The sequence below is a fragment of the Lontra canadensis genome, unplaced genomic scaffold, assembly GCF_010015895.1.
Source record: "Lontra canadensis isolate GAN:19392208 unplaced genomic scaffold, GSC_riverotter_1.0 scaffold132, whole genome shotgun sequence".
NCBI lineage: Eukaryota > Metazoa > Chordata > Mammalia > Carnivora > Mustelidae > Lontra > Lontra canadensis.
The window spans coordinates 429,431-501,519 of record NW_022631126.1 but is presented as its reverse complement, the minus strand read 5'-3'; the positions used below and the strand labels follow the sequence as shown (position 1 = coordinate 501,519).

General features: G+C 40.1%; 1 protein-coding gene across 4 annotated transcripts; it reads left to right on the top strand.

The window, feature by feature from the left end:
* The first annotated feature begins 12,855 nt into the window (after nucleotides 1-12,855).
* On the top strand, nucleotides 12,856-62,042 carry LOC116858039 (integrin alpha-M-like). 4 transcript variants are annotated; one of them, XM_032842575.1, is made up of 31 exons: nucleotides 12,856-12,978; nucleotides 14,323-14,431; nucleotides 18,301-18,404; nucleotides 18,715-18,785; nucleotides 18,931-19,048; nucleotides 25,987-26,117; nucleotides 26,566-26,711; nucleotides 27,719-27,872; nucleotides 28,902-29,052; nucleotides 29,693-29,766; nucleotides 39,354-39,483; nucleotides 39,770-39,912; nucleotides 47,861-48,001; nucleotides 48,095-48,304; nucleotides 52,363-52,493; nucleotides 52,588-52,751; nucleotides 54,434-54,588; nucleotides 54,685-54,816; nucleotides 55,000-55,073; nucleotides 55,299-55,440; nucleotides 55,536-55,658; nucleotides 57,566-57,645; nucleotides 57,913-57,996; nucleotides 58,328-58,403; nucleotides 58,937-59,044; nucleotides 59,287-59,370; nucleotides 59,524-59,637; nucleotides 59,724-59,825; nucleotides 60,283-60,393; nucleotides 60,823-60,927; nucleotides 61,937-62,042. In XM_032842575.1, the coding sequence occupies exons 1-30, from the start codon at nucleotides 12,951-12,953 to the stop codon at nucleotides 60,892-60,894; spliced, it is 3,462 nt and encodes a 1,153-aa protein (XP_032698466.1). In that variant the 5' UTR covers nucleotides 12,856-12,950; the 3' UTR covers nucleotides 60,895-60,927; nucleotides 61,937-62,042. The 4 variants fall into 4 exon arrangements, with proteins under 4 accessions (XP_032698466.1, XP_032698467.1, XP_032698465.1 ...); XM_032842574.1 differs by lacking the exon at nucleotides 61,937-62,042 and adding an exon at nucleotides 61,222-61,909 and having other exon boundaries at nucleotides 12,857-12,978; nucleotides 60,823-60,931; XM_032842576.1 differs by lacking the exons at nucleotides 26,566-26,711; nucleotides 61,937-62,042 and having other exon boundaries at nucleotides 25,987-26,131; nucleotides 60,823-61,155.
* The last annotated feature ends 10,047 nt before the right edge of the window (nucleotides 62,043-72,089 follow it).

Sequence of the window (72,089 nt, the reverse complement as noted above, 5' to 3'; positions counted from 1 at the left end):
TTCTGATTTTCAGGACAAGAACCATGTAGAAATTTGTTTGCCATCCAGGTAAGTAATAAACTGTCTGAACCTAACAGTGGCTAATTGTGTCTTTACGGATCAATCAATCAGGCCTTGGCCTGACCTAGCTTTGTTGTCTGCTTGAAGCTGAGATGGGGCCAGCCGAGGGAAGGAAGATCAAGAGCCATCAGGCATTCTGTTTTAGACCTACTTGGTTTTTTTTTTTTAATTTCTTTTCAGCGTAACAGTATTCATTGTTTTTGCACCACACCCAATGCTCCATGCAATCCGTGCTCTCTCCAATACCCACCACTTAGTTCCCCCAATCTCCCACCCCCTGCCCCTTCAAAACCCTCAGATTGTTTTTCAGAGTCCATAGTCTCTCATGGTTCACCTCCCCTTCCAATTTCCCTCAGCTCCCTTCTCCTCTCTAATACCCCTTGTCCTCCATGCTATTTGTTATGCTCCACAAATAAGTGAAACCATATGATAATTAACTCTCTCTGCTTGACTTATTTCACTCAGCATAATTTCTTCCAGTCCTGTCCATATTGCTACAAAAGTTGGGTATTCATCCTTTCTGATGGAGGCATAGTACTCCATAGTGTATATGGACCACATCTTCCTTATCCATTCGTCCATTGAAGGGCATCTTGGTTCTTTCCACAGTTTGGCGACCGTGGCCATTGCTGCTATAAACACTGGGGTACAGATGGCTCTTCTTTTCACTACATCTGTATCTTTGGGGTAAATACCCAGTAGTGCAATTGCAGGGTCATAGGGAAGCTCTATTTTTAATTTCTTGAGGAATCTCTACACTGTTTTCCAAAGTGGCTGCACCAACTTGCATTCCCACCAACAGCGGAAGAGGGTTCCCCTTTCTCCACATCCTCTCCAACACACGTTGTTTACTGTCTTGCTAATTTTGGCCATTCTAACTGGTGTAAGGTGGTATCTCAATGTGGTTTTAATTTGAATCTCCCTGATGGCTAGTGATGGTGAACAATTTCTCATGTGTCTGATAGCCATTTGTATGTCTTCATTGGAGAAGTGTCTGCTCATATCTTCTGCCCATTTTTTTATATGATTGTTTTGTGTGTGTTGAGTTTGAGGAGTTCTTTATAAATCCTGGATATCAACCTTTTGTCTGTCCTGTCATTTGCAAATATCTTCTCCCATTCCATGGGTTGCCTCTTTGTTTTGTTGACTGTTTCCTTTGCTGTGCAGAGCTTTTGATCTTGATGAAGTCCCAAAAGTTCATTTTTGCTTTTGTTTCCTTTGCCTTTGGAGACCTATCTTGAAAGAAGTTGCTGTGGCTGATATCAAAGAGGTTACTGCCTATGTTCTCCTCTAGGATTCTGATGGATTCCTAGACATATTTGGTTTGAAGTACTTGTTAGACATCGAGCAGGCAGTTGGATATCAGTCTGGAGCTCAAGAGAGGTGTCTGGGATGGAGGTATAAACTTTGACATTGCCAGCATATGGATGATATTTACAGCCCTGAGGCCACCTAAGAACAGATTATAGATAAAAAAGAGGCCCAAAGACTGAGTTCTGGGATCTTCCTTAGGAGTTTGGGAGAGTAGAAGGGACTGACAAAAGGAAGAGGGAGGAGGGACTTGGATGAAGCCAATGTACAAATTAGTTCCAGGAAGGACTGGTCAAATGTCAAAAGGTGTGCTGAATCACTTAAGATGAAGATTGAGAAACAACTCCTGCAGTTAACCATGTATCCTTGGTGATGTTGATGAAAATGGTTTTGATGGGGTGGGGGCTGGTGTGGGGCAAATGCCTGATTGAGATGGGTTTAAAGGGGAGTGGGAGGAGCAGAATTGAGCACAGCAAACAGTTGTCTACTGTTTTAGAAACTGTTCTGCAAAAAGGAAGCAAAAAATGGAGCAATGAAAAGAAAATATTTGCTTTTTCATAAAGAAAAATAAATTATTTCTGATGAGAATACCAGATTTCTGTGTATATGTTCAGTATTGTTTTCATTGGCCTTATGCATTTATTCAGGAAGCAATAACATACTTTAACTTACAATGGGCTTGGGGTTTTACTTTGATATGGCATCTCTGGCTGTGGAATAGTATGATCTAATAAGGTATGCTTCATAGTTTTCTAAGCTATTTCTATGTGTTTTCTCTTCCAGGTGAGTTTTATTTTCTAAAAACTTATTTATTTATTTCATTTTAAAACAATGCACATTTATTGTATAAATTTCTGAAAATCAGAAAAGTAGAAGGAATTGTTTTTCATTGTACACTATAATACCATCAAGCAGAAGATACCACGATTATATTTTTCTTTCTTCTCACATTTTTTCCTGTCTCTCTCTCTCTAGATATATCTATATATCTGTGGGTGGTATTATATAATTATGATTTTTGATGGTATTTATTTTATTTTATTATATTATATAAAATATATTATTTATATATAATATATATAAAATATATAAAATATATTATATATTTATTTTATTTTATTATATTTATTTATATAATTATGATTATGATAGTATATAATTATGATTTTTAAAAAAGATTTTATTTATTTATTTGGCAGAGAGAGAGTGAACACACAAGTAGGTGGAACAGCAGAGGGAGAGGGAGAAGCAGACTCCCTGCTAAGCAAGGACTCCAATGCAGGGCTCCATCCCAGGACTCCAGGACCATGACCTGAGCTGAAGGCAGATGCTTAACTGATTGAACCACCCAGGCACCCCACTTCCAGATAAAATTTAGAATTCAATAATAATAATAATAATAATAATAGTAAATAAATAAATAAATAAAAATAAAGATATATAACATATAAAAATATATAATATAAATATGTATTTATAATATAAATATATAAATATAAATAAATAAAATAATAAATAAATAATAAAAATAAAAAATAAATAATAAAAATAATAAAAATAATAAAAAATTCAAATTCAATAATAATCTCTGGGTGAGATCATACTGAATTACTGATTTCTTTGATAGAGAACTGATGTATTTATAGTGTTAAGCCTTGTCATCTAAGAATATGGCTTGTCTCCCTATTCTTTGATGTCCTTGAGGAAAGCCCAATAGTTAAAAAAGTACAGTTTTTCCATATTTCATATTAGATTTATGCTTATGTATTTTGCAACTTTTCGATGTTATGGATGGCGTTTTCCTGTTATATTTTCTCATTAGAAGATTAGTCAGCCTTAGCTGAACAAGGAATAGATTAGATTGTATATGAACATGTAAATGTTCATCTTGCTGAATAAGATTAGTTCTAACAAGTTACTTAATGGTCTTGGAGTTTCATACTTGCTGCAAATGATGACTTTTTGACCACTGAACATGCCTTGTGCACGAAAGAGTTATGACTGGATGTTATTCCTGCCCATATTTTTTGCTCTTGGGGAGTCAACAAAATGGTCAGAACAATTCTTTGAAGTAGTTTCCTAGCTGTGCCAGATTTACTCAAACTGAAAGAGAAAATAATTGCATTGGTGGTGCTGTGTAATACTGGAATCTTGCTTTATATTGACTTGCATAGAGAACAGATGAATGGCTAAAAAAATACACAAAAAAACCCAAATAAATATAGAGAAGTAAAATTTCTTTCTAAAAGCTTGTTTTAGGGGCGCCTGGGTGGCTCAGTGGGTTAACCCTCTGCCTTCAGCTCAGGTCATGATCTCAGGGTCCTGGGATCCAGCCCCGCACGGGGCTCTCTGCTCAGCAGGGAGCCTGCTATCCCCCTCTCTCTCTGCCTGCCTCTCTGCCTACTTGTGATCTCTCTCTCTCTGTCAAAAAAAAAAAGCTTGTTTTAAAATCTTTTCAATAAATGGACCTGGGAAATTATTTGTTCATTTGGACAAAAATGAAATTGGACTCCCTATTTCACACCACATACACACAAAATAAAAAATAAAAAATAAAACATTGCAGCAAGTCAGAAATTAAATGATGTAAGTAAAACAAATACTGGATAATATATCAGTGGAAAATGTTTTTTCTAACTTTGGAGATTTCTTAAGTCACAGGAAAGGCTGGTAATAATAATCTATATTAAACATAAAAATATCTGCCCAAGAGAAATCCCAGTTATAATTGATAACAGCATCTAACTTGCAGTTTGAACATGAGTGTCAGAAGAGATTATGTCTGTGAAAGTGACTTGTAAAGTGCTAGGTAAATGGTGGTCGTGTTTGCTTTTGAATCTCCCAGCAATTTGCTTTATTTTCTATTTAGTTTTATTTGGTGTTAAGAACACTGGTTCTTAACTCGGGTGCCTGGGTGGCTCAGTGGGTTTCTGCCTTTGGCTCAGGTCATGATCCCAGCATCCTGGGATGGAGCTCCACATTGGGCTCTCTGCTCAGCAGGGAGCTTGCTTCCCCCTCTCTCTCTCTGCCTGTCTCTCTGCCTACTTGTGATTTCTGTCAAATAAACAAATAAAAAATCTTAAAAAAAAGAATACTGGTTCACTCAAATTATTTCAAGTTTTGAAGATTTCATAGTTAGGATTCTATGATAGCCATCACTACTGGTCACTATTTTTTTCTTCTATTTCCAGGTACAGGAGACAATTCCACTTCCCTGCCTGGATTTCTGAGATAACACATGAAAGATAACTTCTTGAGAGAATCTCTCTTTCCTGGAGTAAATTTTGGACAAATAAGAAATAAACTTCTGGGATGCCTGGGTGGCTCAGTTGGTTAAGCCGATGCCTTTGGCTCAGGTTATGATCCCAGGGTCCTGGGATAGAGTCCCACATCAGGCTCCTTGCTCAGCAGGGAGCCTGTTTCTCTCTCCATGTCTGCCTGCCACTCTGCCTGCTTGTGCATTTGCTCTCTCTCTCTCTCTCTCTGACAAATAAATAAATATAATCTTTAAAAAATGTTAAAAAAAGAAATAAACTTCTGTTATATTAGGCACTGAGATTTTGGTGTTGATTGTTACTGCAGCAAAACCTGATTTATCCTTACTGACACAGAAATCCATAGTCTGGATGGAAAATCCACCTGAATTTCTAGTTTCTTAAATTGTAAAGTTAGGATGCTGATTTGAGATCTTCCTTTTATTTTAGTGTGTTTATGACTATAAATTTTCCCTTAGCACTGCTTTTACTGCATCCCATTTTAAGTTTTGTATGTTGTGGTTTTACTTTATTCATCTCTAAATATTTAAAAAATTTCCCTTGTAATTTCTTCTTTAGCCCATTGATCTTTGAGAGTATGTTGCTTAGGGGTACCTGTGTGGCTCAGTTGGTTAAGTGTCTGACTTTGGCTCAGGTTATGATCCCGGAGTCCTGGGATTGAGCCATGCATCAGGCTCCCTGCACAGCAGGGAGCCTGCTTCTCCTTCTGCCTCTGCTGCTCCCCCTGCTTGGTCTCCCCCTCTTCCTCTCTGTCACATAAATAAATAAAATATTGAAAAAAAGAGTACATTGCTTAATTTTCACAAATCTGTGAATTTTCCAATTTTCCTTGTATTGTTGATTCTAACTTTATCCTACCATGGTTGGAAGAGGTACTTTGTATGATATCTATCTTTTAAAATGTATTGAGACTTGGGGCACCTGGCTGGATCACTTGGTGGAGCATGCAACTCTTGATGTTGGGGTTGTGAGTTCAAGTCTCATGTTAGGCATAGTGCTTACTTAATAAAAAAATCTATTGAGACTTAATTTTTTGCATAACATAAAGTCTGTCTTAGAGAACATCCAATATGAACTTGAGAAGAATGTTTATTCTGTTCCTGTGGGGTAAATTGTTCTGTATGTCTCAATCTATTTGGCATATTTTGTTGTTCAATTCCTCTATGTCCTTACTTATCTTCTGTCTGGTTATTCTACCCATTATGGAGAACAGAGTATTGAAGTCTCCCAAGTATTATTATAGGATGGTCTGTTTATCCCTTAAATTCTGTCAATTTTTTTCTTCATAGACCATATTCTGATGGTCCATTATTAGGTGTGTAAATGGTTATAATTGCTATATTTTTTGCTGTATTGAAACTTTTATTAACATATAATGTCTTTCTTTACCCTTTGTGTAAACTTTTTTAAAAAATTTTTTATTTCTTTTCAGCATAACAGTATTCATTGTTTTTGCACCACACCCAGTGCTCCATGCAATCCGTGCCCTCTCTAATACCCACCACCTGGTTCCCCCAACCTCCCACCCCCCACCCCTTCAAAACCCTTCAGATTGTTTTTCAGAGTCCATAGTCTCATGGTTCACCTCCCCTTCCAATTTCCCTCAGCTCACTTCTCCTCTCCATCTTCCCTTGTCCTCCATGCTATTTGTTATGCTCCACAAATAAGTGAAACCATATGATAATTGACTCTCTGCTTGACTTATTTCACTCAGCATAATGTGTAAACTTTTTGATTTAAAATTTAACTTGGGTGGCTCAGTTGGGTTAAGTGTCTAACTCTTGATTTCGATTCAGGTCATGAGCTCAGGGTTGTGAGATTGAGCCCCAAGTTGGGCTCTATGCTCACTGAGAAGTCTTCTTGATATTCTCTCCCTCTCTTTCTGCCCCATTCCCCCACCATCTGCTCATGCATGTGGATGGGCTCTCTCGCTAGCTCTCAAAAATTTTTTTTAAGATTTTGTCTGATGGGGGCACCTGGGTGGCTCAGTGGGTTAATCCTCTGCCTTAGGCTCAGGTCATGATCTCAGGATCCTGGGATCAAGCCCCACATCTGGCTCTCTGCTCAGCAGGGAGCCTGTTTCCCCACTCTCTCTGCCTGCATCTCTGTGTACTTGTGATCTTTCTCTCTCTGTCAAATAAATAAATAAAATCTAAAAAAAAAAAAGATTTTGTCTGATGATAATATAGTTACCCTTGCTCTTTCCTGGTTACTATTTGCAAGTATCTTTTTCCATCTGCTTACTTTCAATTTGTTTGTGTCTTTCTACCTAAAGTGAGTCTCTTATGGAGAGCATACAGCTTATAGTTGGATTATGGTTTTTAAATTCATTCTGCCAATCCTTGTCTTTTGTAGGGGGTAATCCATTTACATTCAGAGTAATTACTGATAAGGAGGGACTTACTTCTGTCATGTTGCAGTTTATTTTCTTTATGTCTTAAAACTTTCTTAATCAACTTTTTTTGTGTTTATAAAGTTGATTTTTTTTGCAGTGAAACATTTTAATTCCATTCTCATTTCCATTTGTGTATATTGTGTAGTTATTTTTTTGGTTACCAAAAGATTACATTTAACATCCTAAAGTTATAACATTCTTTTTTTTTAAACATTTTTTTAAGATTTTATTTATTTATTTGAGAGACGGAGATCACAAGTAGGCAGAGTAGCAGGCAGAGAGAGAGGAGGAAGCAGGCTCCCCGCTGAACAGAGAGCCCGATGTGGGGCTTGATCCCAGGACCCTGAGATCATGACCCGAGCCCAAGGCAGAGGCTTTAACCCACTGAGCCACCCAGGCACCCCAAGTTATAACATTCTAATTTGAATTTATTTATTATTATTTTTTAAAAGATTTTATTTGTTTATTTGACAGACAGAAATCACAAGTAGGCAGAGAGGCAGGCAGAGAGAGAGAAGGGGAAGCAAGCTCCCTGCTGAGCAGAAAGCCCAATGTGGGGCTCAATCCCAGGACCCTGGGATTATGACCTGAGCTGAAAGCAGAGGCTTTAACCCACTGAGCCACCCAGGCACCCCTCTAATTTGAATTTATAGCTTCACTTCATGAACATACTAACTCTGCTCCCTTACAGCTCCATCAGCATGCCATTTTGCTTACTTACATCACTAATTTATATCTTTATACATTGTGTGACCAAAAACATAGGCTAACAGTTGTTTAAAAATATGCATTAGTTTCTTCAAATATGTAGAAAACAAAATGTGGCATACAAACCAAAGCTATAGTAATACTAGTCTTTAGACTAATGGTTTACAAAGTGTAGTAATCTCCTAAATCCTATAGAAAACCAAAAAAGTCATAATGCAACCTTATTATTATTATTTTTAAAAGATTTTATTTATTTTTTTGAAAGAGAGAGATCACAAGTAGGCAGAGCAGTAGGCAGAGGGAGAGGGAGAAACAGACTATCCATTGATTGGGGAGCCCAATGAGGGGCTTGATCCCAGGACGCCGGGATCATGACCTGAGCTGAAGGTAGCCACTTAACTGACTGCGCCACCCAGGCGCCTATAATGCAACATTTTTATAATAATACTAGTTTTATAATTGCAGGTATTCCTCTTTACTGAGATCTTTATTTATTCATATGACTTCAAGCTGTTTTCTAGTGTCCTTTCATTTCAAATTGCAAGACTACCTTTAGTATTTCTTTCTGGGTAGGTCTAGTGGTAATGAGCTCCTTCAGCTTTTGTTAACCTGAGAATGTCTTGATTTCTCCTTCACTTTTGAAGGACAGTTTTGTGGAATATAAAATTCTTGGCTTACAGTTTTTTTCTTTCAGCCCATTGCCTTCTGGCCTCCAAAGTTTTTGATGAGAAATTGGCTGAAATCTTATTTAATATACCTTCTATGTAATGATTCACTTCTCTTCTGCTGCTTTCAGACTCTCTTGTCTTTAGTTTTTGACAGTTTGATTATAATATATTTTGTATGGGTCTCTTTGAATTCATTCTACTTGGATTTTATTGAACTTTCGTAATATATATATATATACTCAGGTCCTTCAAAAAAGCTGGGAATTTTTCAGTTATTATTACTTCAAATAATCTCTCTGATTCTCTTTCTCTTCTAGCACTCCCACAATGTTTATATTGGTCTGCTTAATGATGTTCCACAGGTCCTGTAGGCTCTTTTAACTTTTCTTTAATTTTTTTTTCTTTCTGTTTCTTAGACTCAATAACTTCAGGTTATTGTCCTACCTTTAAGTTTGCTGATTCATGTTTCTGTCTGCTCAAACCTGCTTTTGTATCCTTCTGGTGAATTTTATACTTTAGTTACTGTGGTTTTTGGCTTTAGAATTTTTTGGTTTCTTTTTAGGTTATTTTTTATTTTGGTTTTCTTTTTATTGATATTTTCATTTTCATATGTTTTTTCTTTATGTTTTCCTTTAGTTATTTGGGCAACTTTAAGACAGTTGTTTTAAAGTTTTATCTAGTAGGTCTACCATCTGGTCTTTCTCTGGAATAGTTTTTGTTTTTTCCCTTTGAATGGGCCATACTTTCTAACAATATAGTAACTCTGGAAGTCAGATTATTTCCTTTCCCCAGGGGTTTGTCCCCTCTCTCTCTCTCTCTCTCTCTCTCTCTCTCATTGTTATAGGTTATCTCTGTGCCAGGGATGAGCTTGAGTTATTAAGGTCTTCTTAGGGCAATTATAGAGACTTTCTAAACTCTTTTCTGTAGCAGTTGCTTTTTTAAAAAAGATTTTGTTATTTCTTAGTTTTTGAAATTAAAACTTTGTTTTAGGGATACTGGTCTGTGATTCTTCAGTCTTACACAATTCACAGCACTCACCATAGCACATACCCTCCCCAATGTCCATCACCCAGCCACCCTATCCTTCCCACCCCCCTCCCCTCCAGCAACCCTGTTTGTTTCCTGAGATTAAGAGTTGCTTATGGTTTGTCTCTCTCTCTGGTTTCACTTTGTATCATTTTTCCCTCCCATCCCCTATGAGCCTCTGTCTTGTTTCTCAAATTCCTCATATCAGTGAGCTCATATGATAATTGTCTTTCTCTGCTTGGCTTACTTCATGTAGCCTAATACTCTCTAGTTCCATCCACATCATTGCAAATGGCAAGATATTTTTTGATGGCTGCATAATATTATGTTGTATATATATCTCATATCTTTATCCACTCATCTGTTGATGGACATATTGGGTCTTCCCATAGTTTGGTTATTCTGGATATTGCTGCTATAAACATTGGGGTGCAGGTGCTCCTTCAGATTACTACACTTGTATCTTTGGGATTAATACCCAGTAGTGCAATTCCTGGGTTATAGGGTAGCTCTATTTTCAATTTTTTGAGGAATCTTCATACTATTTTCCAGAGTGGCTGCACCACTTGCATTCCCACCAACAGTGTAGGAGGGTTCCCCTTTCTCCGTATCCTTGCCAACACCTGTCATTTCCTGACTTGTTAATTTTAGCCATTCTGACTGGTGTGAGATGGTATCTCACTGTGGTTTTGATTTGTATTTCCCTGATGCCGAGTGATGTGGAGCACTTTTTCATGTATCTGTTGGTCATTTGGATGCCTTCTTTGCAGAAATGTCTGTTCGTGTCTTTTGTCCATTTCTTGATTGGATTATTTGTTCTTTGGGTGTTGAGTTTGATAAGTTCTTTATAGATTTTGGATACCAGCCCTTTATCTGATATGTCATTTCCCATTCTGTTGGTTGTCTTTTGGTTTTATTGACTGTTTCCTTTCCTGTACAGAAGTTTTTTTTTTTTTAAATAAACATATAATGTATTTGCTTCAGGGGTACTGGTCTGTGAATCATCAGTCTTACACAATTCACAATACTCACCATAGCACATACCCTCCCAAATGTCCATAACCCAGCCACCCTGTCCCTCCTCCCCAATCCCCAACAATGCCCAATTTGTTTCCTGAGATTAAGAGTCTCACGGTTTGTCTCCCTCCCTGGTCCCACCTTGTTTTTTTTTTTTTTCCCTCTCTATGTTCCATGACCCCTGCACCTTGCCTCTCAAATTCCTCATATCAGAGAGATCATATGATAATTGTCTTTCTCTGGTTCACTTATTTCAAAAGATTTTTGTGTTGATGAAGTCCCAATAGTTCATTTTTGCCCTTGCTTCCTTTGCCTTTGGCAATGTTCCTAGGAAGAAGTTGTTGTGGCTGAGATTGAAGAGTTTGCTGACTATGTTCTCCTCAAGGATTTTGATGGATTCCTGTCTCACATTGAGGTTTTTCATCCATTTGGAGTCTATTTTTGTGTGTGGTATAAGGAAATGGTCCAGTTTCATTCTTCTGCATGTAGCTGTCTAATTTTCCCAACACCATTTGTTGAAGAGACTATCTTTTCCATTGGATATTCTTCCTCCTTTTGTCAAATATTAATTGGCCATAGAGTTGAGGGTCCATTTCTGGGCTATCTGTTCTATTCCATTGATTTATGTGTCTTTTTTGGTGCCATACTGTCTTGATGATTACAGCTTTGTAATAGAGCTTGACGTCTGGAATTGTGATGCCCCCAGCTGTGGTTTTCTTTTTCAACATCCCTCTGGCTATTTTCTGGTTCCATATAAATTTTAGGATTATTTGTTTCATTTCTTTGAAACAAGTTGGTGGTACTTTGATAGGGATTAGCAGTTGCTTTTGAATGTCCTAGTTCTTTTTTTTTTAAGATTTTATTTATTTATTTGTCACAGAGAGAGACAGAGCACAAGTTGGGGGAGTGGCAGGCAAAGGGAGAAGGGGAAGCAGGCTCCCCACTGAGCAAGGAGCCTGATGTGGGACTCCAACCCAGGACCCTGGGATCATGACCTGAGTCGAAGGCAGACACTTAACTGTCTGAGCCACTCAGGCATCCCAAATATCCTAGTTCTTGAAAAGCATGTGTTACTCTGGTTCCCAAAAGTGGAAAAGGAGAAAAATGGAGGAGAAAAAGGCACCAGCCCATTAAATCTCCTGGAAGTTGAATCTGCCAGAGATGGAAGTGCTTGCATAAATGGGTGGGGCCCAACATGGTTGCCTGCCCGTGTCTGAACTTCTGAGATCAGAAGGGGCAATCAGCAATCAGAACACTCCTACAAGCTGCATGCAAGCTGCTCCTGGAACACAAGCACAGTGTCCTTCCACCTGTGGGAGATAGGGGATCCATAGCTGCCGTAGTACTGGGAACTGAAATAGACTGAAATTTGCCACGAGTCTCTAAATAGACTCCAGAATTCCTATATAGTCACATAAGACACGTTCTGCCAGTACAATTGCCGTCTAGGTAGGGAGAAGGATTCCTGATACTCCCTACTCTGCTATCTTTCTGAAATTTTCATTCTGATTCAATTAATTTTTATTATGAATCTTTTCTATGAGCCAGCCACTGTCCTGTGCACTGGAAATAGAGTGATGAGCAAGATACATAAGAATCTCTGCTCTCAGGGAGCTTATATAGTCTAGTTGGGGGTTAGACAATAAAAAAAACCCCAAATAAATATATAATTTCATGTAATGATAAGTGCTAAGAAAAAAACATTTGAGTATTTGTAGCAGACATTGTAGTTTCTCTCCTCACACGCCATTGGTATTTAACATTCTCATGCAAACTGGCCAGATTTCTAGCTGTCATTGCCTGCAAGTGGTTGCCTGAGGGCTCTTTCTGCCTCTGGAGCCTCTTCTTCCTGAGCATAATGGCAGGCAGGTTGGGAGTACCAGAGAATTAAGGCTACTCCAGAGAGCACCCCTCAACTAATAGCTGATCATTTATTACTGTCTAATAAAATCTTAGTTATGAGACCCTTCAGATTATATTGGTGAGTCATATGCTTGAGGAATGATTGCCAAAACGTATCTTGGGGGTTTTAGAGATAAAGAAAGTTTCCAAAGGAATTTTTATAGTTAAAGTAGACTTACAGGATCCTGGGGTGAGGGGGTCAGGCTAGCATTGCCTTTTGCCCTTAAGAAAGTATTAACATCGAGGCAGTTGAGTCCCTAGAGGAATGTTTCAAGGACTTGTCAATGGGCTGTACTTAATAAGGAAATTTAATAATTTTTTCTTCTGCCTTTGTTTCCCACATCACTTGGGACAATGATCTTGATAGTTTGGGCCAGGAATCTGGTTAGGAAGGGAGCGCAGGCTGTTTGCAGCCCCAGGAAAATGTTAAGCAGGGCTGGTGTGCTCCCTGAGCCTCCGCCCTCTTCCTTTGAATTGCTACCAGACTTCTGCCTCAAGCTTCTCCTTTTCTGTCCTTCCAGTGCTTGGTGGCTTTCTTGAAGTGGCTCAGTGGGATGTGCAGCCCCGCAGTTCCTGCTCCCTCCAGCTATGACTCACAGAGTCCTTCTGTTAACAGGTACACCAGGGACTTCAGGGGGAGGGGGACTCAGGGTAAGGAGGGGTTTTATGAGTCTGAGTGGAGAGAGGTGGCACAGAATATGTAGGAACTAGCCTGAGGGACTATAAAGAGGGTTTGGGGAAAGATAAGGGATTCAAAAAGAAGCCGAGAGTAGAACCAGACCAAGATACCCAGAGAAGCTTGGATGAATAATTAAATTCATGGACTATGCAGTGGGGTTTGGCTGTCCCCTTCACTTTACAGATCAGGAAACTGAGGCCCCAGAGAGGTGGAATGATATGCCCAAGGGTGCACAACGCATATTGGATTCTGAGTGTTTTTTTCTTGGATTCCATCTTATCACCTTCACTTTGTCCAGAGTTCTGTTTTCCAAGAATCCAGGAGTAAATGTTAGGTGGCTGGCCAAAATTTTTCAGTTTTGTTTCCTTTTATGCCCGTGCTTTGTAGAGAATTTGTAGAGAATGAACCAAAGGGAAAAAAAGTGCTTGATAATTGCACAGGAAGGAAATTACCTAATTGAGAATCTTTAGGAACTTGATTGTTGGGCAAATCAGTAGGTGGGAGCACAGGGTGGAGATAGAGACCGGCTGAATGCACCCCCTTCAACTATCAGGAATCAGCAACTGGGGCTTGTGGGGATTCAGGGATGCTTCCTCCCACCTGTTTTTAAGCCACTTGTGAGCCATAGGTCTCAGATGAGCATTTATTTATTTTTATTTAAGAATTTTCTCAAGTAGGCTCTACACCCAGCATTGAGCTCAATGTGGTGCTTGAACTCAGGACCCTGAGATCAAGACCCGACCTGAGATCAAGAGTTGGTTGCTCATCCCTCTGAGTCACTCAGACACCCCTCAAAGGAGCATTTATAATCTATTTATGATAGGGAATACTAACTTTGAATCCCAGAGATGTTATCTTCCCCAAAGAATTCCATTTGTCTCATTAGTAAATTTTTGGAAAAGATTTTATTAAGCAATCTCTACACACAACATAGGGGTTGAACCCACAAACCTGAGATCAACAGTCACAGGCTCTACTGATCAAGCCAGCCAGGCACCCCTAATCAGTACTCAATTATTATATTTTGTCTTTCCTTATTGAAAAATGTGTGGAATGCATTTTCTCTCTTGTTTTATTGGGCCACAAAACCTAAAATACCTGGTCCTTTATAGAAAAAGTGTGCCAACCTCTGCCTCAGGCTAATAGAGCTGGACTTGGGAGACAGATATTTCTATGCTGGGTTTGGGTGAGTTTCAGCCAGTAGATGCATGGAGCAGGAGGGTAAGTTGCTTTCTTATCTTCTTATCCCTGCCTGATCCTCACCGCTTGTCCTTCCTCTAGCCTTGGTCTTACTATGTGATGGGTTCAACCTGGAGACTGAAAAAGCAGCAATCTTCCAAGAGAATGCAAGGAGTTTTGGGCACAGTGTGGTCCAGCTTGAGGGATCCCGGTAAGGACTGCAGGTGGAGGTCTGTCTTATACTTATTCTCTTTAAAACATATATGCCTGAAAAAAAACCCCACAATTTCCTTTATTTTTTTCTTGATTTATTATTTTTGTATCAGAAATACAGTTACAGAGTTCTACATTTGAAAGATAGAATGTAATAGTAAAGTCTTCTCAGCATACACTCCTTTCCCCCATTCCCTACTCAGGAGGGTCCCTGGTAAATGGTTTCTTGTGGGTTCTTCCATAGAGGTTCTATGCTGTGTGTGCCTCCACATTTCCCTAACCCCCATACCACACACAATTTGTAGCATGTTATACTCAAACTTCAGCCTGCTGCCTATTTTTGTGAAAAAATTTTATTGACACAACCTTCATCCCAACTTGCTATTCATTGTTTATGGTTGCTTTGGATTTAAAATGAATCAAGAGTCTTCAAAAGAGAGTATATGGTCTGCAAAGCCTAAAATATTTGCCTATATGAAATAATATTTATGGAAATAATAGTACCTTTCCAGAAAAAGTTTCCTGGCCTCTGCTCTATACTGAACTCTGAATTTTTTTTTTCTTAATAGAGCTTGGTGATTTTACCCGATAAATGTATAAAGACCTTACTCATTCTTTTTTTTTTTTTTTAAGATTTATTTATTTGTTAGAGAGAAAGAGTGAGCGTGTGCAAGCAAGCATGGGTGAGGGGCAAAGGGAGAGGAAGAGAGAATCTTAAACAGACTCTATGTAGAGTGCGTGGGGCTTGATTTCATGATCCTGAGGTCATGGCCTAAGCTGAAACCAAGAGTCAGATTCTTAACCAACAGCGCCACCCAGGCACCCCATTTTTTAGAAAGATTTATTTATCTTACTCTTTCTTTTTTATGCTTGCTTCATAATCTATTATTTTGATGTATTATAATTTACATTGATATTACACTTAAATCTCTCTTATTTATTTATTTATTTATTTATTTATTTATTTTTATTTCTTTTCAGCGTAACAACATTCATTGTTTTTGCACCACACCCAGTGCTCCATGCAATACGTGCCCTCTCTAGTACCCACCACCTGGTTCCCCCAACCTCCCACCCCCCACCCCTTCAAAATCCTCAGATTGTTTTTCAGAGTCCATAGTCTCTCGTGGTTCACTTCCTCTTCCAATTTCCCTCAACTCCCTTCTCCTCTCCATCTCCCCTTGTCTTCTTAATAGACATTAGATTGTTTCCAGACTTCTGTGATGTGAAAAATGCTGTCATTTTGCATATGTGCAAGTATGTTTGGAAGTAAGTTCCCAGAACTAGGATTCCAGGATCAAAGGATACATATGTATGTGTAATGTTAATAGGTTTTTACAGATTACTCTTTATGGAGGTGGCAACAATTTTCATTCATACCAGAAATTTATTGAAACACCTTCTTCCCCACCCATTTGCCAGCCCAGTGTGTTATCAAACTTAATTGTTCTTTGCAAATTGAATAGGTGAGATATGGTATCTCAATTTAGTTTTAGATTGCACTTATGTTTAAATGAGAGATAGATTTCCTTTTCTGTGAACACCTTTTTCTTATTTGTTGCCCATTTTTCTGTTGTTTTTTCTTCCTTAATTGGTTTGTAGGAGCTCTAACTATTGAGGAAAGTAGTCTGTGGCATGAGTTGCTAATCTTCCTCTGCCCAGTTTGTTGTTTGTCCTTTGATTGCTTGTGGTAGTTTATCATGTAGAGAAAATTTTTATTTAACTTCAGTTAGCCAACATAATTAGTTTCAGATGTAGAGTTTAGTAATTCATCAGTTGCATATAATACCCAATGCTCATCACATGATGTGCCCTCCTTAATGCCCATCACCCAGTTACCCCATCTCCCCACCCACTTCCCCTCCAGGAATCCTATTTGTTTCCTGAGATTAAGAGTCTCTTGTGGTTTTTCTCCATCTCTGATTTCTTCCCATTAAGTTTTCCCTCCCTTTTCTATGATCCTCTGCACTATTTATCATATTCCACATATGAGTGAAACCATATGATAGTTGTCTTTCTTTGATTGGCTTATTTTTCTCAGCATAATACCCTCCAGTTCCATCCACATCGATGTAAAAGGTAAGATTTCATCTTTTTTGATGGCTGACTGATAATCCATTGTATATTTAAACTGCATCTTCTTTATTCATTCATCTGTTGATGGACATCTGGGCTTTTTCCATAGTTTAGCTATTGTGGACATTGCTGCTATAAATATTGGGGTGCAAGTTCCCTGTCAGATCACTATGTTTGTATCTTGGGGTAAATACTTAGCAGTGCAATTGCTGGGTCATAGGGTAGCTCTATTTTTAACCTCCATATGGTTTTCCAGAGTGGCCATACCAGGTTGCATTCCCACTAACAGTGTAAGAGGGTTCCCTTTTCTCCATATCCTCACCAACATTTGTTGTTTTCTGACTTGTTAGTTTCAGCCATTCTGACTGGTATGAAGTGGTATCTCTTTGTGATTTTGATTTATATTTCCCTGATGCTCAGTGATGTAGAACACTTTTTTTTTCATGTGTCTGTTGCCATTTGCACATACAGAAAAAATTTAAAAGGTTTTAATTTAAATTCTAGGTGGTTAACATACAGTGGCATATTAGTTTCAGGTGTACAATACAGTGACTCAACACTTCCATATAATGCCTAGTGCTCATCACAAATGGCACTCCTTAATCCCCATCACTTATTTAATCCATCCCCAATCCTTTTCCCTTCTAGTCACCATCAGTTTGTTCTCTATAGTTGAGTCTGTTTCTTGGTTTGCCTCTCTCCTTTTCTTTTTTGTGTTCCTTAGCTTGTTTTCTTAAATTCCACATATAAGTGAAGTCTTACGGTATTTGTCTTTCTCTGATTGACTTATTTCACTTAGCATAATACTGTCTAACTCATCCATGTCATTGCAAATGGCAAGATTTCATTCTTTCTTTTGGTTGAGTAATATTCCTTTGTATATATGTACCATAACTTCTTTTTTTTTTAAGGTTTTATTTGTAAGTAATCTCTACATCCAGCATGGGGCTCAAAATCACAACCCCAGTATCAAGAGTCACATGTTCCACTGACTTAGCCAGTAATGCACCCCAATATACCACTTCTTCTTTATCCATTCATCAATTTATAGACATATGGGCTCTTTCATAATTTGGCTATTTTGGATAATGCTGGTAAAAACATTGAGATGCATGTATCCCTTTGAATTAGTGTTTTTATATTCTTTGGGTAAATATCCAATAATGTAATTGCTGGATCATAAGGTAGTTCTGTTTTTAACTTTGTTTTTGTTTTTGTTTTTAACTTCTTGAGGAACCTCCATGCTGTTTTCTAGAGTGGCTGCCCCTGTTTGCATTCCTACCAACAGTGCAAGAGGGTTCCCCTTTTTCCATATCCTTTTAGCACCTGTTGTTTCTTGTGTTTTTTTGATTTTAGCCATGCTGCAGGTATAAGGTGATACCTCATTATGGTTTTGGTTTGGATTTCCCTGATACCACATACAGAAATTTATTTAAAATGACTGTGGTCTGTGATTAAATGTATTCATTTAAAAAAAAATTAATTCTGGTATAGTTAATGTACAGTGTTATATTAGTTTCAGATGTACAATATAGGATTCAACAACTTTTAAATGACTTCTTGGTTTTGTATCATTCTTAGAGAGGCCCTTCCCCTTCCACAACTTAAAATTTTCCAATTTTTTTCTTTGCGGAGTCTTCCTCCTATTTCTGGGGAATTGGGAAATACCTGTGAGGGTCGTGGGTCCTCACTTTCCTTTGGGTGGCCGAACTTCTATGATCTCTTTCTCTCCTCAGACATCAGAGTTTGTTCTTGTCCCTGTGGTGATTTGTTCCTATCTCACCTCCCCAGGTTTATTGTTGGAGCCCCCCAGGAGAAAAAGGCTGCCAACCAAACAGGTGGCCTCTACCAGTGTGACTACAGCACGGGCAAGTGTGAGTCCATCCGCCTGCAGGGTGAGTCACTGCCCCTCCCTGGGACCCAGGGCTAGGTTTCCACCTGTCCATACACCCAAACTTTCCAGGAATTCCTTTTGCTTTGGGAGTGTGTGATTGAGGGGCCCAGGTGTTCAGCTCCCCAGCCTCTGTGTGCATACAGACTTGACCTCAGACATCCTCAGGTACTCCCTTCATGTTCCTTTCCTAGGACTTGGGTTCCTTCTTGAACTGTCAGGTCTCCATGTCTCCCAGGTCAAAGTGACCTCTATTCACCTTCACAGAGCCCCTTTTACTCCCCAAAGCTGACCATGTATTTATGTCTCCCCAGTCCCCCTGGAGGCGGTGAATATGTCTCTGGGCCTGTCTCTGGCATTTGCCACGAACCCTTTCCAACTGCTGGTGAGTTGTCCTGGGTCATGGGAGTGTCCTGAGGGAAGGAGTTGGGGGTCCATGGCTGCTGGAGCTGTGGTCTGTGGAGGGTGGAGGTATTGGGGTGAAAGGACAGGAAACAGGAACAAACCCTGCCACCTGCAACCTTTCCCAGGCCTGTGGCCCCACCGTGCACCAAACTTGTAAGGAGAACACCTATGTGAATGGCTTATGCTTCCTGTTTGGATCCAATCTATGGCAGCAGCCCCAGACTTTTCCAACAAAGCTCAGAGGTAAGTGGCTTTTGGCAGAAACTGCAGATGGGCAGTGTGAGGGAAAGGGGAGGACTGTTTATAGCTTAAGTGGTGACTTAGAGGTCTAGGTGCAGAAGCTGGAGGGACTGAGCTCCAATAGAGAAGGTGGGGGGAGATGTGAGGGTCTTCAACTTTAAGAAAAGTCCAGAGAGAATCCATCAAAATCCTAGAGGAGTACAGAGGTAGTAACCTCTTCAGCATCAGCTATAGTAACTTCATTCAAGACATGTCTCCAAAGGCAAAGGAAACAAAATGAAAAAGAACTTTGGGACCTCATCAAGATAAAAAGTTTCTGCACAGCAAAGGAAACAGTCAACAAAACAAAGAGGTAACCCATGAAATGGGATAAGATACTCGCAAATGACACTACAGACAAAGGACTGATATCCAATCTATAAAGAACTTCTCAATCTCAACACCCAAAAAATAAATAACCAAGTCAAAACATGGGCAGAAGACATGAACAGACACTCTCCAATGGAAGACATACAAATGATTAATTGACACATGAAAAAATGTTCATCATCATTAGCCATCAGGGAAATTAAAATTGAAACCACACTGGGATACCACCTTACACCAGTTAGAATGGCAAAAATTAACAAGGCAGGAAACAAATGTTGGAGAGGATGTGGAGAAAGGGGAACCCTCTTATGCTGTTGGTGGGAATGCAAGTTGGTACAGGCATTTGGAAAACAGTATGGAGGTTCCTCAAAAAGTTGAAAATAGAGCTACCCTAATGACCCAGCAATTACACGACTGGGTATTTACCCCAAAGATACAGATGCAGTGAAGAGAAGGGCCATATGCACCACAATGTTCATAGTAGCTACGTTCACAATAGCCACTCTGTGGAAAGAGTGAATATGCCCTTCAACAGATGAATGGATAAAGAAGATATGGTCCATGTACACAATGGGATATTACTCAGCCATCAGAAAGGATGAATACCTAACTTTTGCATCAACATCAATGGAACTGGAGGAGATTATACTGAGTGAAGTAAGTCAAGCAGAGAAAGCCAATTATCATATGGTTTCACTTACTTGTGGAACATAAAGAATACCATGGAGGACTTTAGGAGAAGGAAGGGAAAAATGAAGGAGGGAAACTGGAGGGGGAGATGAACCACGAGAGACTGTGGACTCTGAGAAACAGGGTTTTAGAAGGGAGCGGGGTGGGGTAATGGGTATTAAGGATGGTGTATATTGAAAGGAGCACTGGGTGTTAACATGTAAACAATGAATCTTGGAACACTATATCAAAAAGTAATGATGCACTGTATGGTGACTAATATAACAATAAAAAATAATAATAGAAAAGTCCTGAGATAGGTACTCATCTTTGTGAGATGATTCTCCCCACCCCGCCCCTGCCATCATCCTTAGAGTAAGTGTCTAAGTCTCCTGATCATAGCCTTCGAGGCTCTCCCAACATTATTATTTCATCCACTGTGCTCCAGGCACCCTGGCTGCCTTTCTTCTCCAAGAATGACACCAAGTTGTCCCTGCCTCAGGGCCTTTACTATTCCTCTGGGCTGGAATGCTCTTCCCTCAGATCTTAGCTCACAACCCATTATTGCCATCTCTGCTCAAATGTCATCTCTCCAAAGAGGCCTTTCCTGAGTGGCTCTTATAATCATTTCCACCATTAATTCCTACCACGTTGTTATACTTTACCATCTTCATATCTGTATATACGTATTTTGTTTCTTTTCTGTGTTTTATTCTAGAATGTAGGCTTCATGATAGCAGGGATACTGCTTACCTTTGTTGATTGCTCTATGCACTTGTATCTATTGTTGCTTAATAAATTGCCCCTAAACTTAGCAGCTAAAAACAATAAACATGTATATTACTGTTCTTATGAATCAGGAATCTGGGCTTGGTTTAGCTGGGTGCCTCTGCCTCAGGTTTTTTCATGAAATTGAAGTTAATCTGTTAAATTGGAGCTGTGGTCTCATAAAGACTTGACTGGAGGAAGAAGATCCATTTCCAAGCACATTTACAAGATTGTTGAACTGGGGACCTCAATTTTCACTGGCTAGTGGCTGGAGGTTTCTCTCAGTTGCTTGTCACATGAGGTCCCCCATAAAGCAGCTTACAATTGCTCCCCCTAGAGCAGTTGACTTCCCTCAGAGTGAGTAAACAAGGGAGTAGGAAAACAAGAGAGAAAACACCCAAGAAAGAAATTAGTCTTTCCATAATGTAATCTGAGAAGTAATAGTACATTACCTCTGGCATCTTATGTTCCTTTGAAGTGAGTAAAAAAATCCATCTCCCACTCAAGAGAAGGTGATTATGTAAGGGTGTTATTTCTAGGAGGTGAGAACCTTGTGCACCATCTTGGTGGCTGCCTACCACATCCTTGTTCCCCAAACATTTGTTGATTGATAGTGAGTGAGTGAGAGTGATCAAATCTTTTTTTTTGAGCTGCTTTCTGCCACTTACTTCTTCAATTGCTTGGCCATCCTTTTGCTTGTTTTTCAAGTTGGGTCTGTTAACAAAGGCAGATATGTCTTTCTTTTGTAGTTTCCCCCCCCCTCAAGCTCTGCTCCTTGTACTTTACTCTAAACAGATAACTTTCATTCCTTCTTCACAAAGAAAATCAAGGTTTCCAGAGATGAACTCCCTCTACTTACTCCTTCTTCTTGTTCAAATTTTTGCAATGGTACCACCCTTGGCAGTGTCTCACTGGTTTTAGAGGGAGACCTAACTGTCTACCTTTCCATGAATCACTCTTTTATCTGGGCTTTTGAGGTTTTATCATATCACCAACTTGAAGCCCACATCGTCAATCATCATCTCTCCAGGAGCTTAAATTTCTCCCCCTCCTTTGAATGTAAACATGCTCATGCTTACCTAGATCTTAAAAAAATCAACCACCAGAATTGATAGCATTGAAAATAAAGTTTCCTCTCCCTGGTCTTCTCCACATCTCCTGCTATTTCTCCTTTCCTTCACCACCAAACTTCTTGTAAGAGTTCTCTCATCTTATTTCCATTTCCCCCATATCACCATTCTTCACTCTCTGAAATTTGGCTTCTGTCCAACCATCATACCTATCTTCCTCTTACAGATGGCATTTGTGATTCCCTAAATGCCAAATCTCTATCCTGTCCTCATGTTTACTGACTCTGATGTGACCTATAGATCATCTCTTCCTTCCCTAAACAACTTGGCTCCAGATTTCTCCCTTCCCCTCTCCTCCCTTCTTCTCCTATCCCACTTCGCCTTACCACTTCTGCCTCTCTTGAACTCCCCCTCCCCTTCTTCCTTTTGCTTCTTCCCCTGCCAAGGCTTCTGCTAAACTTCATCTCCAGGCCATCTTCCTCTGTCGCCTTTGCATATGTAGATAGGGGTACCAGATTACAGCTTCTGTTCTTGTCCATGTGTTCTTCCTGCCCAATTGCATTCAGTTCTGTGGCTTCAGCTCTTACCCTCACATTGCTCTCTTCAGTCCTCACTCTTGGGATTCGATACTTTTCTTTTTAAAACACATTTTCAGCTCTTTAAAAATTATTCAGAATTCAAACAGCACTCAAGCACATAACACTTCTCTCTCTTGGTTCCCCCAGCCAACGTTTTCTTCCTGGCATTCAACCTCTGTTACCAGTTTCTTGTGTCTTCTGGTAATACTCTATATTCACAAACATATACATATCTATAATCTTCATTTTGTGCCACAAATAGTAGCATGTTGTACACACTTGATTCTTTTCATTTAACATATCTTTGAGATTTTCAAAAATTTTTTCTGGTTAATTTTCTTTGTATATGTTCCATACAGATATTAGAATCTGCTTATCTATTTTTGAAAAGCCAATACTTTTTGGGGTAATTTTATTTTTTCAAAGATAATACAGTTAAATTGGCCTTTTTTCTTTTAGTATACACTTCCCTGAATTTTAAGGTATGTATAGATTTTCATTAGAAGACAACATGAACATGGGCTGACTGGCTGGCTCAGTCAGTAGAGGATGTGACTCTTGATCTCCAGGTTGTGAATTCCAGCCCCATGCTGGTTGTAAAGATTACTTAAAGATAAAATCTTTTTTCTAAAAAAAGATTTTATTTATTTATTTGTGTGTGTGTGTGTGAGAGAGAGAGAGAGATTGAGAGCACAAGTAGAGGGAGCAGCAGGCAAAGAGAGAAGCAGGCTTCCTGCTAAGAAAGGAGCCCAATGCAGGACTCCATCCCAGGCCCCTGGGATCATGACCCAAGCCAAGGACAGATGCTTAACTGACTGAGCCACCTAGGCATCCCTAAAAATAAAATCTTAAAAAAAACCCCAACATGGACAGAATACAAGAGTTCTGTTACTCCCCTAAAAACATCCTTCACGCTCTCTCTCTTTTAAAAAATATTTTATTTATTTATTTGACACAGAGAGAACGAGTCTGAGCAGGGTGAGTGGCAGGCAGAAGGTGAGGAAGAAGCAGACTCCCCGCTGAGTAGAGAGCCCAACATGGCGCTCTATCCCAGGACTCTGGGATCATGACCAGAGTTGAAAGCAGAAACTTAACCTACTGGACCACCCAGGGGCCCCTCAGTGCTATCTCTTTATAGTTAGTTGTCTTCTCCCTCTCCATCCTAGCCCTTGGCACTCACTGGTCTGTTCTCCATCACTATTTAGTTTGTCTTAAGAAAGCTACATAAATGGAATTATAACCTTTTGAGATTGGCATCTTTCACTAGAATAATATGCATGTATTTGCATCCATGTTGCATCCATTGTTCATCCATGTTGTTGTGTGTATCAGTAATTCTTTCCCTTTTTATTGCCAAATAGTATTCCATTGCATAGATTTACCATAGTCCCAGAACACAGTCTGTTCACACATTGAAAGATGTTTGGGTTGTTTCCAGTGTTTGGCAATCATGAATAGAGTGGCTAGAAACTTTTCATTGCTACAGTAATCTTTCTACATACAAAAAAGATCACCTCACCTCCTTTTCTAAGAAAACTTCTGTGGCTTTCCACTGCCTAAGGGACAAAGTCTAACTATTTTGGGGGGATGGAAAGGCCCTTCCCAACTTTCCTCTGCTTAATGACATAGGCTTATCTCCATTCTCTTCATATAGATTGATTTTAGTAGAGCCATTCAATCCCTCAATTCTGCAGAATTATTTTAAGTTCATTTCCTTTGTATCAGTCAGGGTTTTGACTGGAATAGATGGTACACTCCAGTTAGAATAATTTGAGAAGGTTTTATTTACAAAGGGACTAATTTTTAAGGTTTGTTAGAGTCTTAGAGAACTACAGTGGATGATCCAGGAACCCAGGGCAGGCAGCAGCAGAGCTGTTACCACTCCTAGGCTGATTGGACAAGGAGAAGGAGAAGTAACCAGAATTCAGAAGGAGAGAGTTGTGTGGAGTGTGCCTCCTTGAAGGAGCAGTGATTTTCCACTGAGGGCCACAGCTGGCCCAAAGCAACCTTCCAGGAAGGGAGTGAGGGGAGAATACTCTGATCTCACTCTTCCCTCCCTCCAGTCTTCTATTGAGGCTCCTAATTGGGCAAATCCAAGTAGAAATCAGAGGCAAAGGAATCCAGAATGCATGTGGTTTATGTGGGCTGACTTCCTGGGGTGCAGAGCAGATTGGAGGAGGGTAGAAAGTGGATTTGGGCCTAGGAACAGAAAGGAGGAGGATATCCAGCATATTGTTGTATGCGCTGTTCCTTTTTTTCCTGTAATTTATTTCACCCTTTGTATTTCTGGCAAATTATTTCTCCTTCTCAGAGTTAGCTCTGATACTACTACTTTTCCTGACTTCCTTGGGCAAAATTTACCAAATTTTCCCACACTTCATCCATATTCCAAATTGTATTAAACAATATTCAAGTTTATTAAACAGATCTTAAAAAGTATTATAAAATGGTTAACTTTCATCAGCATCAAGGTTTATTTTGCTCCCAAATTTTGCATATAATTGTACTTTTTAATATGCTAAAACCTGCTGAATTGATTCTACTGTAGACTCTAAGGCTTCAGTTTCTTCCTGCAAATTTTTCTTTGCTTTTCCTAACATTTCCTGTGTTTATTCTTGTGAATGGCTAATGAAAACATCACAAAACTGATAAGGAATTATTAAGCATTAGTCATCCATCTGCAAGTATGATGTCCTTACAAGCATCTTTAAATTTTGTAGTTTTCTTTTTTACTTCTATTTCTTCCTTCAGCTATGTGAATCTACTAGTATTCATGAAAATTTGTTTATCTTTTGTTGATCTTCAAAAGTAACATTGGCACTGTGGAAAGAACCAAGATGCCCTTCAACGGACAAATGGATAAGGAAGATGTGGTCCATATACACTATGGAGTATTATGCCTCCATCTGAAAGGATGAATACCCAACTTTTGTATCAATATGGATGGGACTGGAAGAGATTATGCTGAGTGAAATAAGACAAGCAGACAGAGTCAATTATCATATGGTTTCACTTATTTGTGGAGCATAACAAATAACATAGAGGACATGGGGAGATGGAGAGGAGAAGGGAGTTGAGGGAAATTGGAAGGGGAGGTGAACCATGAGAGACTATGGACTCTGAAAAACAATCTGAGGGTTTTGAAGGGGTGGGGGGTGGGAGGTTGGGGGAGCCAGGTGGTGGGTATTATGGAGGGCACGTATTGCATGGAGCACTGGGTGTGGTGCATAAACAATGAATTCTGTTACGCTGAAAAGAAATAAAAAAAAAAGTAACATTGGCATCTTCTGGCAGATGTCTTCTTCATGGTGGCTGTGATCTTGAGATTGTGTCCATGTTTTTATTAAGCTTGGAACATGGTTTGGATATTGTTTACCTTTTATTTTAACTTCTTATCAGAGAGCTGACATGCAAAAAAAAAATGAATGCATTTAGTTAGTGCATGTACTAGTACTTAATTAGTTCATCCTTTCTTTTGTTCCCCAAGAGTGCCCTCGACAAGACAGTGATATTGCCTTCTTGATTGATGGCTCTGGTAGCATCATCCCGAGTGACTTTCAGCGGATGAAGGCCTTTGTCTCAACTGTGATGGATCTATTCAAGAAGTCCAAAACCTTGGTGAGGGCATATGGGTAGGTTAGGAAATAGCTCATAAAAGGTTGGCAAATACATGGCATCCAGGTCTCCACTTTCCCCTTTTACTTCTATTGCAGACATTGTTAAATTGCAAATTGATCATGGTTTTCTTCCATGATTCTTTTTCCTTCTCTGTCTGGATGCAGCCTCAGCTTCTTCCAGCTCTCTGTATAGTATACGACTCTGACTCATTGATAATGGTTGATATGGGAGATAAAACTCACATATCATCTCTGGGTGAGTTCTGTACTTAGAAGAGGGAGCTGATGGCAGATCTCTGTCCTCGTGAGGCAGAAGGATTGGGGACAGTATAGAATTTGGAGGGATTTGGAGACTGAAATGTTTCAAGATCTATGTAGAGCTTCCTGGGAGATGGGTAAGTGTGAGGAGAGTCATCTTCTCCAATGTAATGGCAGATGCTTGTTCCCAGTTTTCTTTGATGCAGTTCTCTGAAGACTTCCAGCTTCATTTCACCTTCAATCAGTTCAAGAAAAACCCTGACCCAGAATTTCTGGTGAAGCCAATAAGACAGCTATATGGGAGGACATACACTGCCACAGGAATCCGCAAAGTAGTGTAAGATCTTTGCTTGGGACCAACATGGAGGACATTAGGGGAAGGAAGGGAAAAGTGAAATGGGGGAAATCAGTGGGGGAGACAAACCATGAGAGCCTGGGGACTCTGAGAAACAAACTGACAGTTTTAGAGGTGAGGGGGATGGGGATATGGGTGAGCCTTGTGGTGGGTGTTAAGGAGGTTATGTATTACATGGAGCACTGGGTGTTGTACATAAACAATAAATCTTGGAACACTACATCAAAAACTAATGATGTATTTTATGGTGACTAACATAATGCACACAAAAAGATCTTTGCTTAGGGTGGAAGGAGGAGATGATTTTTTTTTTTTTGCTGGAATTTGAAGAATGAAGGGTCTTATACAGACAGGGATGGGGTAAAGGACATGAGTAAAGGTGGAGGAGAGACTCTGCATGGTACACTCATGAAATACAAGTTGTGAGTAAAGGTACGACTGAAGGAGAGATGTGAGGGTAAGACTAGAAAGAGGCTACAGAGATCATTTGAGGCCAGGTCACTTAAGGCAACTGAAAAGTGAGTGGGGATCTACTGAATGTATTAAGCAGTGAGGAGATGTCACCACATCTTGTTTTGGAAGTTCACTCTGATATGTTGTGATGTGTGTGTGTGTGTAGAGGTGAGGGTGGGGGTTGGGACAGAAGTTCAGGAAGATGAGCTAGAGAGTTGTTGAATCAAACCAGGAAAGGTTTGTGAAAGCCCAATTAAGCTTAAAAATTTGTTTTAATTTAAGGGTGTAATACTCAGTTAAAAAATCAGTTTATGCAAAAGTATATAAAGGCAGTGATGCTTTCCTTTCCTTCCATTCTTCTCCCTTCTCTTGCTGCCTTTCCAGGTCTTGGGGCAACCACATCTCAATGTTCATTCCAGGGGAGCCTAAACCTCTCTTAGCTGCATCTGTGCCTGTGACTGCTGACATTCCCTCCCTAGCATAACGAGTATCTCTGTCTCTTCACATTTGACTTTTCTTTCCTCTTCCCTGGACAGAAGAGAACTGTTTCACAGTAGCAGAGGCGCCCGGGAGAATGTCTTTAAGATCCTAGTTGTCATCACAGATGGAGAAAAGTTTGATGATCCCTTGGATTACAAGGATGTCATCCCTGAAGCAGACAGAGAGGGGATCATTCGCTATGTCATTGGGGTAGGAGATGTGGCTCTCTGGCCTGATGTTTCTGTGGAGGGTTTCTGTTTGGATATACCTTTCCTTCAGTTTGAAAATATCCCTAAAACCAAGGTGGGCCAAGGGTCACTGCTAGCCCATATGGGCCTATATCAGTTAAGTGTAACAAATTAGAATTCAGTCTTTGAAACAAATGATTCTGTAGTTCAGCTGGGGAGTTTTTCTGATTTTGACTGGCTCACTCTTATAACTGTATTCATTTGAAGGTTGGTTGGCAGCTTTGCTGATCTTGGCTGAGCTCTCTCCATTTCTGAGGGTTTCCAGTTATGTCTGTTTGCTGTACTAGAATGGCTGGAACAACTGGAGTAACTTGGTTCTTCTGCTCCCTGTGTGATCCTTCTGTGCGATCCTTCTGTGCGCTAGCCTGGACATGTCCTCATGGTGAAGGCAGGGGAACAAAAGAGCAAATGGAAATGTTGCAAACACTCTTTGAAGCCTCAGTCTGCATCATTTATGATAATATCTATTACCAATGGATATTAGCAAGATGCATGGCTGCACCCAGAGATGTAAGCAGGGTAGATTACTCTGCCATGAGTGAGAAGATACAGCAAAGTTCTGGGGGGAAAGAGCTTGGATATAGGAACAGGTAAAGAGTTCAGATCATCATTGTAGTCAAACTACCACATTACTTTGTATGACAGAAAAAGGTATCATCTTTGGTGCATGGTTTGACAAGTAGGAAACCTCTTTATATAGAGGAAAAGACTCTTTACTCTGGGGAGAGGTCAGCCCCACACCAGGATGCATGGCACAACAAAGGAACCAAAGGCTGTATTTCAGCTCCTAATAACTTCCTTGACAGAATACCCCACGCAGTGCATAATCTGTTTTACTCAACTTGGTGGCCCTGTCCCAGTGGCCTTATGGTGCATTCCCTCATTTGACATATTCTGTTTCAGAATCTTTTCTTTCAGAATTTTTTTTTTTTTTTCTGGATGAGACAGCTAACTCCAGATGGTGTCTGATTGTCACTGTCCTTGGTAACAGGTGGGAGATGCTTTCAATATTCCAAAAAATCGTGAAGAGCTTAATATCATTGCATCCAAGCCTTCTCGTGATCATGTGTTCCGGGTGAATAACTTTGAAGCTCTGAAGACCATTCAAAACCAGCTTCAGGAAAAGATATTTGCAATTGAGGGTAAGCTAAGGTTCTGCATTCCTGCAGCAGCTCCAGAGGCAGTCCTTTACCCTCCAATATGCATTTCTCCTTTAGAAACTAGGACTTCCTAATCCTTGGTATCTTGACTCTTAGGATTAATTCAATTCTCTCCACTTCCCCTAGTTCCCAGCAACTCTGGCCTCACTTGGTCATTTCCTTTGAAATCAAAGGATCTGGACTTTATCTCTACTTTGCATTGGCTATAGGCTGGAAAATTGGAGGGTAGGGGAGCCAAACCTCACACACGATTTTTCCAAGAATTTGGATATGTTGCCAGTATTTGTGTGTCTGTTTCATTGCTGAATCTCCAGTGTCTAGAATAGTGTCTGGTACACAGAGGGTGCTCAATAAATGTTAACTGATTAAGAGAATTTAAAAAACTGGGGGAGGGTTCATATACAATATGGATTTATGGTTTGTCTTAAAAAGTTGGAACATTAGACTGCATTCTCATGTGGCAAAAACCAGTTGGAGCCAAATAGCTACCATCTTTATAAACGGGGTATATACTTTCTAATTCAGCATAGCTGCCATCTGAGCATCCTTTTGTCTGGTCACCATAGCATTTGAGTTCCAGCTCTTCTGCTTTCTTTATCATAGAAATCTCTCCTCCTCACAGGTACTCAGACAGGGAGTGCCAGCTCCTTTGAGCATGAGATGTCTCAGGAAGGCTTCAGTGCTGCCATCACCTCTGTAAGTGGTCCTTCATTAAATTGGGATTGGGCAAGAGGTTTGGTGACTTTTATCTGCAATGAGTACTTGTTGGGAGGCATTTCTTTGATGGGGAGCAGTTGTCCCTTATCTTTTCCTTTTTAATCCTGTTTTTTTTTTTTTTGGTTTGTTTTTGTTGTCATTGAGGGTATATGACACAGATATGGATATACGATAAGATTTTAGCTTCAAGGGGTGCCTGGGTGGCTTAGTGGGTTAAAGTCTCTGCCTTTGGCTCAGGTCATGATCCCAGGGTCCTGGGATCAAGCCCCACCTTGGGCTCTCTGCTTAACAGGGAGCCTGCTTCCTCCTCTCTCTCCCTGCCTGCCTATCTACTTGTAATCTCTGTCTATCAAATAAATAAATAAAATCTTTAAAAAAAAGATTTTAGCTTCAAGTATACAACATAAGGATTTGATATATGTGTATATTGTGAAAACATCACTACAATAAGTCTAATTAATATGTATCACTACATATGTTACAAAATTTTTTTCTTTTGATGAAAACTTTAAGATTCCTTTTCTTTTTTTCTTTATTTAAATTCAATTTGGTTAACATATATTGTATTATTAGTTTCAGGGGAGGAATTTAGTGATTCATCAGTTGCATCTAGCAATCCTCAGTATGTTTCCTTAAGCTCAGCATCTCAGCATCTCTTTGCTACCCTCTCTATTTTCATCTTATTTCATTTTTCCTTTGCTCCTTCCCTTACCCTATGTTCATGTTTTATTTCTTAAATTACACATATGAGTGAAATCATATTGTATTTGTCTTTCTCTGACTTATTTCACTTAGCATAATACTCTCTATTTCCATCCATGTCATTCCAAATGGTAAGAGTTCATTCTTTTTGATGGCTGGGTAATATTCCATAGCACATCTTCATCCATTCATCTGTCACGAGACATCTGGCCTCTTTGCATATTTTGGCTACTGTGGACATTGGTGCTATAAACATTGGGGTTCATGTGCCCGTTCAAATCATGATGTTTGTATCCTTTGGGTAAATACCAAGTTGTGCAGTTGCTGGGTGTAGGGTAGCTCTATTTTTCACTTTTTGAGGAACCTTCCTACTGTTTTCTAGAGTGGCTGCACCAGTTTGCATTCTTACCAACAGTGTAAGAGTGTTTCTCTTTCTTCACATCCTTGCCAACATCTGTTGTTTCCTGAGTTGTTCAATTTAACCAGTCTGACTGGTGTGAAGTGGTGTCTCATTGTGGTTTTGATTTGTATTTCCCTGATGCCCAGTGATGTAGAGCATTTTTTAAATGTTCTGTTAGCCATCTGGATGTCTTCTTTGGAAAAGTGTCTATTCATGTCTTCTGCTCATTTCTTTTTTTTAAAATATTTTATTTATTTATTTGACAGAGATCACAAGTAGGCAGAGAGGCAGGCAGAGAGAGAGGAGGATGCAGGCTCCCCACGGAGCAGAGAGCCTGATGTGGGGCTTGATCCCAGGACTCTGGGATCATGACCTGAGCCGAAGGCAGAGGCTTTAACCCACTGAGCCACCCAGGCGCCCCGTCTTCTGCCCATTTCTTGATTGGATTTTTGTTTTTTTGGGTGTTGAATTTGATAAGTTTTTTTATAAGTTCTTTATAGATCTTGGATACTAGCCTTTTATTTGATAAGACATTTGCAAATATCTTCTCCCATTCCATAAGTTGCCTTTTAGTTTTGTTGATCATTTCCTTTGCTATGCAAAAGCTTTTCATTTGGATGAGATCCCAATAGTTCATCTTTGTTTTTGTTTCTCTTGCCATTGGAGATGTGTCTGACAGGAAGCTGCTGTGGTTGAGGTCAGAGGTTGCTGCCTATGTTCTCCTCTAGAATTTTGATGGATTCCTGTTTCACATTTAGGTCTGTCATCTGTTTTGAGGTTATTTTTGTGTATGGTATAAGAAAATGGTACAGTTTCATTCTTTGCATGTTGGCATCCAGTTTTCCCAGTACCATTTGTTGAAAAGACTCTCTCCATTCGATATTCTTTCCTGCTTTGTCAAAGATTAGTTGAGCATAGAGGTGAAGGTCCATTTCTGGGTTCTCTATTCTGTTCCATTGATTTATCTGTCTGTTTTTGTGCCAGTACATACTATCTTGATGATTATAGCCTTGTAATATGGCTTGAAGTCTGGATTGTGATGCCTCCAGCTTTGGTTTTCTTTTTTTTCTTTTTTTTTTTTTTTGGTTTTCTTTTTAAACATTCCTGTGGCTATTCAGGGTTTTTCTGGTTCCGTACAAATTTTAGGGCATTTGTTCCAGCTTTGTGGAAAATGCTGATGGTATCTTGATAGTGATTGCATTACATGTGTAGATTGCTCGAGGTAGCATAGACATTTTAACAATATTTGTTTTTCTGATGCATGAGCATGGAATGTTTTTCCATTTCTTTGTGCTTTCCTCAATTTCTTTCATAAATATTTTTTAGTTTTCAGAGTACAGATCCTTTACCTTTTTGGTTAGGTTTATTCCTAGGTATCTTACAGTTCTTGGTGCAATTGTAAATGGGACTGATTCCTTGATTTCTCTTTCTTCTGCCTCATTGTTAGTGTATAGAAATGCAAATGACTGATGTGCATTGATTTTATATCCTGCAACTTTGCTGAATTCCTCTATCAGTTCTAGCACTTTCTGGTGGATTCTTTTGGGTTTTCTGCAGAGAGTATCGTATCATCTGCAAAGAGTTCTTCTTTGCAGATTTAGATACCTTTTATTTCTTTTTATTGTCTGATTGCTGGTGCTAGGTTTTCCAGTATTATTTTGAACACCAGTGGTGAGAATGGGCATCCCTGTCATGTTTCTGACCATAGGGGAAAAAGCTCTCAGTCTTTCCTTGTGGAGGATGATATTCACTGTGGACCTTTCACATATGGCTTATATGATGTTGAGGTATGTTCCCTTTATCCCTAAACAGTGGAGAGTTTTAATGGAGAAAGGATGCTGTATTTTGTCAAATGTTTTTTCTGCACCAATTGAGAGGATCATATGGTTCTTGTCCTTTCTTTTATTAATGTGGTATATTTTGTTGATTGATTTGTGGATGTTGAACCACTCTTCTAGCCCAGGAATAAATCCCACTTGGTCATAGTGAATAATCCTTTTAATGTACTGTTGGAACCTATTAACCAATATCTTGGTGAGAATTTTTGGATTCATGTTCATCAGGGATATTGGTCTGTAATTCTTTTTGGTGGGGTCTTTGTCTGGTTTTGGGGTAAAGGTAATGCTGGCCTCATAGAAAGAGTTTGGAAGTTTTCCTTCCCTTTTTATTTTTTGAAACACCTTTAGAAAAATAGGTATTAATTCTTCTTTAAATATTTGGTGGAATTCCCCTGGGAAATCATCTGGGCCTAGAGTCTTGTTTTTTGGGAGGTTTTTTATTACTGCTTCAATTTCCTTGGTGGGGATAGGTCTCTTCACATTTTTCATTTCTTCCTGTTTCAGTTTTGGTAGTTTGTGTTTCTAGGATTGCATCTATTTCTTCCAGATTGCTTAATTTGTTGGCATATAGTTGCTCATAATATGTTCTTATAACTGTATTTCTTTGGTGCTGGTTGTGATCTTTTGTCTTTCATTCATGATTTTATTTATTTGTTCTTTCTCTTTTCTTTTTGATAAGCCTGGCTAGGGCTTTATCTATCTTACTAAGTCTTTCAAAGAATCTGTTCTACTATTTTTTTAAACTTATATATCATTGATTTTTGTTCTAATCTTTATTATTTCTCTTGTCCTGCTGGATTTAGGTTTTGTTTCCTGTTCTTTTTTCCAGCCCCTTTAGGTATAAGGTTAGCTTGCATATTTGAGACTTTTCTTGTTTCTTGAGGAAGGGCTGTATTCATATATACTGCATCCCAAAGCTTCTAAACTGTAGTGTTTTCACTTTCATTTACTTCCATGTATTTTAAAATTCTTCTTTAATTTCTTTGTTGACCCATTCATTCTTTAGTAGGATGTTTTTTAACCTCCATATATTTGTGTTCCTTCCCAAGATTTTCTTGTGGTTGTCTTTAAGTTTTAAAGCATTGTAGTCTGAATATATGCATGATATAATCTCGGTCTTCACGTACCAGTTGAGAACCTGATTTGTGACCCAGTAAGTGAGATATTCTAGAGAATGTTTCATGTGCAATCAAGAAGAATGTGTATTCTCCTGCTTTAGGATGAAATGCTCTGAATATATCTGTGAAGTCCATCTGGTCCAGTGTGTCATTCAAAGCCCTTGTTTACTCTTTGATCTTCTGCTTAGATGATCTGTCCATTGCTGTCAGTGGGGTGTTAACATTCTTTACCATTATTGTATTATTTTAAATGTGTTTCTTCAGTTTTGTTATTAATTGGTTTATATAGTTGTCAGCTCCCAAGTTTGGGGCATAAATATTTACAGATGTTAGATCTTCCTGTTGGGTAGACCCTTCTATTATGAAACAGTGTCCTTCTTCATCTCTTATTACAGTCTTTGGTTTAAAATCTAGTTTTCTGATATAAGGATTGCTACTCCAGCTTTCTTTTGAAGTCCATTTGGATGATAGATGCTTCTCTACCTCTTGCTTTCAATCTGGAGGTGTCTGGTTTTAAATGAGTTTAAATGAGGTTTAAAATGAGTCTTTTGTAAGCAGCATATCAGTGGGTCTTTTTTTTTAAAATCCAATTTGATATCCTTTGTCTTTTTTTTTTTTAAAGATTTTATTTATTTATTTGACAGATTACAAGTAGGCAGAGAGGCAGTCAGAGAGAGAGAGAGAGGAGGAAGCAGGCTCCCTGCTGAGCAGAGAGCCCGATGTGGGGCTCAATCGCAGGACCCTGGGATCATGACCTGGGCTGAAGGCAGAGGCTTTAACCCACTGAGCCACCCAGGTGCCCCATCCTGTGTCTCTTGATAGGAACATTTAGTCAATTTACATTCCAATTAATTATTATTTAAAAAAACTATTCTATATGTTTTTCTCTTTCTTTCTTACTTTTTTAAAAAAGATTTATTTATTTATTTGAAAGAGGGAAAGCAAAAGAAGGCAGAGTGTCAGGCAGAGGGAGAGGGAGAAGCAAGCTCCCACTGAGCAGGGAACCCAATGCGGGGCCCGATCTCAGGACCCTGGATCATGACCTGAGGCAAAGGCAGATGTTCAGTCAACTGAGCCACCCAGGCGCCCCTACCTTCAGTAAGATTTATGAAGTATACAAACAAACAGACTGATAAAAGTATATGACAAGAGAAAAAATATGTATATACATAAAAGCAAAAAAAAAAAAAAAAAAGAAGAACCTCGTCAAAAAGAACCCCAAGTATAAGATTTATATACTATCAGGACAAACACAAATACACAGAAACACTGGAGGAAGAAAAAGATGGGAGAGTGGTTATAAATTCTCAGTGTGGGCGAGGAAGGTTATTTTGATTCTTCCTGGATGTATCTTGATACCTTTGTTAAAGGACTCAACTTTCCTAAGATAAAGGGGGATTAAAAATTGGTTTACCTATAGGGGTAGCATTGGTTGGGGAAAGGGGATTACCTTGAAGTTTAACTCTACATGAATATTAAAAAATTAAAATAAAAAAAGAATGAACTAAACTAAACTAAAATTAAAAAAAAATTAAAAAATAGAAAAGCAAAACACAGGTATAGGTATCAAAAAGTTCAGGTTAAAAGGTTATTATGGAATTTGATATACTGGACATCTCACTGTGATGGTAAGTAGGTTAAAAAATTATCTATATATATATATAAAAAAGGAACAGAATAGTGGGAACGAACAAAAACAAAAGTTGTATCTATGAAGTAGTGGTGGTTGTTCTCTTGTCGTCTCCCCCCGCCCCCCCCCGCCCCCGGCCCGGCCCTGGTTGGTTTTCTGGGGGAGGGGCCTGCCGCATGGGTTTTCAGTCAAGGATGTTCCCTGAGTTAAGTCCTCCCGCCCCCCTCAAGGGGGTGGGCTCTGAGGAAACCGGTTTTTCAGGCTTTTGTTCTCTGGAGGTTTTTATGTTTGTTTCTTTTCTCTCGCCTTGACAGCTTTTGATGGTTTTGGGAGGTTTAGAGGAAAGCAAACAGCACCCCGACCCCCCTCTCAGAAAGAAGCCTCAGTCTGTTCCCCTCTGGGTCTCCAGAGCACATTAAGTTCCTCCTCGGCCGCTGGCAGAGCAGGTTCTGAGTTGCGGTCCCTGGGGACACAGGAACTCCTGCTTGTACCCAAAACCATGACAGCGGCGGCTGTCGGGCAGCTCCAGACCGTCAGAGAGATTCCAAGCAGCAATAGCATGCTGAGATTTTCCCGCTGGCCTGGGCTGGGAGTGCCGGGTCCGAGAGCACCGGGCTGGCGCCTGCACGCACCTCTCTCAGGGGAGGCTGTGGGGCGAGTGCGTGGGACTCAGGCTCTGATAACACGGCGCAGTGTTCTGCCGTCTGGCGAGGCTCCCAGCACCTCACGGGAGCCGGACCCCACGCGTTCTCAAGTGCGCTCCGGCTCAGGGACCAAGACCTGGTATCTCTGCTGCAGTCTCTCCGGCTCAGTGCCAGGGGTGGCTGTCCTGGGTCCGGGGACTTAAGCCCCTGCCCCTAAACGCCCTGATTCCCACAGTTTCCCCTCATGATCCTTTGCTCTTTTTGAGTGCTTTCAACCAGACTCCAAGTTAATGCTGGTCCCCAGATGCAGGGCACTCTCGTATTGGGGTATTACTTTCCAATGGGTTGCCTCTGGTGGCTCCCTCCCCCTTTTGTTTATCCTCCGATATCAGTCCCACGTTCCCACTCCGCTTTACCTGCCCACTGCTGTCTTCTGCCCCTGTAGAGATCCAGATGTGTATAATTCTGATCTCAGGCTGATTTCATGGGTGATCGGAGTTCTTCAGTAGGTGATCAGCTCACTTTAGGGTACAGGTTGAAACGGCTCCTCCTCCTACTTCCCCGCCATCTTGTCTTCCCCGCGCCCCTACATTCAGATTAATTATTGAAAGATACGAATTTAGTGCTATTGTATTATCTGTAAAGTTGCTATTTCTGTAGATTGTCTCTGTTCCTTTCTGGTCTTTGTTACCACTGGGCTCTCTCTTCACTCAAAGGATCCCCTTTAATATTTCTTGCAGGGTTGGTTTAGTGTTCACAGATTCATTTAGTTTTTGTTTGTACTGAAATTCTTTATTTCTCCTTTCATTCTGAATGACAGCCTTGCTGGATAAAGTATTTTTGGCTGCATATTTTTCCCATTTAGCACATTGAATATATCATGCCAGTTCTTTTTGGCCTGCCCTGTCTCTGGGGCATGTCTGCTGACAGCCTTATGTTTCTACCCTTGGAGGTTGGGACCTCTTGTCCCAAGGTGCTTTCAGGATTTTCTGTTTATCTCTGAAATTTGAAAAATTCGTTATCATATGCTGATGTGTTGACCTATTTTTATGGACTTTTTTGGACTTGAATGCCTGTTTCCTTCTTTTATGGACTTGAATACCTGTTTCCTTCTTCAGATTAGGGAAGTTCTCAGCTATAATTTGTTCAAATAAGCCTTCTGTCCCTCTCCCCTGCCCCTCATCTTCTGGGATCCCTACTATCAAGCTGTTACTTCACTTTATGGAACTGCTGAGTTCTATTTAAGTATGTCTTTGTTGTTCAGTAGTTTTCTTTCTCTCTTTCTCTCTTTTTAGAAGATTTTTTTATTTATTTGACAGACAGAGAGAGAGTGAGAGTACAATCAGGGGGAGCAGCAGGCAGAGGGAAAAGCAGGCTCTCTGAGGGAGCCTGATGTGGGAATCAATCCCAGGACTCTGAGATCATGATGTGAGCTGAAGGCAGATGCTTAACCACCCACCCAGGTGCCCTCTTTCTCTCTTCTTTTCAGTTTCCTTATTTTTTGTCATTTTATCTTCTATATCACTGAGTTGTTCTTCTGTCTCATTCATTCTAATTTTTATAGCCTCCATTTGGGACTGATTCTTGGTAATAAGATTTATTTTCTTAGCAATTTCAAATATACATTACAGTTTAGCTAACTATACTCACTATGCTTTATATTGCATCCCTGCATTTATTTATTTAATAACTGGAAATTTGTACCTTTTGACCACCATCACCCATTTTGCCTACTCTCCCAACTCATTGCCTTTTGCAAACCCCAATCTGTTCTTTGCATCTATATAATTCAGTTTTGTTTTGTCTTTAGATTCCACATATAAGGGAGATCATACCCTACTTGTCTCTCTCTGACTTATTTTGCTTAGCATAATGCCTTCAAGGTGGGTACATATGTGTTGTCACAAATGGCAGGATTTTCTTTTTTTATGGCCAAATAATATTCCATTGTATTATATATCACATTTTCTTTATTCATGCCTTGATGGATAGATTATTTCCATATCTTGGGTATTTTTTAATTTTTAATTTTTTAATTTTTTCAGTCTTCCAAGATTCATTGTTATGCACCACACCCAGTGCTCCATGCAATACATACCCGCCTTAATACCCACCACCAGTCTCATCCATCCCCCCATTCCCCTCCCTTCCAAAACTGTCAGTTTGTTTCTCAGAGTCCACAGTCTCTCATGCCTTGTCTCCCCCTCCAATTTCCCCCAATTCACTTTTCCTTTCCTTCTCCTAATATCCTCCATGTTATTCCTTATGCTTCACGAGGGAAACCATATGATAATTGACTGTCTCTGCTTGACTGATTTCACTCAGCATAATCTCCTCCAGTCCGGTCTGTGTTGCAACAAAAGCTGGGTATTCATCCTTTCTGATGGCTGAGTAATATTCCATTGTATATATGGACCATATCTTCTTTATCCATTCATCTGTTGAAGAGCATCTTCACTCTTTCCACAGTTTGGTGATTGTGGCCATTGATGCTATGAACATTGTGGTACAGATGGCCCTTCTTTTCACTACATCTGTATCTTTGTGGTAAATAGCCAGTAGTGCAATTGCAGGGTCATAGGGTAGCTCTATTTTTAATTTTTTAAGGAATCTCCACACTGTTTTCCAAAGTGGCTGCACCAACTTGCATTCCCACCAAGAGTATAAGAGGGTTCCCCTTTCTCCACATCCTTGGCTATTGTTTTTTTAAATTTTTTTTTCAAGATTTTATTTTGGAAGAGAGAGTGAGTGAGTGAGTGTGAGTGGGGGGAGGGGCAGAGCCAGATGGAGAGAATCTCAAGTGAATTCCATGCTGAGCATGGAGCCAAATGTGGGTCTCAGTCCCACAACCTCAAGACCATGATCTGAGCTGAAATAAAGAGTTGAATTCCCAACTGAATGAACTACCCAGGGGTCCCTGTGTCTTGGCTATTGTAAATAATGCTTCATAAATGTGGGATATCTCTTGATTTAGGGTTTTCATTTCCTTTGGATAAATACTCAGAAGTAGGATTGTTGGATAATTTGGTAATTCTATTTTAAAATTTTTGAGGAACCTCCATTCTGTTGTCCACAGCTGCTGCACCAAATTGCTTTGGGTATTTGGGGTCTTTTGTGGTTCCATACAAATTTTAGGATTGTTTGTTCTATTTCTGTGAAAAATGCCATTGGAATTTTGATAAAGATTGAACTGAAATTGCAGGCTGCTCAATCTTGTTCTACCCTGTTTCCCAGAATGGTCTCTTGCTAGGTGCTGTGGGAAGCTTTGACTGGGCTGGTGGAGCCTTTCTTCATGTGTCAAAGGATAAATTTACCTTCATCAACACAACCAGGGTAGATTCAGACATGAATGATGCTTACTTGGGTAAGTGGAAAGGGCAGAGTAACTTTAAGAAGGGGTCAGGATATGGCCTAATTCAATTAACATATATATCATTGGCTCTTTTGTGGACCCTTGGAATAACTGTAAGGACAGAAATTTCAAAATTTCAATTTAATTGTGTTAACAAATGGGAATATAGTTCAGGGTCCAGTTATCCCAACCTACTAAGCATGGGGCTACTACATTGCTCCTACTCAAGGGATAGGTCTCTCAGAGGGAGCAGGGTCTGTGAAGGAAACACTTACCTTCTCCAGATCACCATCTTCAGGTTATGCTGCTGAAGTCATCTTGAGGAACAGGGTACAAAACCTGGTTCTTGGTGCACCTCGATATCAGCACACTGGCCTGGTGGTGATGTTCAGAAAGAGTGCTGGTACCTGGGAGAACAGTGCTATTATCAAGGGCAGCCAGGTAAGTGCAGAGCACTTCCCTAATACTCTTTGAACTTCCCCATGATCCAGCAACTATGAGGTCAGACAGGCCACCTCAGAGGAGGAGTCCAGCTAAGCCCCTGGTCAGTGCCTGAGCAGCCCCAGAAGTTTGAATTTTTGAGTATCACCCCTGCAAAAGCAGTGTGATTTCATCTTATGTGGATTATCTTATGTGGTACGAGAGGCAAAAATTTCTAGTTCAAATTATCCTTGCAAATTCCTGAAATAGTACTGTGCTCATGACATTGTATCTGTAGTTCTATGTGTATTCCTTAAATTTTCATTACTGGTTTGCCGGTAATTAATGCATCATATGTGGATGAAACCAGTTTAGTCTGTTTTTCATAGTTCTTTGTGATTACTCAAATTCTTCAAATGGTCTTTTCATAGGTTTTATCAACACAAGTTGACTGTTGATGGCATAAGTGCCTGACACATACAAGGAGTGGGGTCAGGGAGAATGTGTAGGGGAGTTCCAGGAAGTCAACTGTGGATGTGATACTACTTCTCTGTTTTGTGTGTGTAGTCCAAGATCACATGGAGAAGGATAGCTAGTGAACTCCTTCACCACACACAGGTATTACACATGCAAATTATAATCAAGGGTGATAAATACTTAAACTGGGACAGTCTGGGTGTTATGAGAGCAAATGGGAGGGGCATCTACACAAGAGTATTGGGGAAGGTTTCCTGGAGAAAGTGATAGTTAAGGTGGAAGAACTAGAGAAGTGAAGAATGGGGAAATAAAGCACCAAGAAGGGAGAGAGCAAGAGAGAGTTCAGGGTGTGTATATTGGGGTTGAGGGAGTGTGGGTGAATACACTGGGAACAAGGGCAAGAAAAAGATCAATCTCAAATCTATCTACTCCCTACATTTCTACTGAAATCAGCCTGGTCCAGGCCATCATCATTTTTCCTGTGGACCTAGCTGTAGCCTTGCTGGTCTCTCATAGTCTCATGTTGTCTCCCTCTAATCCATAGAGGGAGGGTGAACTTTCCAAATGAGAAACTGTTTATATCAATATGCAGTTTAAAACTCTTTGTTGACTACAGAGCAATATTTAATAAAAATTTAAGTCTATACAAATAGTACTTATAAAAAGGATAATACATCATGATCAAGTGTGGTTTATCCCAGGAATGCAAGGCTTGTTCAGTAATGCTGAGAAATGGGCAAGCTGATTCTAAAATTCATATGGAAATGCAAAGGACACAGAATAGCCAAAATAATCTTGAAAGAGAAGAATTTCCAATTTCAAAACTTACTACCAATCTACAGTAATTAAGATGGTGTGGTACCAGCAAAAGGATAGGCCTACAGATCAATGGAATGGAAGTGACAGTCCAGAAATAAACCTATATGTCTGCAATCAATTGATTTTTGACAAAGGTACCAAGTTCATTTAATGGGGAAAAGTAATCTTTCAACAAATGGTTCTGGGCCATTTGGATATGCCCTGCCTCATGATATACAAAAATTAACTCAAAATAGATAAAAACCCCAAGGTAAGAAATAAAGCTGTAAACCTCCTAGGAGGAATCACATTAATTTTTGTAACCTTAGATTTGGCAGTGATCTTTTCCCACTTTTCTGGATTTAAAAAAAATTAAAATCAATTAATTGACATAGAGTGTATTATTAGTTTCAGGGGTAGAATTAGTGATTTGTCAGTTGCATATAATACCCAATGCTCATTACATCAAGTACCCTCCTTAATGTCCATCACCCAGTTACCCCATCCCTCCTCCCACCTCCCTGCCAGCAACTCTCAGTCTGTTTCCTCAAGTTCAGCATCTCTATGGCTTGCTTCCCTCTCTGATTTCATCTTCATTTTCCCCTTCCTCCCCCCATGTTCATCTGTTTTGTTTCATAAATTCCACATATCAGTGAAATCATATGGTATTTGTCTTTCTCTGACTTATTTTACTTAGCATAATACCCTCTACTTCCATCCATGTCATTCCAAATGGTAAGAGTTCATACTTTTTGATGGCTGAGTAATATTCCACAGTACATCCTCATCCATTCATCTGTCACGAGACATCTGGCCTCTTTGCATATTTTGGCTACTGTGGACATTGGTGCTATAAACATTGGGGTTCATGTGCCCATTCAAATCATGATGTTTGTATCCTTTGGGTAAATACCAAGTTGTGCAGTTGCTGGGTGTAGGGTAGCTCTATTTTTCACTTTTTGAGGAACCTTCCTACTGTTTTCTAGAGTGGCTGCACCAGTTTGCATTCTCACCAACAGTGTAAGAGAGTTTCTCTTTCTTCACATCCTTGCCAACATCTGTTGTTTCCTGAGTTGTTCAATTTAACCAGTCTGACTGGTGTGAAGTGGTGTCTCATTGTGGTTTTGATTTGTATTTCCCTGATGCCCAATGATGTAGAGCATTTTTCATGTGTCTGTTGGCCATTTGTATGTCTTCTTTGGAGAAATGTCTGTTGATGTCTACTTTGGCAGTGATCTCTTAGCTATAACACCAGAAGCACAAGTCACCAAAGAAAAAATAGATAAATTTGACCTCATCCAATGGAAAAAACTTTTAAACATCAAAGGACACTATCAAAATGAAAAGAATGGAAGAAACTATTTATAAAATCATATATCTGATAAAGATTTGGTGTTTAAAATATATAAAGAACTCTTACAGCTCAACAGTAAAAAAGAGATGATGTAATTGAAAAATGGGCATAGGATTTGAATACAGATTTCTCTAAAAGAGGATATACAAATGGCCAATAGGCACATGAAAAGAAGTTCAGCATTATTAGTTATTAGGGAAATGCAAATCAAAACCACAATAGAGGGGCAATTGGGTGGCTTGGTTGGTTAAGTGTCTGCCTTTGACTTGTGTCATGATCCTGGAGTCCTGGGATCAAGCCCCACATGGGGCTCCCTGATCAGTGGGGAGCCTGCTTCTCCCTTTCCCTCTGCTACCCCCCTTGCTTGTGCTCTTTCTCTCTTTCTCCCAAATAAATAAATAAATAAATAAAATATTAAAAAATAAAACCCAAACCACAATAGAGATACTACTAGAATGGCTATTTAAAGAAATGAAAAATAACAAGTATTAGTGAGGATGTGGAAAAACTGGAGCCTTCATACACTGTTGGTGGGAATGTTTCAAATAAAAAAATCAATGTACATAGCACCATTGTTCATAACAGTCAAAAAGTGGAAAGAAACTAAAATTTATCAGCTTATGAAGAGATAAACAAAATGTGGTATATCTTTAAAATAAAATACTATTTAGTCATAAGAAAGATGAACTGTTTATACATGTCACATGGATAAAACTTGAAAACTTTATGCTAAGTGAAAATAACCAGTAACAAAAGGCCACATATTGTATGATTTTATCTGCCTGAAATGTCCAGATTAGACAAATCCATAGAACTGGAGAGTAGATTAATAGTTGCCAGGAAATAGAGGAAAGAAGGAATTGGATTTACTTCTAATAGATACAGAGTTTCTTTCTGGGGTGATGAAAATGTTTTGGAATTAGTGGAGATAGTTACATAACAATATAACAATATAAACATTGTTTATATACTAAAAACAACTGAACTTTATACTTTGAAATGGTGAATTTTATGTTATGTAAACTTTATCTAAATTAAAAAAGACTATTCTGAGAAAAAGAGCTGTCAATGGAACTCACCATAACAGACTAGAGAAGAAAAAACACAATAATCTTAATAGATGCAGATAAAGGATTTGAAAAAATACAACGTTTGTGATGTTTAGCTCTCAGCAAACTTGGAACTAAAAGAACTTACTTAACCTGAAAAAGAGCTCTTATTAAAAAAAGTCCAAGGGAACCTCAGTGGCTCAGTTTGTTAAGCATCTGCCTTCAGCTCAGGTTATGATCTCAGAGTCCTGGGATTGATCCCTACTTTAGGCTCCCTGCTAAGCAGGGAGTCTGGTTCTCCCTCTCCCTCTGCCTCCTCCCTCCACCTACTCATGCTCACACACACACACACACACACACACACACATACTCTCTCTCTCTCTCTAATTAATAAATAAATGAAACCTAAAAAAAGTCCAGCTAACATCACACTAAAAAATAGAACTTTTCCTCCCTAAAATTGGAAATAAAACAAGAATATTCACTTTGAAAAAGAAGAGAACAGAAAAGAAAAAGAATATAAAATAAAATAAGATGAAACCAGAGGGAGACAAACTACAAATGACTCTTTTTAAATTTTTTTAAATTTTATTTTAATTTTTCAGTGTTCAGTGTGAACAAAGATTCATTGTTTATGCACCACACCCATTGCTCCATGCAATATGTGTTCTCCTTAATATCCACCACCAGGCTCACCCATCCTCCACTCTCTCCCTCCCAAAACCCTCAGTTTGTTTTTCAGAGTCCACAGTCTCTCATGCTTTGTCTCCCCCTCTGATTTCCCCCAATTTACTTTTCCTTTCCTTTTCCTAATGTTCTCCATGTTATTCCTTATGCTCTGCAAGTGAAACCATAGGATAATTGACTGTCTCTGCTTGACTGATTTCACTCAGAATAATCTCCAGTTCCATCCATGTTGATACAAAAGTTGGGTGGGTATTCATCCTTTCTGATGGCTCCGTAATATTCCATTGTATATATGGACCATATCTTCTTTATCTTTTCATCTGTTGAAGGGCATCTTCACTCTTTCCACAGTTTGGCAATTGTGGCCATTGATGCTATGAACACTGTGGTGCAGATGGCCCTTCTTCTCACTACATCTGTATCTTTGTGGTAAATAGCCAGTAGTGCAATTGCAGGGCCATAGGGAAGCTCTATTTTTAATTTTTTTGAGGAATCTCCACACTGTTTTCCAAAGTGGTTATACCAACTTGCATTCCCACCAACAGTGTAAGAGGATTCCCCTTTTGGAGACATGTCTTGAAGTTGCTGTGGCTGATGTCGAAGAGGTTACTGCCTATGTTCTCCTCTAGGATTTTGATGGACTCCTGTCTCACGTTGAAGTCTTTCATCCATTTTGAGTTACTTTGTTTATGGTGTAAGAGAATGGTCGAGTTTCATTCTTCTATACATAGCTGTCCAGTGAAGACATACACATGGCTAGGAGACATATGAAAAAATGCTGATCATTAGCCATCAGGGAAACTCAAATCAAAACCACATTGAGATACCACCTGACACCAGTTAGAATGGCAAAGATAAACAATGAAGGAAACAACAAATGTTGGAGAGGATGTGGAGAAAGGGGAACCCTCTTACACTGTTGGTGGGAATGCTAGTAGGTGCAGCCACTTCGGAAAACAGTGTGGAGATTCCTTAAGAAATTCAAAATAGAGCTACCCTATGACCCTGCAATTGCACTACTGGGTATTTACGTCAAAGAGACAGATGTTGAGAAAAGAAGGGTCATCTATACCCCAATGTTCATAGTAGCAATGGCCACAATTGCCAAACTGTGGGAAAAGTGAAGATGCCCTTCAACAGATGAAAGGATAAAGAAGATATGGTCCATATATACAATGGGATATTACACCTCCATCAGAAAGGATGAACACCCAACTTTTGTATCAACATGGATGGGGCTGGAGATTATGTTGAGTGAAATCAGTCAAGCAGAGATAGTCAATTATCATATGGTTTCACTTGTGGAGCATAAGGAATAACATGGAGGATATTAGGAGAAGGAAAGGAAAAGTGAATTGGGGGAAATCAGAGGGGGAGACAAGGCTTGAGAGACTGTGGACTCTGAGAAACAAACAACATTTTAGAGGAGGAGGATAGGTTAACCTGGTGGTGGGTGTTAAGGAGGGCATGTATTGCATGGAGCACTGGGTGTTGTACATAAACAATGAATCTTGGAACACTGCATCAAAAAGTTATGTATTTTATGGTGACTAACATAACATAATTAAAGAAAAAGAAAGATACACTTAAGAGAATGAACAGACAAGCTACAGATTGGGAGAAAATATTTGCCAATTTTCCTTCTTTTTTAAATTATGTAGCTGACAAAAGACTTATATCCAGAATATATAAAAGATTCTCAAAAACTCAACACTAAAAAATTAAACAATCCAATTAAGAAGTAAGCTAAATATTTTTTTTTTAGTATATATGTTGCCAAAGTGAGCACAAGCTAAATATTTTTTAAAAGATTTTATTTGTCAGAGAGTAAGAGAGAGCACAAGCAGGGGAAGCAGAAAAGGAAGAGGGGAGAAGCAGGATCCCCACTGAGCAAGGAACCTGATGTGGAACTTGATCCCAGGACTCTGGGATCATGACCTGAGCCGAAGGCAGACGCTTAACTGACTGAGCCACCCAGGCATCCCAGTAAGCTAATATTTTAACAGACACTTCACCAAAGAAGATACAGAGATGGCAAGTAAGCACATGAAAACATCTTCCATGTCATTAATCATTACAAAAAGGCAAATTAGAATGACTATTAGATACTATCACATAGCTATTAGAATGATTAACAGAAGGTAGTAAACTGTCAATATCAAGTCCTGGCGAGGATGTGCAACAACTAAAATCCTCATACATTTCTGTCTGAATGAAAAATGCCATGCCTACTTTGGGAACAATTTGTCAATGTCTTACAAAGTTTAATATGCTGTTACCATACCGGCAATCTCACTTTGAGGTATTTACTTAGGAAAAACAATAACAGATGTTCACATGAAAACCTGTATGTGAATGTTTCCAGTGGCTCTATTCATAATTGCTAAAAACGAGAAACAGTCCAAGTGTCACTCAACTGGGGAATGAATAAACAAACTGTGGTACATCCATATAACGGAATATCAGAAATATTGGAAATAAAAAGGAATGGACTACTTATATATGTAACAACCTGACTGAATCTTAAATGCATTACTCTGGGTGAAAGAAGCCAGACATGAAAGGCTACATACTATATAATTCCATTCATACAACATTTTGAAAAAGGAAAAACTTTAGGGACAGAAAACAGATCAGTGGTTGCCAGGGGTTAGTGTTGGAGGGAAGAGGTTGATTACATTAGAACATGGAATATTTTGGGAGTGATGAAACTTATATCTTGATCATTGGTGGTGGTTACATTACTTCATGCATTTGTCAAAACTTACAAAACTGTACTAAAGAGGCTGAATTTTATTGTATGTAAATTATACCCTAATCAACTTGACCTAAAGACAAAAAATCCTACTGACTTTAGGTTAAAGCTTAAATGCCTTTATTGGGCAATGAGTGAGGCCTTCATCAATGGTGTGTGGTGCAGAAATCAGATTGTATTGACTCATGTCTTGACATCTCCTACACTTTTCCTTCCTGGAACTTGCCCCACTTTGAAACTGCTAAATACATCTCCCTGTTTGTCTCCTGCTCCATGGAGAGCCCTGGAAAGCACTGTGTTTCCACTACCCAGTCTCATGCTCAGCAAAGAACAAAACTTTGTAAATGAATGAATGAATGAATGACTAAATAGATGAGTCTTGTGGGTGAATTCTACAGAATGAACATATTTTTGTTTTTTGGAAACATACTTTAAAAATTATTTTAAAAGATAGACAATACTGCTCAATACCATGCAAAAAAAAATTCCTGTAGCAAGTTATTTTTAACTTAAGCCAGTTGATTCCTTACTAGCCAGAGTGTCAACATTGAAGATATTCTGTATTCTCTCCTAGGCTTTTCTGTGTAGTTTCCAATTCAACTTCTTCTTTGCTGTACTAATCATCTCCCTGGAACACCACTGTTGGTAAATACTCAGCCTCTTCCCATCAACTCTCTAATATTTTCCTCTAGCTGGCAGTACATTCAAATGAGAATTTGAATCATAAAGAAAATAACATCTGCTTCCAAGTCCTTTTCCCAGCTGGTATGATTTTTTCCTCACAGGGAGAAAACACTCACACATTGATTTTGGTGGCAAGAGATGTGATCCTGGGCTCATTTCTTTCAGATTGGCTCCTACTTTGGGTCCTCCCTCTGCTCTATGGATATTGACAAAGATGGCAACTCGGACCTGGTCCTCATCGGGGCCCCCCATTACTATGAGCAGACAAGGGGAGGCCAGGTGTCTGTGTGCCCTTTGCCTCGGGGGGTAAGTGGCTCCTGGAGCCTGGGCTGGGTGTGGCCTGGGTGTGGAGTTGAGGAATTGCCTGGGTTGGGACTTGACATTCTTTTTATTCAACAGAGGGCTAAGTGGCAGTGTGGGGCTATTCTCCATGGGGAGCTGGGCCATCCCTGGGGCCGCTTTGGGGCAGCCATGACAGTGCTGGGGGATGTGAATGGGGACAAGCTGACAGACGTGGCCATCGGGGCCCCAGGAGAGCAGGAGAACGAAGGTGCTGTCTACCTATTTCATGGAACCTCAGGACTGGGCATCAGCCTGTCCCACAGCCAGGTAAGGTCGGGTCACTGTCCCCATTATGTCAGTAGCCTCTTTGTTGATCTGTCCCTTTCTCATTCAGCATCCCCATGGCTGCCAGATCAATTCTCCCAATACTACTATTCAGAAACTTTAAAAGTAATAACACATTTTATGGAAATTCTTGCCACAACTATAGGAGGCGCATGGGACATCACCACTCCCACTTTATAGATTAGATGAGGAGATTAAAACTCAGAGGTTGTACCTGACCAGCTGGAAGTGTTGGGATGTAGGCATTGTTTTCTTCTGAATCTCAGTCAGTCTTGGTAGGGAGACTAATAGTCCTGGTTTGCTCAAATTTGCCCTAGTTTTAGTACTGAAAGTAAGAAGGATCTTGCTCTTAGTTTAATTCTCTGCTCTTGCTTTCTTGAAATTATTAATTTTTGAACAAGGTGTTCTGCACTTTCATTTTATTTTTTTTTTGGGTACTGGATCCTGCAAGTTATGTAGCCCATCTTGGTAGTTGGTCACTTGAAATTTTGGTTGCCACAACTGGTTTCCTCTCTGAAATACCTCCCTGTTACCTGCTAAATGGAGTCCACTATTTAGAGGGACTCCCACAGTCTGGTTCCTTCCCCTCACTGCCATCACACCCACTGCTCTTCCACCCTTGGGTCTCTGGCTTTTTTCCAGCTTCACATTTTTCTTAAGTGTTTTTCCTTTCAGTCCCTCCATAGCTCCTGCCAAATCTCTCATGCCAGAGGTTCAATCCTATCCACACAATGAAATTACCTGAAGGATTTAAAAAAAAAAAAACACAGATGCTTAGGCCCTGCTAGTATGGGTTCTAATTTAATTAGTCTGGAGTTGGTGCCCCAGGTATCAATAGAGATTTCCAGCATCTTATTTGGAAAATTTTCAAATTTACAGCAAAGTTGAAGGAGTTGTACAATGAACACCCATATATTTACAACCTAGAATCTAGTTAACATTGACCACTTATGTTATCACACATCCATTCCTTGATTCACTCTATTTCTATCCATCCATGAGTCTATCCTATTTTTTAATGCATTTCCAAGTAAGTTACAATGCACTTAACTACTTAAGTAGTTAACTAGAATTCACTAGTTAGAATATCTAGTTGGATATTCTAGTTAAATATATCTAGTTAGAATATCACTAATTAGAATTCAATATTTACTGACTGTTATTTTTAAGATAACATTTATAGACAGGAGATGCACAAATCCTTTGCCATTCAATGATTTTGACAAATGCATACATCTGTGTAACCCACATTCCTATCAAGATATAGAACATAATTACCACTCCAGGAAGTTCTCTCCTGCCACTATTCAGTCAATTTCTGACACTGCTCTATTCGAAAGGAAACCACTGTTCTGATTATTTTCCACCATAGATTAGTTTTACTCATTCTAGAACTTCATATAAATAGAATAGTATACCATGTAGGCTCCAGCATTTTACTTATTTATTAAATTTATTTATTTATTTATTAAAAGTTTTATATCTTTATTATTTTATTAATTGTGTCTTTAAAATTTTACTTAAATTCTAGTTAGTTAACATACAGTGCAATATTGGTCTCAGGAATAGAATTCAATGATTCATCACTTACATGCTACACCCACTCTAGTATTTTAAAGATGTTTGTTGCTGCCAGGGCTAAGAACCACTGCCTTACTTCTCTCTGCATCATGGAGCCTCTTTCCACCATTGTGTGACTCTTATAATTAGGCCTTTTTTCACTCACACCTGTTGCTTCTCTGTGTATATGGGGTGTGAAGGCTCTAGTTTTACTTTATCTTCAAAAAAGATCATTCTGTCCTTTTCTGCTGTTCTACTTATCCTATCCTGTTCCACTGTTTGTGTTTTGTCTTGCTTTTTCTCTACAGTTAGGGATGAGGGTGGTCAGTGTTTGGATAAGTAAACATGCTGTGGCTCTCCCAACTACTTAATTTTACATTATACTTAATTACAAAACAAAACTTCCTCCCAACAGAATACCATAAGTTTTTCTCAAAAAACTTCGAGGCATAATGTACATTCAGTAAACACACAAATCTTAAGTGATGAATTTTTATATATCAGTGAAGCTGAGTAAGCACCATCTAGATTAAGATTTAGCACATTCCCAGTAACTCATGCTTCCTCATCCTTCGTTTTAGTTGACAAAGTCACTTTTTAAAAAACTGAGGTAAGGGGCGCCTGGGTGGCTTAGTGGATTGAGCCGCTGCCTTCGGTTCGGGTCATGATCTCAGAGTCCTGGGATCGAGCCCCACGTCGGGCTCTCTGCTCAGCAGGGAGTCTGTGTCCTCCTATCTCTCTCTGCCTGCCTCTCTGCCTACTTGTGATCTCTCTCTCTGTCAAATAAATAAATAAAATCTTTAAAAAAAAACTGAGGCAAAATATACATGACATAAAATTTACCATCTTAACCATTTTTCAGGTGTGCAATTCAGTGGTATTAAATGCATGACAAAAATCACTTTTAAAATTTCCTTTAAATTTATTTGGCTGTTATTCATAGAGTGTTTTTTTAATCATCATTTTTAAAATTTATTTTCAACATAACAGTATTCATTGTTTTTGTACCACACCCAGTGCTCCATGCAATCCGTGCCCTCTCTAATACCCACCACCTGGTTCCTCCAACCTCCCACCCCCCCACCTCTTCAAACCCTTCAGATTGTTTTTCAGAGTCCATAGTCTCTCATTGTTCACCTCCCCTTCCAATTTCCCCCAACTCCCTTCTCCTAACTCCCCATGTCCTCCATGCTATTTGTTATGCTCCACAAATAAGTGAAACCATATGATAATTGACTCTCTCTGCTTGACTTATTTCACTCAGCATAATCTCTTCCAGTCCCGTCCAATTTGCTACAAAAGTTGGGTATTCATCCTTTCTGATGGAGGTTCATCATCACTAGCCATCAGAGAGATTCAAATTAAAACCACATTGAGATATCACCTTACACCAGTTAGAATGGCCAAAATTAGCAAGACAGGAAACAACATGTATTGGAGGGGATGTGGAGAAAGGGGAACCCTCTTACACTGTTGGTGGGAATGCAAGTTGGTGCAGCCTCTTTGGAGAACAGTGTGGAGATTCCTCAAGAAATTAAAAATAGAGCTTCCCTATGACCCTGCAATTGCCCCAAAGATACAGATGTAGTGAAAAGAAGGGCCATCTGTACCCCAATGTTTATAGCAGCAATGGCCACGGTTGCCAAACTGTGGAAAGAACCAAGATGTCCTTCAACAGATGAATGGATAAGGAAGATGTGGTCCATATACACTATGGAGTATTATGCCTCCATCGTAGAGTGTTTTTTTAAAAATTTAAATTTAGTCAACATATAGTACATCATTAGTTTCAGATTTAGTGTTCAATAATTCATCAGTTGCACATTACACCCAGTGCTCATCACATCACATGCCCTCTTTAATGTTACAGTGTTATTCTTGCACATAGATTAAAAGAGTTAAAATTATTCTTAAAGTATCATTATGAAAAATAACAATCACCACACTCACACAGTGACTTTCTCTTTATTTTCTCTTCTCTTGAAACTTCTTGCAGCTCTTTCAGTGATTCTCCATAATTCTCAATGACATGATGATTTTTTTGCTTCTTCATTATTTTTTTAACATTGACTTCCCATTATGGGAGATGAGGACTGAGCTTGCTTTCAGAAAGCTTGCCACCTCTGACCTTTTGCCTTCTTGCTCCACTCCTTAGATGAGAATTTTGGTAAGATCAATATTCAGTGTTTGCATTATTCTGACCATGTGAAAAGATTCAGCTTAGTCAAATAGCATGCTGTGTCACGTCTTTCCTGTAAAACTTTGTTTTTCTTGGAAAACCTGGGTAATTGAGAGAAATTTTGGGTGTCATCTCAAGGCTGTGGTCTAAAGCTGAATAATGCCTTAATTTCCTTGAGAAGCTGTAGAAGATGCAACCGAAGTGGAGCCCAGACAATATGTCCTGGGGTCACTCTGGGCAATTGAATTACACACTTTCCTATTCTTTCCCACTCCCTTTCTCTCCCCCTTTCTACCCTCAGAGGATTCAAGGCTCCCAGGTCTCCCCCAGGCTCCAGTATTTTGGTCAGTCACTAAGTGGGGGCCAGGACCTCACAATGGATGGACTGGTAGACCTGGCTATAGGGGCCCAAGGCCATGTGATGCTGCTCAGGTGAGAACTTCTTTTAGAGCACACCAAATATCTTCTCTTTAAGAAATGACTTTATTGCCTGAAGGCCCCTGATGGCCCTCTGGTGTCCCTACAGATCCCAGCCTGTGCTGCGTCTTGAGGTGACCATGGAGTTCACACCCAAGGAAGTGGCAAGAAATGTGTTTGAGTGTCATGAAAAGGTGGAGAAAGGCCAGACTGCTGGAGAGGTCAGAGTTTGCCTCCATGTTCGCAAGAACACACGAGACCGACTAAGAGTAGGTGAGGCTGGGTAGGTAAATCTGAAAGGGTTAAATGACTAGAGACATTGATGGGTGACCACTCCAGTCTTCCCAGCCTTCTGTCAGTTTAGAGCAAACTTCCAGACAGGTTTTGGCAGGCTTTTATAAGCTTGGCTGGAGTGAATAGGCACTTCTCTGGCTGGGTGGAGAGCCCCAGCAAACCCCACCAAAAAGTGAGTATGTGGTACTCCCTTACTCTCTCAGTTCTCCAGAGAAGCAATGGCCCCACACCTGTGAACTAACCAGGATTTTTTTTTAAAACTCAAGAGATGACTCATTTAAATGGGAGTTTGGGTTGATGAAGCTAAATACAAATTCACAAAACATTCAAACATGCATTTTTTCACAACTAACTTGACTTTCTCCTTATCTCTATTCTGAAAAAGTAGCATTGTGCTTGGTATGGAGGAATAGTAACAGTGGTACTAGGGAGAAATGGGAAGGAAATAAAATTAGGTTTCTAGCAGTAATCTTACTGGGCTGAGGAGATAGCAGTCAGTTTGGGGCAGCCAGCATGGCAAGACACTGAGAGCAAAATGTTGGAGAGTAGAGAATTGCATAGAAGGTGCAGTATAAATTCCTCTCAAGTCATTGGCTGACTTCTTAAGCCATTTATGTCTAGGTCAGTACTCTAAGAAACTCAGTAGAAGATAGCAGCTAAAGTGTTGAGTAGAAGTTGAGCTCTCCGGTGCTGGGGAGACAGAAATGTGAGAGAGATATTGGTAAGCCACTTGGTCTTTCTATTGGAACAATGTCCATTCAGACCAGCAACGAAGAGAAACAGTAGATAATAGAAATAGACTGATAGGTGATTCAGGAATTAGAGTTATTAGGAATTTAAAAATAACTACAGTGAATATCTTTAAGAAAAAAGAGGAAGTGGTGAAGTTTAGAAAAGACCTGGAATTCATAAAATAGATTAAAATGGAAATCTAGCACTGAAAAATAGAGAGACTGAAATTAAGAGCTCAATAAATACATTTAATAGATTAGAAGCAGAACAGAGAATTGGTGAACTGGAAAATAAATCAATTGAAAATATTTCAATTAACACATGGAGAGAAAAAAGGATGAAAAATACAGAGAAAAATCACAAGACATATGGAACACAGTGAAAAATTTAATAAATACATAATTGGAATTCCAAATAGAAGAAAGAGAGAGAATAAGAAAGAAGCAACAAAATAGTGGTAACACGTTTTCTAAAACTGATGAAAGACATCAAGATTCTCTGCCAAATCAAAGAAGGATAAATATAAAGGAAACCATACCATAGTATATTATTCCAATGTATAAGACATTATATATTGTACCATATCAAAGCACAAACTTCTGAAAACCAAAGAAAAGAAAAAAGTTGAGAGTTTCCAGGAGAATATACTTAATATTTTAGTATGTAACAGAATAACTGCCATTTATTGAGCACTTGCTATGTAGCAGGCATTGTGCTAAATGCTTTATGGACACTATTTCATTTAATTTTCACCATGAAGAAGGTACAATTATTATTCTCAAATTAAAAATAAGGAATGGAGATTCAAAGAGGTCATATAACATGCCAAAAGTTATATGGTTGGAGAGTAATAGATCTGAACCTCAAACTCATGCTTGTTTGACTCCAAAGCTGGCCTCCTCACCACCATGCTGCCCTATCCCCCTCAGGAGAGATCCAGAGCATCGTTACATACGACCTGGCTCTGGACCCAAGTCTCCCACATCCCCGAGTTGTCTTTGATGAGACAAAGAACAGCACACGCAGACAGACAAGGATCTTGATGCTGAATCAAGAATGTGAAACCCTAAAGCTACTGTTAGTGGTGAGCAAGAGATGGCCACACTTCTGGGTCTTTCAAGCATGGGGTGGGCTTGGGAAGCTGAGGAAGGCAGACCCTTAAACCCCTGTTATCTCTCAGTATTGTGTACAGGACTCAGTGACCCCCATCATCCTGCACTTCAACTTCTCTCTGGTGGGGAAGCCTTTGCCCTCATTCAAGAACCTCCAGCCATTGCTGGCTGTGGATGCTCAGAGACACTTCACAGCTTTGGTGAGTCCTCAACTTGTGGTCCTGCAGGGACACGGAAGGGACCAGAGGCCAAGATCACTGAAGCACATTTTATTTCATTTCACGTAATTTTATTTTAATAATTTGTTTTATTGTTTCATTTCACATCATTTCATTCTTTCCTTTCATCATATTCTCTTTCTCTCTCTCTTTTTTTTTTGGTAGTTTCCCTTTGAGCAGAATTGTGGCAGTGACGGCATCTGCCATGATGACCTCAGCATCACCTTCACTTTTATGGGGTGAGTTTCTTTTCCTCACTGCTACCTGCAAATCTGCACCACAACCTGGTGCTTTGTTCTTCTCCAGGCCTGTAAGGGAGCCTGGCACAGAGCAGCTGCTTCAGAGTTGTTTGTGTGGCTGCCCCATCCACTGTCTTCTCTCTCTAAGCATCTGTGCCTCCACCAGGGCAGACTTGCCACATGGAAGCCCTCAGCATCTCATGGCCTGGCTTATTATTCCCACAGCCTGGACACCCTGGTGGTGGGTGGTCTCCGAGACTTCAACGTGACACTGACTGTGAGAAACCAGGGTGAGGACTCCTACAGAACTCAGGTCACCATCTTCTACCCGCCTGGCTTGTCCTATCGGAGGGTGTCAGTGGCCCAGGTAACCAAATCCTTCTCAGGCTCTGTTTGACTTTATTTTCCCTGTCTCTACAGTGGGTGCTTGACATCACTACCTCTGTCTCCTTTGCCTTCCAGAAGCAGCTCTCATGGCGACGTTGGCGCCTGATTTGTGAGTCTGATGACTCCACCAATGGGCCTGAGGGCTTGAAGAACAGCAGCTGCAGCATAAACCACCCCATCTTCCCAAACTCCTCAGAGGTCAGGCTACTGTCCTCCTCTCTTTTTCTCTTTTGTTTTCTCCTGAATTCTTCTCTCTCTCTTTTTGACTCTTTTTTTTTGAAAGATAGTTTTATTGAGATATAATTGAATTCACCCATTTCAAGCACACAGTTCAATGGCTTTTAGTGTGTTCACAGAGTTAATACATTCATCGTCATGATCAATTTTAGAATTTTTTTTACCTCAAGAAAATACCCTGCTCTCCTTAGCCATCAGCTCCAGTCCTGTCATTTCTCCAAGTTCTAGGCAGCCAGTAATTTGTTTTCTGTGTCTAGATTCACCTATTCTGGACATTTTGTGTAAATGGGTTTATACAGTATGTGGCCATGTTTTCAAGGATCATCCATGTTTGCAGCATGTATCAATACTTCATTTCTTTTTACTGCTGGATAGCAGTCTGATATATGGATGCACCACATTTTTAAAATTTTCTTTTCAGCGTAACAGAATTCATTGTTTATGTACCACACCTAGTGCTCCATGCAATCCGTGCCCTCCATAATACCCACCAACTGGCTCCCCCAACCTCCCACCCCCCGCCCCTTCAAAACCCTCAGGTTGTTTTTCAGAGTCCATAGTCTCTCATGGTTCACCTCCCCTTCCAATTTCCCTCAACTCCCTTCTCCTCTCCATCTCCCCATGTCCTCCATGTTATTTGTTATGCTCCACAAATAAGTGAAACTATATGATAATTGACTCTGTCTGCTTGACTTATTTCACTCAGCATAATCTCTTCCAGTCCCGTCCATGTTGCTACAAAAGTTGGGTATTCATCCTTTCTGATGGAGGTATAATACTCCATAGTGTATATGGATGGATGCACCACATTTTTAAAATTAACATGTAATGTATTATTTGTTTCAGGGGTACAGGTCTGTGAATCAGCAGTCTTACACAATTCACAGCAGTCACCATAGCACATACCCTCCCCAGTGTCCATCACCCAGCTACCCTATCCCTCCCTGCTGCCAGCAGCCCTCAGTTTGTTTCCTGAGATTAAGAATCTTTGAGGTTTTCTCCCTTCCTGGTCCCATCTTGTTTCACTTTTCCCTACCTTCCCCCAACGAACCCTCACCCCTGCCTTTCAAATTCCTCATATCAGAGAGATCATATGATGATTGTCTTTCTCTGATTGACTTATTTTGCTTAGCATAATGCCCTCTAGTTCCATCCATGTCATTGAAAATGGCAAGATTTCATTTTTTCCCCAAGTGATTTGTTTTTCTTTTTTTTCTTTAGTTTTTAAAATTTTAAAAATATACATGTATATATGTATACATGTGTATATATGTATATACCTGTATATACATGTGTATATATACATATACAGATACATATATGAATACTATGCAGCCATCAAAAAATGAAATCTCTCTGGAACACTGAAAAGAAATAAAATATGTATACACATGTATATACATATGTATGTATACATATACAGATACATATATGAATGCTATATTTATATATGTAAATATACATATTCATATATGTATAGATACATATATATGAATACTATGCAGCCATCAAAAAATGAAATCTTTCTGGAATATATATATATCTAGATATATATATATGGAGATATATATGAGTGGATAAATATGGAGATATATATATCAATATATATATATCCATATCTTTTTTATCCATTCATCTGTTGATAGACATCTAGGTTCTTTCCATTGTTTGGCTATTGTGTACATTGCTGGTATAAACATTCGGGTGCACGTGTCCCTTCGGATCACTACATTTGTATCTTTAGGGTAAATACCCAGTAGTGCAATTCCTGGGTGATGCACCACATTTTATTTATTCATTCTTTAGTTGATAGACATTTGGGTTGTTTCTTCTATTCTTTTCACTGTCTCTCTTTTCTCTAACTCCAGGTCACTTTTACTATCACATTTGGTGTGGAATCTGATGCTTCCTTTGGAAACAGACTACTCCTCAAGGCCAATGTGACCAGGTGTGCTGTGCTCAGCTTCCCCACTTTGAGGTCCCAAACCCCTCCCCAGTGTGGACCACAGCCCTCTCCCCACTGGTTCTCCCTTCAGCTTATTCATTCATTCATTCATTCATTCAGTAAATACCAACTGAGCATCCACCATGTACCAGGCATTGTACTCAGTGCTGCTGGTGTGACAGCATGGATAAGACATCCATGGTTCCTGCCCTTACAGAGATTATAATTTAGTGGAAAAGATATACAAGAAAGCTCTCTGTTTCCCTTCAGTGAGAACAACACGACTAGGACCAACAAAACTGAATTCCAGCTGGAGCTGCCTGTGAAATACACTGTCTTCGTGGTAGTCACCAGGTGCTGGCTTCTAGGGCTTTAGCCCTGCCTTTACCACTGGGCCAAACATGGCCCATTGTGTATTTGTGTGTGTTTGGGTGTGTGTGTGTCTAGCATATGTGTGCATGGGTGTGTATTTGTGCATGTGTGTGTGCATGTGTGTGCATGGCCCAAACTAGCACATTCTGTGTGTCTGACACATATGGTCCCCTATACACCATCCTACTGGCACCCTCTCAGGGCAGAATTACCCTTGTGTCTGTTTATTCCCTAAGACACTTAGCCCAAGACGTCCTCTCAGGACACATTTGAAGTCCTGATACCTCCTTTACTTTCTTCTTTCTCCCATCAGCCATGAGGTCTCCACTAAATATCTCAACTTCATAGCTGCAGAGAAGACCAGCCACATTATAGAGCATAAGTATGAGGTGGGTAGCTGAGAAAGAGGCCAGGGAGGGAAATCAATGTGATGGGAATGTGATAATGGGAAATAATGATGGGAGACATGCATCAGATGCTTACTATGTGCTGGGCTCTGTTGCAGGCTCACTTTCATTCTGTACACACCCAGGACTGTGTGTGCATGTGCGCACGCACGCGTGCGCACGCACACACACACACACACTTAACTCATTTTATCATTACAATGATTCTTTGAAGGAGGGACTGTCATTATCTCCAGTTTGTAGATGGAACAAATGAGGCTCAGAGAGGTTAACAGAACATAGCCATGGTCTCTCCACTAGTAGTGGAAGAGCCACTACTTAGTAGTGGCTTTCAAATGTGTGTTTAACCCCTACCCTCTTCTGACTCCCAGAAAGCATTAAGAGGCAGGCTGCTTGGGATTATGAGGCCTTATTAGGTGTACTGGGCTGTCATGAGTGGGGAGGCTGACTCTGGTTGCTGGTGGGAGCAGAAAGGACTGAGCGCTGATATCCACCGCCCTCCTCCCACTGTGCAGTTCAACAATTTGGGGCAAAGGAGCCTCCCCATCAGCGTGGTCTTCTGGGTGCCTACCACACTGAACCAGGTCACTGTGTGGGACAACCCCCAAGTCACCTTCTCCAAGGTAAGTCTAGCCGGGCTTGAGGAGTGACCCAACTCCTACCACCATGGCCCTGGTCTTTCCTAAAATCTCTGTGTGTGTTTTTTTTTTTTTTTTTTGTTTTTTGTTGTTGTTGTTGTTGTTGTTGTTGTTGGATTTTGGAGCCATTTTGACCCTCTCCTGGACCTTGGCCATTTCAGTCTCCTTGATGGTGGACCCATAAGCCCTCATTTTCTGCCCTTCTCACAGTGTCTCTCTTTCCTTAGAACCTTTCCAGCACTTGCCACAGCAAGGAGTGGGAACCCCGTCTCTCTGATTTCCTGGTGGAGCTTAAGAAGACTCCAGTTGTGGTAAGAATAAACCTAACCCAGCTTTAGGGACACGTGCAGACTCAGCACTGTTCCTTTATTAGTGCTGAGTACGATCTGCCAACAGTGTGGACTGGGTGCATGGATATTTTCTGTATCCAGCTTAGTCATTCCTGCCCTCTGCTCCCTCACCAGAACTGTTCCATCGCTGTCTGCCAGAGAATCCAGTGTGACATCCTGACCTTTGGCATTCAGGAAAAAGTCAATATCACCCTCCAAGGCAACCTCTCATTTGACTGGTATATCAAGGTATGTGAGGGCCAAGGCTCAGCTGGGCACAGACATGATACTTCAGGGGGCCCACAGGTCGAACTCCCATCCTCTCTCTCCCATAGACTTCAACAAACTATCTTCAGGTTGTAAGCACAGCAGAGGTCTTGTTTAATGATTCGAAGTTTGCCATGCTTCCAGGACAGGAGGCATTTCTGAGGGCCCAGGTATTTTTCTCTGACCCAGAGGGACTATTGGAGGGAGGAGGGGAGGCTGGGCTTGTGGCAATCTCTAGGTAAAGCGATAGAGTGAGACAAGGGAGGAGGAGGAGAAGGAGGAGGAGGGGAAGGAGGAGGAGTGAGGGGGCACCTGGGTGGTTCAGTGGGTTAAAGCCTCTGCCTTCAGCTCAGGTCATGATCTCAGGGTCCTGGGATAGAGCCCCACATTGGGCTCTCTGCTTGGCAGGGAACCTGCTTCCTTCTCCCTCACCCTCTGCCTGCTGCACTGTTTACTTGTGATATATATCTCTCTCTGTCAAATAAAGAAATAAAGTCTTTTTTAAAAAAAGGAGGAGTGAGGCTACAGGGAGGGGCTAGTCATTGGGTTCAGGGAGTGCACAAGTTCTGACGGGGGAACCCCTAGAAATCTGAAGTTCATCATCACCCCTCTCTCCCTCTGCCACAGACAGAAACCAAAGTGGAGCCAACTGAAGTGCACAACCCTTTACCACTTATAGTGGGCAGTTCAGTGGGGGGGTTCGTGCTTCTGGCCCTCATCACTGCTGGACTGTACAAGGTATCCCCTTTTCCTGTCTGCTCCCCATTCCCTCACTGCTTCTTACTCAGCAGCTCATTACTGGCTTTGACTCCCTGCAAGTCAGAGTCTGTTTCTTCAGCTATAAAATGAGAGTGTCAATACCATTTTGTGAAGGTAATTGGATATTAACCCAATATATGTAGTACACTTAGAATGGTCCCTGGTATAGAATTACCACTATATAGGTATTAATTTTCCTTTCTCCTTCTGTATTTTATTTCTTTTTTATCTTTCCTGTCTCTAACATTAATGCCTCTCTTTCCCTGCCCCATTCCCCACAGGTCTCTTTAGAGTCTGCCACATTTTTCTTTGTGCCTCCTGATCTCTCTGTCTCCCCTCCTGGTTTGCATGGCCTTCACCACTTCCCTGGCTTTGCTGGTCCTTACTCCTTTGTCTCTGCCTCTGCAGCTCGGCTTCTTCAAACGGCAGTACAAGGACATGATGAGTGAAGCTGGTCCCAGTGCTGCCCAGCCCCAGTAGCAGCTCCTTCCCCCTCGAGTGGCCTCTCCTGCAGGAAGTAAGACATTGGTTAGACCTACAGTGCAGGTCCTCAGGCTGTTGGACAGATTCATGTATTAGGGGAGTGGGGTGGTAGCAACTCATTCAGGAAAGAACAGCTTGGACTTCCATTCATGTGTGTATATGTTTGTTCAAGTGTATGTACAAGCATATGCCTGAGTTGTATGCATGACTCATATGTCTCTTGGAAGGGGATGAATGCTTTCAATACAACCTCTCAGGGAGAAGGGAATTGCTTCAAATTCCTTATGTGTGGGTGAAGGTGCCATTGGACCTTCCTCCTGACAGAAGTGATGGCAGCTTCTGTGGGTGAACATAAAGGGAAATGCAACAGATTCTGATCCTGCTAAAGGAAGAGAGACCTCCTTTCATGGGCAAGGACATAGACCTGCGGGAGCCTGTGCAGTTGGGTGGAGACCACACTGGAAGAATCATGGTGGAGTCAGGATCTGGTCAGCCACCAGGAGCCTGTCCACCCATTCCACACTTGAGCTATATAAGGTCCAAGGAGCAGTGGTGCACCTCCCTTTATCTATGCATTTACTTACTATTTTAATGTTATTTTTATTTTTTGGATAGATAAACCCATCAGTTACAAAAATCAAAAGATGTGCAAGCATTTGTGGTGAAGTCCCTTCATTCTGGTCCCCACAGCCATTCAGGTCCCTCCTAAGGGGCTGTCAAGGTTGTGTGTATTTTGGGGTCTCCTTCACAAAGATTCTAGGCATATGCAAACACATACACAAATACAAGCTTTTTACACAAATTATAACATGTTACTTATACTGTTCTGCATCTTGCTTTATTCATTAATATAGCTCAGATGTTTTATATCGATACATAAAGCATTTTTTCATTCTTTTATACAGCTGCATAGTGTCCCTTTGTGTGGGTGGGTCATAATGTATTTAACTGGTTTCCTTTTGATATTCCCAACCTCTAGCAAATAAAAACAATGATGAATTAATAAATTGAATATGTTATTTTTGCATATGTATAATTTATAAGTTATGTTCTCAGAAGTTTGAGTTCTCCCAGAAGTAAACCCAAGATAAGAATTTGAGTGACACTGAAAAACAACCTGAGGGTTTTGAAGGGGCGGGGGGTGGGAGGTTGGGGGAACCAGGTGGTGGGTATTGGAGAGGGCATGTATTGCATGGAGCACTGGGTGTGGTGCAAAAACAACAAATACTGTTACACTGAAAAGAAATTTAAAAATGTAAAAAAAAAAGAATGAAATTAAAAAAAAAAGAATTTGAGTGAAAGAAGTTTATTTAAGAGTGTCCCCAAGAAATAGCGGAGGGATGTGAGCTGGGAAGGAAAGTATTTTTAAGAGACACCACTGTGTATCCCTGGAGAGTAACCTCACTGGGAGTTCTGGGAGACAGTAGAATGCAAACCTCAGCATTGTCCTACTTGAAGACAGAAGGAACTGGAGTATGTCTATGGTTGGCCCTCAAACAATGCTGGGATTAGGGGCACTGATCCCTCATGCCATTGTAAATCCATGTATTTGACTCCCCAAGAACCTAATTACTAAGCCTTACTGATAACATAAACAAACACCTAATTTGCATATTGTCTGTATTATGTATTCTTACAATAAAACTCGAGAAAAGAAAATGTTATTAAGAAAATCATAAGGATAGGGGCACCTGGGTGGCTCAGTGGGTTAAGCCTCTGACTTCGGCTCAGGTCATGATCTCAGGGTCCTGGGATCGAGCCCTGCATGGGGCTCTCTGCTCAGCGGGGAGCCTGCTTCCCCCTCTCTCTCTGCCTGTCTCTCAGCCTACTTGTTGTCTCTCTCATTCATTTAAATAAATAAATAAAATCTTAAAAAAAAAATCATAAGGAGAGAGGGGGCAAGATGGCAGAGAAGTAGGAGGCACTGTTTCAACTGGTCCCCTAAAGTGAGCTGATTTTCTACCAAAGAACTCTGATCACTCATGAAATCAGCTTGAGATTAGAATTATATACTTCTGGATCTCTATGGGGGCAGAAGACTCCAGTGGACAAATAAAGCAGAGTGGGAACATCGGACTGATATTGGAAGATAAACAAAAGGGGGAGGGAGGCACCAGAAGCGACCCATTGGAAAGTAATACCCAATACAAGAGTGCCCTGTGATTGGGGACCAGCATTAACTTGGAGTCTGGTTAAAAGCATTCAAAAAGAACAAAAGATCTTAAGGGGAAATTGGTGGAATCAGGCAGTTAGGGATGTGGCTTAAGCTCACAGATCCAGGATGGCCACCGCTGGTGCTGTGCCAGAGAGAGTGCGGCAAAGAAACCAGGCCTTGGTCCCTGAGCTGCTGGTGCCCATGAGAGCATCTGGGTGGCAGCGCACATGAGAGAGTCTGGTGTGGATGCCAGCTGGTGTTCTCTAGAACCACAGCTTTTTGCACTCTGCATTCACACTGCGCGACTGGGGTCCGAGTCACACTCCACATCCTCCCCTGAGAGAGGTCTGTGCAGGCGTTAGTCGGTGTTCTCTAGGACCAGTGAGAGTCTGAACACTCCCAGCCTGGGCCAGCATGAAAATCTCAGTGTGCTGTCTCTGGTTGGGACCTCTCCAGTGGTCTGGACCTGCCCAGACAGCCATGGCAGAGGCAGCCACTGGAAGCCAGCTCTCTGGACTAGTTAGTACTTCTTGTGGTTTTGGTAGCACCAGGGTAGAAGCAGGAGCTCCCGTGACCCCTGAGACTTGGCTGGGGTTGTGCTCTGCTGGTGGGAGGTGGCAGAGGGAGAATTTATGTGCTCTGGAGCACCCAGAGGGGAACAGACTCAGGCTTCTCTGTGATACAGAGGTCTCAGCAAACTGCAGTTTGCTTTTGTCTAAACCTCCAAAGAATCACCAAAAGCCACCAAGGGAGGAAAAAGAAAAACAAACAAAACAAGACAAACAAAAATAACCTCCAGAGAACAAAAGCCTGAAAAACCGGTTTCCTCAGAGCCCAGCCCCTTGATAGGGGGCAGGACTCAACTCCAGCAAGACTGCTTGAAAAACCACGTGGCAGGCCCCTCCCCCAGAAAGCCAGCCAAAAACAAAACTAAACAAAACAAAAACAAACAAAAAAAAAAACCAAGAGGACAACTACCACAGGGTCCGCATAAAACTGTAAAACCCTTCTCAGGGGAAAAGAAGATATTAAGCTCCTGTTATTGCCCTAAAGCCTGTATACTTCATAGATACAACTTTTATTTTTAATTTGTTCCCACTATTCTCATTCTTTTTAATTTTTTAATAATTTTTTTAACCTATTTACCATGACGATGAGAGGTTCAGAACAACAAATTCCATAATCACCTTTTAACTTGAACATTTTTGGATATATATACCTGTGTTTTTCTTTTGATTTTCTATTTTTTAAAATATTTATATAGATATAAGCTTCAAGGTAATCATCTTTTCCCAGTTAATACTACTTCTCTATGTAAACCAGTTTGAATCCCCCTTTATCTCAGGAAAGTTGAGTCCTTTAACAAAGATATCAAGATATACCCAGGAGCACTGGGTGTGGTACAAAAACAATGAATACTGTTATGCTAAAAATAAATTTAAAAATGATTAAAAAAAAAGAAAAAAAAATTAAACTCTTCTCTAACAACAACAACAAAAAAGATATACCCAAGAAGAATCAAAATAACCTTCCTGGCTCACACTGAGCATTTATACCCACCCTCCCATCTTTTTTCTTATGTCAGTGTTTCTGTGTATTTGTTTTTGTTCTGCTAGTATATAAATCATATACTTGGGGTTCATTTTGGCTGGTTCTTTTTTTCCCCTTGTCATTTACTTTTGTCGGTCTTTTTGTTTGTCTGTTCTTGTTTGTATACTTTATAAATCTTACCTTTGGGACCCATTTGGGCTGGGTCTTCTCTCTCTTTCTCTTTTTTTCCCCTATATCTCTCTCTCTTTTTTCTCTCTTTTTGGTGGGGACTCCTGATTGCTCAAAAGTGTTTCAGGGTGCACCTTGCCTGGATCATGGTTGATACATTCAGCTACACATCCCCTCAGCCATCTCTCACCAAAATGACTAGGAGGAAGAATTCCCAGAAGAGGAAAAATTCAGATACTGGGCCCTCTCCATCAGAGCTATTGGATATGGACATAAACAGTATGTCAGAAAGGGAATCCAGGCTAAGAATTATCCAGGAAATGGCTAGGTTGAAGAAAGCCATTAATGACAAAACGGAATTGATTAGGGCAGAAGTGAAAGCCACCAGGGATGATGTTAACAATGCTATCAATGAGTTCCTATCTAATCTAAATTCTCTAGCAGCTAGGGTAACTGAGGCAAAAGATAGAATTAGTGATCTAGAGGACAAACTGATAGAGAAAAAGGATCAGAAGGAGAAATGGAACAGTTTAGAAGCTATGAAAACAGAATTAGGGAAATAAATGATGCTATGAAACTTTCCAAAGTCAGAATTATAGGAATTCCTAAGGGGGGAGGAGAAAGAAAGAAGACTAGAAGATATAGATGAACAAACTCGCCATGAAAATTTTCCCAGTCTGGAGACTGGAGCCAGCGTTCGTGTCCTACAGTCGGAAAGGTCTCCCCCCAAGATCATAGAATCTAGAAAGACCTTGAGAGACATCTGGTTGTGAAAATGATGAATCACAATTTTAGACAGGAGCTCTTGAAAGCATCTAGGAGGAAGATATTCCTTATGTACAGAGGAAGGCCCATCAGAATAACATCAGACCTGTCCACAGAAACCTGGCAAGCCAGAAAGGGCTGGCAAGATGTATTAAGGGCACTAAAGAAAAAGAACATGCAGCCAAGAATACTTTATCTAGCAAGGTTGACATTCAAAATGGATGGAGAGATAAAGAGCTTCTAAGACCAGCAAGGTTTAAAAGAGTATGTGAACCTTTTGAACCTAAGGATACATCCAGACTGGAAGTGAAGGGATGGAGAAGCATCTTTCATGCCAATGGGCCTCAAAAGAAGGCTGTGGTAGCAATTCTCATATCAGATAAATTAGATTTTAAACTGAAGACTGTAGTCAGAGATACAGAAGGACATTACATCATACTTAAAGAGTCTCTCCACCAAGAAGATCTAACAATTGTAAATATTTATGCCCCCAATATGGGAGCAGCCAATTACATAAGACAACTGTTAATCAAGATAAAGAGTCATATTGATATGAATACATTAATAGTAGGAGATCTTAACACGCCTCTCTCAGAAATAGATCATCGAAGCAGAAAATCAATAAAGAAACAAGAGCATTGAATGACCCATTGGACCAAATGGACCTCACAGACATATACAGAACATTCCACCCTAAAACAACAGAATACTCATTCTTCTAGAGTGCAGATGGAACTTTCTCCAGAATAGACCACATACTGGGTCACAAATCAGGGCTCAACCGATACCAAAAGACTGAGATTATTCCTTGCATAGTCTCAGATCACAATGCTTTGAAACTGGAGCTCAACCACAAGAAAAAGTTTGGGAGGAATTCAAACAACTGGAAGCTAAAGACCACCTTGCTTAAGAATGTTTGGGTCAACCAGGCAATCAAAGAAGAACTTAAACAATTCATTGAAACCAATGAGAATGAAGACACTTTGCTCCAAAACCTATGGGATATGGCAAAGGTAGTCCTAAGGGGGAAATACATAGCCATCCAAACCTCCCTCAAAAAAAAAAAAAAAAAAAAAAAAGGAAAAATCCAGAATACACCAGCTCTCTTTACGCCTTGAAGAACAGGAGAATCAACAACAAATTTAGCCAACCCCAAACTCAAGAAGGGAAATAATCAAGATTAGAGCAGAGATCAATGAGATAGAAACTAGAGATACAGTAGAACCCATCAATGAAACTAGAAGCTGGTTTTTTGAAAGAAACAATAAGATCTATAAACCATTGGCCAAACTAATCCAAAAGGAAAGAAAGAAGACCCAAATTAATAGAATTATGAATGCAAAGAGAGAGATCACGACTAACAATAAGGAAATAGAAACAATCATCAGAAATTATTATCAACAGTTACATGCCAATAAGTTAAGCAACCTAGATGAAATGGATGCTCCTAGAAACCTATAAACTTCCAAAACTGAATCAGGAAGAAACTGATAACCTGAATAGACCAATATCTAGTAACAAGATTGAAGCAGTGATTAAAAATCTCCCCAAAAACAAGAGCCCAGGACCTGGCAGATTCCCTGGAGAATTCTACCAAACTTTCAAAGAAGAAACAATACCTATTCTCCTGAAGCTGTTTCAAAAAATTGAAGCAGAAGGAAAACTTCCAGTCTCTTTTTATGAAACCAGCATTATCCCGATCCCCAGATCAGGCAAAGATCCCATCAAAAAGGAGAATTTCAGACCAATATACCCAATGAATATGGATGCCAAGATTCTCAACAAGATCCTAGCTAATAGGATCCAACAGTACATTAAAAAGATTATCCACCATGACCAGGTGGGATTTATCCCTGGGATGCAAGGGTGGTTCAACATTTGCAAATCAATCAATGTGATGAAACAAATCAATACGAGAAGAGAGAAGAACCACATCGTCCTCTCAATTACTGCAGAATAAGCATTTGACAAGATACAGCATCCGTTCCTGATTAAAACCATTCAAAGTACAGGGATAGAGGGAACACTCCTCAACTTCATAAAATACACCTATGAAAAACCCAGAGCAAATATTATCCTCAATGGGGAAAATCTGACAGTCTTCCCTTTGAGATCAGGAACATGACAAGGATGCCCACTCTCACCATTGTTGCTCAAAGTAGTACTAGAAGTCCTAGCAACAGCAATCAGACAACAAAAAGAAATAAAAGGTATTCAAATTAACAAAGAAGAAGTCAAACTTTCTGTACAGATGACATCATACTTTATATGGAAAACCCAAAAAACTCCACTCCCACACCACTAGAACTCCTACAGCAATTCAGTAATGTGGCAGCATACAAAATCAATGCACAGAAATCAGTTGCTTTCTTATACACTAGCAATGAAAACAGACAAAGGGAAATTAGAGAATCAATTCCATTTACTATAACACCAATAACCATAAAATACCTGGGAATAAACCTAACGAAAGAGGTAAAGGATCTGTACCCTCGATCCTTCTGAATGAGGAATACAGGAATTGCAGAACACTCATGAGAGAAATTGAAGAAGACACGAAAAGATGGAAAAGCATTCCATGTTCATGGATCGGAAAAATAAACATTGTTAAAATGTCTATACTGCCTAGAGCAATCTATACTTTCAATGTTATCCCAATCAGAATTCCACTGGATTTTTCAAAGAGCTGGAGCAAACAATCCTAAAATTTGCATGGATCCAGAAGAGACCCCAAATTGCTAAGGAAATGTTGAAAAAGAAAAACAAAACTGGTGGCATCACGTTGTCTGATTTCAAGCTTTACTACAAGCTGTGATCACCAAGACAGCATGATACTGGCATAAAAACAGACACATAGACCAGTGGAACAGAGTACAGAGCCCAGATATGGATCCTCAATTCTATATTCAAATAATCTTTGACAAAGCAGGAAAAAATATCCAGTGGAAAAAAGACAGTCTTTTCAATAGAAATTGTTGGGAAAATTGGACAGCTATGTGTAGAAAAATGAAACTCGACCATTCTCTTACATCATAAACAAAGACAAACTCGAAATGGACAAAAGACCTCAGTGTGAGACAGGAATCCATCAGAGGACAACATAGGCAGCAACCTCTTCGACATTGGCCACAGCAACTTCTTTCAAGATATGTCTCCAAAGGCAAAGGAAACAAAACCAAAAATGAAATTTTGGAATTTCACAAGATCAAAAGCTTCTGCACGGCATAGGAAACAGTCCACAAAACAAAGAGACAACCCATGGAATGGGAGAAGATATTTGCAAATGACAGGACAGACAAAAGGTTGATATCCAGGATCTATAAAGAACTCCTCAAACTAAACAGACACAAAACAGACAATCATATCAAAAAATGGGCAGAAGATATGAGCAGACACTTCTCCAATGAAGACATACAAATTGCTATCAGACACATGAAAAAATGTTCATCATTACTAGCCATCAGGGAGATTCAAATTAAAACCACATTGAGATATCACCTTACACCAGTTAGAATGGCCAAAATTAGCAGGACAGGAAACAACATGTGTTGGAGGGGATGTGGAGAAAGGGGAACCCTCTTACGCTGTTGGTGGGAATGCAAGTTGGCGCAGCCTCTTTGGAGAACAGTGTGGAGATTCCTCAAGAAATTAAATATAGAGCTTCCCTATGACCCTGCAATTGCACTACTGGGTATTTACCCCAAAGATAGAGATGGAGTGAAAAGAAGGGCCATCTGTACCCCAATGTTCATAGCAGCAATGGCCATGGTCACCAATCTGTGGAAAGAACCAAGATGCCCTTCAACAGACGAATGGATAAGGAAGATGTGGTCCATTTATACTATGGAGTATTATGCTTCAATCAGAAAGGATGAATACCCAACTTTTGTATCAACATGGACAGGATTGGAAGAGATTATGCTGAGTGAAGTAAGTCAAGCAGAGAGTTAATTATCATATGGCTTCGGTTATTTGTGGAGCGTAAGGAATAACATGGAGGACACAGGGAGCTGGAGAGGAGAAGGGACTTGAGGGAAATTGGAGGGGGAGACTAACCATGAGAGACTTTGGATTCTGAAAATCAATCTGAGGTTTTTGGACGGGAGGGCGGTGGGACATTAGATGAACCTGGTGGAAGGATATTATGGAGGACACATATTGCATGGAGCACTGGATGTGGTGCTTAAACAATGAATTCTGGAACACTGAAAAGAAATTAAAAGAAAAGGCTACTTGAGAAAAAAAAACATAAGGAACATTGGGGTACATATGGCCCTTCTTCTCACTACATCTGTATTTTTGGACAAACCATGAGAGACAGTGGACTCTAAGAAACTGAAGGTTTTGAAGGGGGGTCTTGGAGGGATGTTGATCCTGGTGGTGGGTATTAAGGAAGGCATGTATTGCATAAAGCACTGGGTGTAGTGCATAAACAATGAATCTTGGAACACAAAAAATAAAATTAAAAAAATAAAATTATGTAAGTTAAAAAATTGTTAAGGAAAATACATTTGTTGTACTGTACGCAGTTATTGAAAAATCCACATATAAATGGAACTGTGCAGTTCAAACCTGTGTTGTTCAATAGTGAACTGTACAGTAGCTCTACATAATTATTGGCTGAGGTTGCTCTTGGTGGGCAGGGGTGTCATCAGTTCCCTGGCATTTCTGACTTCACCTGCATGAGGACAGAATGGGCTCTGGTGGCCAAAGAGATAACAAGTTCTGCTAGTTGGAAATATGAAAGATGAGCTTATGGTCCCTTGGCAAGGTCCACAGGGATCCAAGCAGGGCATTGGTAGCACTTGCTACCAAGGGCATGTAAAGTTTTGATAAGCTGTTTCTAGGCAAACTTCCCTCCTCAGGGGAGCACTGCCAGTTCCCATTCTCCCATCCCTTTGCCAATGCAATTAACCATGATTCTCACCTTAGTGTGCATCCTAATTCTGACGCCAGTCCTGCTAAGCAGCCGCCACTTGCTATTTAATAATACCTGAATTTCACTTATGAGAAAACAGACTTAGAGAGATCATCCCAATGGCCTGAGGTCATACATATAGGAATAGAAGGGAGCTGGGATTAAAATCTGGCTCTGTCTGGTTCCAAAGCTTTTCTCTCTCTCTTTTTTTAAAGATTTTATTTATTTGACAGACAGAGATCACAAGTAGGCAGAGAGGCAGGCAGAGAGAGAGAGAGAGGAAGAAGCAGGCTCCCTGCAGAGCAGAGAGCCCGATGTGGGGCTCGATCCCAGGACCCTGGGATCATGACCTGAGCTGAAGGCAGAGGCTTTAACCCACTGAGCCACCCAGGCGCCCCCAAAGCTTTTCTCTTTTATTGTCCTGATGGCTTTTGAGGAATACCGTGTGGCAGGGGCAGGCACAGGGAGGTGTGGGGAGACTGTGGCTGTTATCTAGATGTTATAATATTAGGTGATGAACCATATGAAATTGCCAACATGTTTTTCTGACAAAAATGGAAATTTAATGGGGCTCATCAAAATACAGAAAATCATGTCTTAGACATCTGTTCCAGGATTAGAACAGAGATGATAGGAAGGAGGGGTGGCTTATCCTGTTTGGGAAGGTGTGGGAAGGGTTCCCAGGGGAGGCAACACCTGACTCAAGTAGAGGCAGGAATGCTCCAGTCAGAGGGAAGCACAGATGGGGCCAAGGAGTGGGCAGGAGCTTGGGCAGTTGTGCTTGGTAAGCCAGAGTGAGGAGTTTCAGTTTTACTCAAAAGTGCAATATGATGTCATTAAAGGGTGACTAATGAGACAATGATCCTTGTATCCTTGGGGTGCCATAGCACATGTCACCTTTGGATGATTCTGCACAATTTCCTCTTTTGACTTCAAAATTCGTTAAAAATGATTTTCTACTTCCTTAAGTTGAAAGATAAAGGACCTTAATATCTCCAGAAGTCCTTAACTGACCCAGGAAAGGGGAGGGCTTCTGTATTTGCAGAGGCCTGTATTTGAATGAACAGTTAAGGTCCTGAGGGCTCAGAGTCCACATTTACATCATTGAGTTGGAAGATTCTGTTGAATTCAGCCAAATAGGAGTTTTATGATGGGTTGGAAAATAAATAATTTTTAGTGACAAATTACCCTAGTATAACCACAAACTTACTAATAAACAGGGCCATAAATCTCATGATAAGCAGCCAACCCCAGGAAAATCTCTTGTTTTTACTTTTTAGGGTCCCTTGCTTCAGAATATATAGATCCCTTCAGTCTCTATCCTCATTTTCTTACTCAGGAATAGGGTTCTTATCTGGGCCACCATGGAAGATCGTTAGAATTATGACCCCCATGCCGAAGAAATCAGAGAAGGAGACAAGCCATGAGAGACTCTGGACTCTGGGAAACAAACTGTGGGTGGGTGGGGTGAAATTGTAACTGGGTGGTCAGTATTAAGGAGGGCATGTATTGCATGGAGTACTGGGTGTTATAAGCAACTAATGAATCAGTGAACACTATATCAAAAACTGATGATGTACTATATGCTGGCTAACTGAACATAAAAGAAAAAGAATTATGACCTCCAATGATTGT

What these genes read in the sequence shown, in the direction of transcription:
- LOC116858039 (XM_032842575.1), top strand. Translation starts at nt 12,951, where the DNA reads ATGACTCACAGAGTCCTTCTGTTAACAG. An exon ending in TCAGCCTGTCCCACAGCCAG is followed by an intron (nt 48,305 to 52,362) that starts GTAAGGTCGGGT and finishes TTCTACCCTCAG; the next exon opens with AGGATTCAAGGCTCCCAGGT. An exon ending in CCCAAGTCACCTTCTCCAAG is followed by an intron (nt 59,045 to 59,286) that starts GTAAGTCTAGCC and finishes CTCTTTCCTTAG; the next exon opens with AACCTTTCCAGCACTTGCCA.